The 72,089-nt window shown below is 36.4% G+C and overlaps 1 protein-coding gene across 1 annotated transcript; it reads left to right on the top strand.

The window, feature by feature from the left end:
* Positions 1-32,867: 32,867 nt before the first annotated feature.
* LOC149199756 (uncharacterized) lies at positions 32,868-34,015 on the top strand. The gene has a single exon (XM_089399443.1). The coding sequence runs from the start codon at positions 33,255-33,257 to the stop codon at positions 33,930-33,932; it is 678 nt and encodes a 225-aa protein (XP_089255569.1). The 5' UTR covers positions 32,868-33,254; the 3' UTR covers positions 33,933-34,015.
* Positions 34,016-72,089: the final 38,074 nt, after the last annotated feature.

The following is a 72,089-nucleotide window of genomic DNA, read 5'->3' as shown; positions in this document are numbered from 1 at the left end:
TGGCAAAGGCAGGGCGCATTTAGGTGGAAAAAGGAAGCTCAATCAAGCCATTTTAAGCGCTCGATTGAGCCATTTTTAAGCTCTTGATCGAGCTACTTCAGGGATAAGAGATTACTTGATCGAGCATTAAGACAAAAAACAAACCCTCGATCAATCTCTGGGTAACCCAATGTTACGATCTCAATTGAACCTTAGGGATCGATTAAGTGTAAGGTCTTGATCGAGCCATGATTTCCTATTAAAACTAGGTCGTGGTTAATTTTTAAATGGCTCGATCGAGCTATAAGCTCGATTCAACTTCTCGTTAACCACTATGATGGCTCGATCAAGAATTTCTTTAACCATCATTCAAGCTACTTGAATTTATAACTCAAAACGCTCGATTGAGTGTTTTAGGTGCCTGATCAAGCTGTTGAGGTCCTAACATTCACGGCTTTAGCACCCCTTTTGTAGATTTCTCTGCAACACCATTTTGTACCCTAACAAATTTATGGAAAAAAAATGTCTTTTAATGGCAGAGGTTATCATGTTGGATTCGAGAAATAATCCCTTATCCAGTGGCATATGAGTTTAAAACTTTCAAATTCATATCATATTTTTTCATCTAATTTCTTTTAAACATAATGCTTGAAATTGTTTTGGACAATTTCAAATGGGTTGCTTAAAAAATCAATAACATAAATTATGTGCAATGAAAAGAATTCAAAAAATATCGCCATCTTCACTTACGAGTCCTCTTCAAAAGGGTACTCTTGCTTTTTCAATTTAGGTAAATAGTTGAAAAAAATCTTATGTGAACACATCTGTCTACAAAATGCAATTGAAATATTACTTCGTCAACTTCAAAAATAATAAAAAATATAATTTGCATAAAATAAATAAATTTTTAATATGAATAACTTAGTTCTCTCCACTTAGATTATGCTCAAATATATATTTTTTAAAAATTACACATTTTATACTAAGTTATGCTATGTAAACACATGCATATATCTTAAGATGTGCGGAAATTTGCAAGGACAAGCATTTCATTTAATGAAAAATTGACAAATTGTATGACAATATATTTTTTTTTGTTCAAACAACATTAGCACATAGTGTAAACTTGTTAGTATATGAATTAGGACATATTTAAACATGACTACTTTTTATTTATTTTTTAAATTCAATTATTTTTTGGTAGAATTTAGTTAAAGTTACGAATTTTTTTTACAAATATCAGCGATCCAAAAAAAACTTATAATTAAAAGTAAAAATTTAGTAATAAAAATTTATAAATTTAATATATTTCTAAATAATAATAATTTTTTTTTGAAAAATTTATTTAAATTTTAAAAGTAAATTAAGAAAAAAGTAATTTTAGATTATTGAATTTGAAGAATTAAAATGTTCTAAAATTTTTGGAATTTCCTATAATAATATATCTAAATCTACATCCAAAAATAGAAAAATTCATCTAAAGAGAAATGAGGGAAAACCATATTTAATAATAATAATAATAATAATAATAATAATAATAATAATAAAAAAATTACCACTTTCTAATTAACAACCATATTTTATGTCGTATTTCCACTTTTCAATTGTCCCAAGTACATGGAATGTGTAAGTAGTAAGTTGTTGATTAGATCAAATTGAGAACCACTCGTTCTAGTTTGTTTGTTTGTTTTTTTTGTTTTTTAAATTAATGTAGTTTATTATATCAAGCAGGTAGTAACTACATGTAGGAATGATATCTGGTTGTTATTTCGAAGAATTAAGGAAGACAATTGTGTTACATAATCAAACATGTCATAGCATATGATTAAAACATGGACAAGGAGATGAAGACAACACCATTAGAGAAATTTTGAGGTCTAAAATGAGCCTCCTACGGAATATTATAAAATAATAGTGGAAATATTAAAATAAAATTGGATTACCTCATCAAATTTTGGAGGGAACAAAAAAAAACTATTTTTTCAACTCATATTTTGAATTTATTTCACCATAGTTTTACTCAAATTTCAAGTGAGAGAGATCACATTTTTTCATGTATTTCTAATTTTTCATGTAGCAAGGTTCATTGAAAGTATGCAACATGGGTACTCCTTGGACGAGGAATTAAATACCGCATCCAACGATTCCTCCCTCTCGAAATTTGAGTAAACCTGTGGGGAGATAGTTGAAAACACAAGTTGAAAAAATAGTTTTTATTTTTTTATTTTTTTATCTTTCTATATTTTTACTCCAAAAATGTGAATCATCCCCCATGGTTAACATCATCATCATGAGTCCTATTGGTTCTTTTAAAGTTGATTTTGGTTGTAGATTTTTGTTTTGAGGCCCATTTTTTACCTCAACATTTTTCTAATGATTGTCCCCACCACATCACGTACACTGCTTGACCACTAATTCTAGTCATCTAGCCACAACATGTTCCATGAGTAGGGAGTAACAAGGTGCTTTACAAGTCAAGTCATTGGAGATTTACATGTGTTTTCAATGTGTGTGTATTTGTAGCGGTGTCTTTTTACTCTACAAATTAGGTTGCTGGAAATTTACATGTGTTTTCAATTTGTGCAAGTGTGTAGCAGTGAAAGCCTAGAAGCAATATTTTGAAAATTAATATAGAATAATCATCCACAAAGTGCAAGGGCACTGAGAATGATCGATTGGTTGACTTGATTAACTCTACTACACCACATCTCTATTCTGTTCACTGTCTCCTAGTTTGGTTTTTATTGTTTATTCAAGGCTGACTATTCTATTACTTTTATGTATTTTCATTATTTTATTTTTGCTATAATAAATGAAACAAATTGACAGTAGGAGTCAAAGAACCAAAAGCATAGAATGTAAAAGTAACAATTTAAAAACCCATAATTTACGTGGATGCAAATGTTTGTCCAACATCTTTGTGTGTTTCAGAACAAATTCACCACCTACAATAGTGCACTACACTTTGTATCATGATAATGCCAATGCCCATGGATTTCCTGCTACCTTATCCACTTGCTCGGCCATCGGAGCCTACAACACTTCCCCGATCACTAGATCATTGTGTGGGCAAATTATAGACTTATAATTTGACAGACATAAATTATCAACCAAGGGTAGGTAACCTTGTGAGATGTTGTGCAAAATATATGTAGGCTAATACTTTAAGTGTTTTCCTAAACAAAATCACGTACACACACATCTTCAATATCCCTTTTTTCCATCAACACTTAGTAGAAAAGGCTATGGAGTAGATTTAATCATCCCTATAAAGCTTTGAAAATTGTTGATGGTTATAAGAAAAAGATAATAGATCAATCAAACAACAATTGAATCAATTCAATAATTCACAATATAAGATTAAAGCCTACTCAAATACTCCAAACATATTCATCACATAAGCTTCACCATTTAGTAATCACACATGTGCTTCTATAATTTAGAAAAAAGGAATCAAAAGTTGTGTAATAACTCTATCATATCATGAAAATAATTAAAAGAACACAATCTGCAACCATGGGGGTTGTGAGTAAAAGGGGCCCTCCATTACTCACAACTCCTTCAACTGCTAAAGGAGTTTACACAACAATATCAGTAGAACATGAACTTTGTATTAATCTAAACAAGTATTACAGGAGTATCAAAGTCTGGTATATCAACCCCCCCACTCTACAAATGAAACATAAAAGTGTTGGCCTGTTGGGGCCTGACCCAGGTTCGGAGATGATTTAGCCAAAAAAATCCTGATACTACTGGCCCTTTTGGCAATAGTCTGTGGATCACAGACTGAAGTCTCACCCGAAGTAGTATGGGAGGGTGCTAGAACCAGGTTTCTGCACCCTGGGGATGTTTGAGGGGTTCCTAGTGGTCCACAATTTGACCCTGCGCGCACGTCACTATGCACACTTATCAATACCTCGCAGCCTACAGCGCTGCCTTCGGGCAGCCCTACCTGGGGCTTGAACAGTTTTATTACCTAAATCCTTACTAGTAACCCAATATTAGTTGATTAACTTAGCTTATCTGTATGCTTTTAGTTATACTTAACAATATTATCCATTCACACAAGTACACAGTAAATAAATGGTATAATTGCAAATGATATCAAACAGGAAATAACACAAGAAAAAATACACGTAATTCAGATAAAACTTCTCTTCATTATTCTTCTTCCTTGGTTGCAGACTCGACTCCGCCCTGCGCACTCAGCTGTAGGGGTCCGCGCACTCAGCTACGGACTCTACTAGGCCTCTTCGCACTCAGTTGCAGAGACTCTTCCTACTACTACGACCCAAGATACTACTTTAAAACTTAGAGCCTTGCTCTATTTATATAATCCCATGGTCTGTGGACCATGGGTAGGTCAACACTACACTCAAAACTTAGGGAAAACAACCCTATGAATCTAAGATACAATTCACGCTCCACGCCTACAATTCGCGGAGTTTTTACAACAATATTACTCAAAACTTGGCCTTTGAGCCCCAAACCATGTTGTGGGGGGATTCCATGTCCAACAGGCCCCTAACACAAACATCGTGACTCGCCCTCAAGTCACTCTGTCGGCGCAACGATCTTGGTGCGGAGTCCCTCCAGCTGGTCCCGAACGGTCATGATGTCTGCAACGCACTGAGATGCTGCTTGTTGAACCTGCTGCATTTGTTCCTCCATGTCTGAATTGTGTCCTTACATCTATACCGACATCCGCTGCATATTCTTATAGTCCTGCACCCTTGTCCGGCTCCTCGGGTCACGAAGATTGTACTTCGGCCAATTAGTCAGATAGTCGGCCCACCTATGTAGAGCTTCAAGCAGCTGCTATTTACTTTCCCTAGGAAGGGTTATCCATTTAGTTTGACTAGCTAGACCGTGCCTCTGTTGGTGACCTCCTTAACCATGTATGGTCCCAATGAGTGCATTCTGAATCTTCTCGAAAATTTTTCAAACTTACTGTCATATAGCAGCACTAAGTTGTTTACCTTGAAGGTGTGCAACTTGATATGGCAGTCGTGCCAGGATTTTTCATGTTGCTTTTTCACCTGCTGATGAAATCCAGCCAAAAATCGTTCTACCTCGAGTTGTTCTAACTGCGTGAGCCTTTCTTCCAGAGCTTCGCGGTCCATCATGCTTGTAAGCACTGCTATTCACAGACTAGGTACAATAAATTCCATCGGCATGACAGCTTCAACGCCATAAACTAACCAGAAAGGTGTCTGTCCCATCAATTTTTTGCATGTCGTTCTGTAAGCCCACAACACGGCAAGTATGCACAGGTCCCAATCATTTCATTGCACGTTGCATACTTTGATCAACGTAGTCTCTAGTATTTTGTTTAATGCTTCTACTGTCCCATTAGCTTGTGGGTGGTACGGTGTACTTTTCTGATGATACACCTGGAACTGCTCTGTGAGCACATTGATGGTTTCATTCAGGAAATGTGTTCCGTTATCACTCATTAAGATTTTCGGGCAACCAAATTGGGTCAACACGTTTTCGAACAAAAACTTCGCAGCTGTGGTGGCCGTGCAGTATTTGACCGGTAGCGCTTCCACCCATCGTGTTAGGTACTCCATCATGATGATGTAGCATGTGCTCGTCTTTCCCTGAGGTTTGATTGGTCCCACAAAGTCGATTGCCCATTTCTCAAATGAATGCAATGTCATTTGTGGGTTTAACAACATCTCGTCCCTTCGCGATGGTTTTCCAATCCTTTTACATATATCGCAGGCCTTACAATGCGCTTTCGAATCCTGGTGCAGGGTTGGCCACCATAACCCTGCGTAAAGAATCTTCTGTGCAATTGAGCATCCTACATAGTGTCCTCCTGCAACACCCCCATGTGCTTCCGCGAGTATCTGGCTTCGTTCGAATTCAAGTACGTATCTTCGCAATATCTCATCATTTCCCATTTTGTATAAGTGCCCCGTGATGACAAAAACATCCGTCGCGCACACCACCAATTCCTTCTTCTGTTGGACATAATATTCCTTCGGCGTCGTCCCTGTTGTCAGAAAATGGATTATATCTTCAAAGTGCCCGTCCGCGACGCGCACCGTAAAGCATTGTGCATCAGGTAGTCCCTCCTGCAAATTAGTGGGTTCCTCGCCCATCTCAATTCGCGACAAGTGATCCAGTCCTGCATTTAGGCCTCTGAGCTTGACTATGACCTCAAAATCATATTATTTGAGCAATAAGAGCCACCTGCATATGCGCCCCCCCAACATAGGCTTATTGACCAGGTATTTCAGCATGGAATGGTCGATATACATCTTGAAATGTCCTCCGAGTAAATAGTGTTGGTACTTTTGGAGCACGTACACCATCGCTAACCCCTTGTGCTTGGTGGTGGAATTGTTCTTCTCTGGTTTGGATAACCTCCCGCTTGCAAACGCGATAGGGTGATCCAAACCTTCCCCGCCCCCCTGTGTGAGCACTGTTCCCAGCACGATACACGACGCATCAACATGGACATGAAACTCCATATCCCATTTTGGGAAGACCAGGATTGGAGCGGAGGCCAATTTCCCCTTCAGGACGTCCAAAATTTTCATACAATCATCATTCGAGAAAAATGTAACATCATTTTTCAATAATCTTTCCATCAGCGTGGTGATTTGGGATAGCTTTTGATAAACTTTCTGTAGTATCCAGTGTGTCCCAAGGTAGCGCGTAGTTGTTTAACACTTTGTGGTGCTTTCAAATTTAGAATAACGACAACCTTCGTAGGGTCCACCATTAGTCCTTGTTTGCAGACCACATGTCCCAACAGGTTTCGAAAGGGAATGAGGAATGTGCACTTCTTAAGGTTCAACGCAATTTGGTGTTGGTGGCAAGTATCCAGCATCAAGTGTAAGCATGCTACATGGTGCTTAGCTAATCCAAAGATAGTCCAATCATCCAGATAGACCTCCAAGAACTTGTGGATGTATTCTTTGAATGCAGCCACAATGATGCGCGAAAATATTGTTTGCATGTTCTTCAATCCAAATGGCATAGCAGTGTATTGAAAGTAGCCCCATTCCATTGCGAAGGTCATTTTTCTCCTGTCTTCTAGTGAAATCTTGATCTAATGGTACCTTGAGAACCCATTATGGCTGAAGTACCTCCATTGGCTCCTCGGGTATTTTGAAGATAGATTCTTTTACTGCTTGTAGCGCATCATCAACAGTATCCACCAACGATCTTCAAACGTGAAAGTTAACAGAAATCCATTAGACAATATATCCCATTCACTCGTTCCATGGTAGAGCTCCATTTTAGTATACCAATTCATGGGTATGACATCCAAGGTATGATAGAACAAATGTACCCATTTAGGTTGTGGCTCTTCCCCGTAGACCTTGGTTTGTTTCGCGAGTGTGTACGTGGATCACCCCGTCCATCATACTTGTCTACTAGCAGCATTTGTGGTTTCCCAAATCATAGGCGCAACATCCTTCTACATCTGTGCCAGTCCTCACATCTTCTCTGATGCATACCCCACCACCTTGCGAGCATCACGTGTAGTGCCCATTTCAAAGCATCGAACCGCTGTTGTTTTGGCACTGTGCTTTCAAATTTGTTCAGGAATTTATCCACCGCTGTCAACCCGTCATACACAGGCAGTTTTGTTATCTCTTTTGTCATGCAGCACAGTGATCTAACCATCATGTTACAATTGAGCATGGTTACCTCGTTTAACCGGTTCTACCATCGTTCTGTTTCCTCATCCGAATCTGATGTGCAGGAGCTTTCGTACTCCCACAAAATCCGGCCATCTGCTGTAGGATTAAGCCAATCTTGTTCTAGAGCATTTATCATGTAAACATTGTCTATCTCACCATTGCTCCCGACGTCGCGCAATAACTCTGTGTAGCCCGCTCCATCTGCAGGGTTTAAAGGTACCACTACGCGTAGTGACTTTCTCTCAAAAATAATTTTGCGCTTCTTTAGATTTATTACTCCGTTCATATCGGTGGTCCAATATATTCCCAGTAGTGCGGGATAGGGATTGCTTTCATCGAAAATATCTATCACTTCGAAATCCGCCAGCGCACTCGCACCCTCAATATCCACCGTTACTCCTTGCAATCATCCCATGGGCAAGATCTTCTGTTGGCTTTCCATTCGCAATTGAATAGGAGACCATTGTAGCGCGTGCCTTCCCATGCATTCCAATGTTTGTTTTGGTAGTACATTCACATTCGACCCTAGATCTAGAATTACTTGATCCATTTCATACTCCCTGACTTGCGTAGTCAATCTCATTTCCCTTCCTGTTCGTGATGTGTGCTTTCTGAGTTTCCAGACTACGCGTGGTTCTCCTCACCCAGTGCACCTAGTGATAAGTTCCTGCATCCCTTTCACAACCTTACTGTCGCGTAGAAGTTTCATACATGTCTCCAGAAAGGTAGTGATCATTGAAGGATCCATCTCCGGCTCTAGTTGATCCTTACTACCTGAAGTGGAGGCCTCCATGAAGCTCTTCTTAGCTTCCATGAATGTCTCCTTCGCGTGCTCCAGATCAAATTCAGGTTCCTTTGTAGGAGCCTTGTGAACCCACGCACTTTCTTCAGGCTACTTACCTTTGTCCTCTCCTATCGTGATACCGCTTCTGAGCACTATGTTTACATTCAGGTCCTCTTCACATGGCTTAGACCTCATCATTTGCAAATTTTGAGTCGGGGGAGGTTGGAGTACCCCTTTCTCGCGCAGCCTCGCTATCAGTGTAGGGTAGTCCTCTGCCTCATGATCAAACTGAGTACAGTATAAACATGATGTTCTCGTTGGATTCATACAATCATGGGCATAGTGCCCTGGCCCTCCGTAATTGTAACAAATTAGTTGTCCGCGACCCCTTCCTGGTCCCATTCCACCTCGACCTTGTCCGCACTCCTGAAATCCAGCACGCACCATTCCTGCATTTGTTCAAGGGCTCATGTTTCAGCCTCCACCTTGTAGGTAGGAGTCTGATCCATCATTAGCTCATAACTTCTGCAGGTGTGCTCATCATGGCCTACCGACTTGTAGAAATTACAGAACAATTGTTGGGACGTCTATGTATACTTCTGCAATAGATGACAATTATCCGTAGCGTGTTTTCCTCCTATCTGACATATCACGCACGATAATGCAGGTGTCGCGCTCAGTCCTACTTATGCCTCTGGTCTTAATGGCATTGGCCCTCCTCCCGCCAAGTAATTCATGAAGACTGGACAATGGTCCTTTTCATGCCCCTGGCCTTTGCATTTTATGCACCATACCTCCTCACACGCTTCTAGGTGAGTTGTCCTATCCTTTTTCAAACTATGCATCTTTAGACACAAAATTTGCAGTTGCGTGTGGATTTGTTGGACTCCCAGGCCAGGATCTTGTATTGGGGTCTCATGTAGTCTCATTGCAATCTCTAAAGCTTCAGCCTAGGTGGATAACTTCTACTGCGACAACGCCATTCTTAGATGTGGTGTTAGTGATGCTACAAACCATGTGAGGTGCTGCCCATCTGTCAAGGTCATGTTGGCTACGTGAATCATACTCTTTAGTCTCTGATCTAGATCCCATGGGGTCTCGCCTAGAAGCATTGCGATCTCATTAAACTCGATAATCGATTGTGTCTCCGACTTTGGCCTACTAAATTCCCTGTTGAGTGCGGCCTAGATATCCGTGATCCCCACGTTCGGATGGTCATTAGAATTCCTAATGTGCCATGTCAGTGCGCGATCCTGCAACGCGCTCATCAACATGGCCTTCTTTATATTGTCATCCACGACTCCTTGTGCTTCCCATATGGCCCTTACCTTGAACCAAAATTGGTCTGGATCTTCGTTCCCTACTCCTCTGAATACTAACAATCTTATCGCAGTCGCCATATTGAACTGTGGTGGTGGTGGAGATGGATTTGACGATGGTGAGACTGGTGGCGGTGTAGGTGGAGGTGGTAGGCATGGAATTTGCTGCCTTATCAGACAGACCACACTTCTCGGAGAAACTTTCGTGAGCTCTTCCTCACTTTCCCACCAAGGCGAAATCAAGGGGCTATTCTCTATCTCTGTGCTACCTTGTTTCTATAGATCCTCCCACTTCACGTAGCTCCAAACGTCAAGTTATTCACATAACCTGCTTTTCACACAATAACATCTTAATCCAAGTGTTCAAAGATTTAATGTACTTAACTCGCGGTCCTTTGAGGAAGCGCTGTTCCGCCTCGCTGTAGCTGACTGTTGTGTCTACCACAAACTCGGTGATAAACCCCCCTATAATTCGATAAGCCAATGGTCCACAACGCACGCAATCTTATCTTCCAATGCTTCTAGTCTACGCACTAATTTTGGATTACACACAATTGGTTTGTCAAGCCTACACCTTCCCTGACTATCTGCTAGCTTCGCGATCCACTCATACAACTTAGAGGGAAAGGATGCAAAGAAAATTTCGTGGATTTCTGTATATAAGTAGCGCTCCAACCACTATTCCTTTGATACTCGTGGCTTCCTATTTTCTTGCGTTGTGAGATCGTGAATCTTTCTATCTAACCACACTTAAGTTTGTTTCTTCATTGGGTTCTAGTGACACGACATGAGACATCCCTTTTGCAGACCCCGGTCCCAGCAACGGAACCATTTGTTGGCTTGTTGGGGCCTGACCCGGGTTCGGAGATGATTTAGGCAAACAAATCCCGGTACTACTGGCCCTTTCGGCAACATTACATGGAGTGCGGACTGAAGTCGCACCTGAGGTAGTATGGGAGGGTACTAGAACCGGGTTTCCACACCTTGGGGATGTCTAAGGGGTTCGTAGTGGTCCAAGGTTTGACCCTAAATGCATGTCGCTATGTGAACTTATCAGTACCTCGCAGCCTGTGGTGCTACCTTTGCACAACCCTACCCGGGGCTCGAGTAGTGTTACTACCCAAATCTTTACTAGTAACCTGATATTAGTTGATTAACATAGCTTATCTATATGCTTTCAGTTATACTTAACAATATTCACCACTCACACAAGTAGGCACAGTAAATGAACAGTATAATTGCAAATGACATCAAACATGAAATAACACAAGAACAGATACACAGAATTCAGATAAAACTTCTCTTTATTATTCTTCTTCCTTGGCTACAGACTCGACTCCGCACTGCACACTCAGCTGCAGACTCTACTAGGCCTCTGCGCACTCAGCTGTAGAGCCTCTTCCTACTACTACGACCCAAGATACTAGACTATTGCTCTATACTTTGCTATTTTTCAGACTAACTACTTTACAACTTAGAGCATCACTCTATTTATACAATGCCATGGTCCGCGAACCATTGGTAGGCTGACACTACATTCAAAACTTAGGGCAGACAACACTATGACTCTAACATACAATTTGCACTCCGCACCCGCAATTCACGGAGTTTTTACAACAATATTACTCAAAACTTGGGCTTTGAGCCCCAAACCATGCTGTGGGGGGATTCCATGCCCAACAAAAAGTATTTATACAAATACAAAGGCATAAACTTTCCCAAATTAGGAAAACTAAAATACTACAACTATGTGCTAATAATAACTAGAAAAGATAATAAAAACAAGAATGTTCAATTTAATCCATGACTACAAGCATGGATCAAATTGATCTCGTTGGGTTGCTGAGGTTGTTTCCCACTATGGTTGTCCATTAGAGGTATGAAGATCTCGGCGGTTTCGGTGGCAGTTTCAAGGCAACCAATAAGACATCATCCATGTAGACCAATTTCTTGAGAAAACCAATGCTTTCGTTTTCTTTGAGGCTGACCGGAACATATTCAACCATCGAGATTTCTGTAGGAAATTGGAGTGGCTACAGGAAATAGGCTTTTCTATAGGAAATCAGCGACTTTGTAGGAAATCATGGTCTATCTGCAGGAAATCATGGAACTTCTTTAGAAGATAGTTGATCTACATAGGATTTGGCGAACACTCTTGAAGTTGTAGATAATTCAATTATGTGTCATTTAACTTCAGAAATACTCAAGAATGAAGTGAAATGATACTTTTTAGATTAGTTTGCATACCTTAAAGCCCACAACATCGTTTTGGTAAAAACACATAGGATATGGCAAAAAGAGAGTCATGAAGGGTGAAAAACAGTTCAAAATAGGGGGAAGCATGGCCTTAGAAGATTATAAAAAATGGACAAAATCGGGACTCAACATCTCCCCCAAACCTAGCTCCTTTCATGTCCCTTATTCATGAAAAAATGTTGCACATCAGAAGAAAAATTCATTTTGTGCCCTGTGCTGCAGCTACTACAGCTAGGTGATCCAATTGCGCTCTGCTGGACTTAGCTTCCTAAACCCTACCTTGATATTCTTCATTCTTTTTCTGCAGGTGCTTGATCTGAGCCTAGTTTTTCTTCATGACTCAGCATGCCTTTTGATGCTTCGCTTTCCACTCCTCTAGTTCTTTTTGGTGACGTAGGTTGTTCTCCTTTAGAGTTTCATTTTCCCTTTGAAGAACTCATTCAAACACAATGAACTCGGTGATGGCTTCCTCCATCTCCTTCAGGGAATTCTTCTTTTTAGAGCTTTCCTCATCCCCATGCTGACCTTGAGAGGACTAAAGAACACTTGGGTCTTCTCGCTCTCTGCAACCTTCGACTATTTGTTTCGCACTTTCCTGTGGGTATTGGAAAGACATGGACTCCAAATATTATTTATCAATGAACACAGTTGACACGATATTTACTTTCTTCCCCTTAAACAAGTCTCAGGGCTTCTTATCCTTCTTATTAATTTCAATTGGTTGTACATCCTCCTCCGGAGTTTCCTTTATCTCTAGCTTTGCTACCTGGCTTCTCATAAAATGCCTAGCAGGACTAGGGGTACCTTTTGACAGCTTAGGCTTCTTCCCTTTAGTTTCCTTGATCACCATCACCTCTTCATCTTTCTTAACTTCCTGTGTCGGTTGATCACGGGTTCGAGGTTTCTTTCTCAGCTTCTCCCCTAGTTCTACCTCTTTGGTTTCCAGTAAGTCAAGCTCTTTCTCGTCATCCACAAAGTAATTCTCTACTAGAAACTCTCGCCATGTTTTATTCTGTTTCTTCAAAACCTTTGTCATGATAATCTTGACAAGACCGTGATGATAGAGGTTCTCCTCTATATGTGATACCGTCTCCTTGGTATAAGTATCCAACTTCAATATAGACATTCGAAGATAACATGGTAAATTCAAGTGTTTATCTTGGAAATGATCAAAGAGATGAATATGGAATAGGAAAGCTAACCCAAAATGACCTTCGCAAGTGATATACTTCTGAAAGAGAAACAAGAGATGTTGGTACTTGCTTCTAAGATAATCCTGCAGAATCCCCTTACTCTAGTCTGGGTTTGCATGCTCTTTTCTGAGGAAGGGTGCGCAATTATCCTTTTTGAATCGTTGGATTCTAAACCAACACTGTCCTTCCTATGGAATTACAAAAGCTCGGGCCACCAACTCCTCTGTCAATCTGAATTTAATGTTACCCACCTGTTCCCTGTCACTATTTAGGTTTAGAGAAAAATACTTCGTCACTTCATAATTATTCCTGCTAAACTTTAAGAACAAAGGTAGCCATCCTACCTTCTCCAACCTCTTATTACTATGTGTGTAAGCATCAAGTAATGCAAGACCTTGAGGTTCAAATCTGACGGTGGACCACATTTTCAATATTGGCTAGGAGTGGGAGAGAACAGAGTTTGATCAATTCATTGATATGCCTTTGAGAAAAAGCGAATTAATTTAAACACGATAAGAACAAGAATGTTTCCTTTTAGTAAAGGTGTAGGGTAATAAGGCAACATCAAAGAATGCGGAATGTGATCACGATTTCCATCATGATCTGTCCTGCGGGATAAATGTTGGGAAGATAATCAAAATAATAATTAGGAATGGGAACTCGTGTTATGACACAACGGCTCATCACCACCTTATTCCGCAAGGGTGGTCGTGACTTGTATTCATGCTTCATGAAAATTCAAAATTTTAATACCATTTCCTTTTTACCTTAAGTACTCTGACGCGAAACGTACCTCCTCGATCTTACCTTACAACGGTTGAGTACCTTGGGAGATGGCTGCACTCACTTTGGAATCATAAACCACCTCGAAACCATATCATGTGAAAGATCATTTAGCCTCAACTAATAATGAAAATGATCAGTACTTGCCCGATTCTTTTAAGAAAATGTTCTGCTGGAAATTTGTTCTTCAGGAAATAAGTTCTTTGCTATAGAAAATGCACTACTAAACTTCTCTGCTGGAAATCCTTTTGCAGGAAACCATGTTCTCCCCCTTTCTTGTATAGTTTACTGCACATGAATATAGGTGTTGAGGTCTAATGTGTAGTAATCGTGTGGATTACCAGCCGTTAAGGTCAACTGTTAACCAACGTGAGGTCGATTACCATTAATGAAAGCGAGGACCGAGGTACCTCCGATGCATCCTATTAGGTGTGAATGTATGAGATGTTGTTGAACCCCGTATAGGATCCAACAGTCAAGGAGCCATGATGAATCTCCATTGCTTCTGATGAGATAGCCTGTCATTGAGGTATACAAGCTTCAAGGCATCAAAAGCCTCTAATGTTGAACCCATATAATTTTCTAATGTTGATGGGCTAAGATTGTTGGAAGGAGGGACTTAAGAGATCCCACATCAGTCCAACACGAGCAAACAAAAAATTAACTGAAAGACATAATTTATTTGATGATCCAAAGGATCTACTATCCTGTGATTTTAATGAGCCCAAGGCAGTTCATGCTTGCCATATTTCAATTTTAGAGAGTTTGAAATACTGAAAAAGAAGACTCCAAGGGGGCTCCTTTTCTGTAATTAGTCTATTGGGGCTGGAAAAAAGGAATAAAACTATACCCAATAGAATTTCCTTTCATGGTTTACTAAGCACGAGAAGGAACAAAGTAAGCTCAGTTTATTATGGCAGAAAATCAAGAAGAGGTAGTGAAAGGAATGACTCCCTTGTCCACCACTTCTAGCTCTTTCTTCTTCACAATCTCTTGCACAAATTCCTCCTTAGACTGGGGCTTCTGATATAGTTTGAGTTTGTGCCCATTCACCAAGAAGGTAACATTTCCATCATCAATTGTTTTAACCCAAACAAATCCATTATCAAAAACTTTTTCAATTTCATAGGGGCCAAGCTAGTGTGTGTTAAATTTCCCTTTAAAATTATTAAATTTTGAATCAAACAACAATGCCCAGTCTCCCTCTTTGAACTATTTTTTCTTAATGTATATGTCATGCCATCTAGCCCGTTATTGTTGGATTAGATCAGTATGCCGAAAATAACCTCGCCTAATCTCATCTAACTCATTAAACTGTAGGATTCTCTTTTGATGTGCTTCATCAAGGTTTATGCCCAATTTTGCTGCCATCTTAAAAGTTTTGATCTGAAATCCAATTGGCAACAAAAAGAGAAAATCCACACACCAATTCATACGACCAGAAGCTAGTGGTGTTTTTCCAAGTGATCCTATAGGCCCATAATGCCTCAGAAAGTCGATCAGGCCAATCCTTCTTATGTAATTTCACTGTCTTAGTCATGATTGTCTCCAACACCTTATTTGTTGATTCCACCTACCCATTGACCTGTGGATGCTAAGGGGTGGACTTCTGATGAGTAATTCAATATTTTTGTACAATTCCTTGCACAAGATTTGAAACAAACTGAGTACCCTGATCATTAACAATTTCCCTTGGTACCCCAAATCTTACACAAATATCAGAAAAAAGAAATTCTACCACTGCCTTCTCCATTGCTCTAGGTAGTGCCCTTGCTTCCACCCACTTCATAACATAATCAATAAAAACTAAATTATAATTCTTACATTTGGACATAGGATTGATGGGACCTACGAAATTAAGAGCCCACCTCTCGAATGGTTCTATGAGAAATTATGGTTGCAAAGGAATTTCATCCGCTTGAATAGGTCACCCTATCCACTCCCAGCTGTCACATTTACGAACATACTCCTTTGAATCTTTGAAAAAACTTGGCCAGTAGTAACACTAGCAGAGGATCTTATAGGTTGTCTGCTTATTTGCAAAATTTCCTCCACAGGGTTCATCGTGACAAGCTCTTAAGATATCATATATCTCATCATCTCTAACACACCTGTGAATAATCAAGCAAAGTACGATGCAAAAGAGGTCCCCTTTTATCCAAGAGTAATCAACACTTTTTCTAATAATTCTCTTTTTCTGACTAGATGAGAAGTAAGGTAGTAATTTTCCTGTAGCAAGATAATTGGCCATGTCTCTGAACCAAGCTGTTTTGACAAAAATATCAAACAAATTTTCATCAAGAAATTTATCATTAACAAGAATATCCTCACCTACATGGTTGTGCCTAAATAGGAAATCAGCTACCTGATTTTTTTTTCCCGACCTCTCCAATACCGTGATATGAAATTCCTGAACCAACAAAATCCACCTAGTAATCCTGTCATTAGTGAGTAGTTTGTTCATGAGATATCAGATAGCAGAATGATCAGTATGTACAAAAACTTTGAAACCAATGATGTAATGTCTAAACTTATTAATAGCATAAATTACAACAAGGAACTCTTTTTCAGTTACAGTGTAATTCAGTTATGCATGAGTTAAATTTTTACTTACAAAATAGATAGCATGGGTTACGAGATTTTCCTTTTGGCCCAATACTGCTCCTATAGCTGAATCAGAGGCATCAGTGGAAACATGAAAGGGAAATTTCCAATCTCGACCTCTCAGACAGGTGCTGAAGAAAGTTTTATCTTGAGAGTATCAAAATGCAGCTTGACACTCATCACTCCAATGAAATTCATATTCTTTGGTCAATAATGTAAACAATGGCAACGCTACCTTTGTAAAATTCTCAACAAACCTTCTGTAGTAGTCTGCATATCCAAGGAAACTTTGAACTCCCTTTCGAATGGTTTCTGGGGGTATCTTTTCAATTACTTTGATCTTAGCCGGATCAACTTTAATTCCTGCAGCAGAAACATGATGACCTAAAAAAATACCCTCAGTCATAATCATAAAACATTTTTCATTACTCAATGAAATATTAGCTTCTCTACATCTCTGCAAAAATCTCCTAATATTGTGTAGAGCTTCTTCAAAATTATCACCCATTACTGTAAAATCATCCATGTAAACCTCTACGCAATCATGCAAAATATCATAGAAAATACCAAGTATCGCCCTTTGAAATGTGGTTGGCACGTTACATAAACCAAATGGTAGGATATTATATGCATAGGTTCCCTAAGGACACATGAATTCCATCTTCTCCTGGTCCTCTAGAGCTATCTAATTTGGTTGTACCCACTGAACCCATCTAGGAAAGAAATATACCTCTTCCCTGCTAGAGTTTCGAGCACTTGGTCTATAAAAGGTAAGGGAAAGTGATGTTTTAATGTAGATTTGTTTAGTTGCCTATAATCCACATACAGTCACCATTTACCATTATTTTTAGGGATGATAACTAGTGGGGATACCGTCTCACCGTCTGAAATAGGATAAATGAACCCTCCATTTAACAATTTCTGCAATTCATTTTTTACAATTTCTCTCAAAGCGAGGTTCATTCTCTTTTGCGGTTGTTTCAAAGGCTTGGCATTTCCCTCTATGTAGATATGATGAATGCATGTATCTGGGTGAATACCCCTCATGTTTGTAAATTTCTAAGAAAATGTATCTGGAAATTCTTTTAATGTCTGAATTAATTGTTCCTCCTATTTAGGAGTTAAGGGAGAATTGATATTTAGGGTTTTTCCAGAAGAAATTTCAATTACCTTAACTCCACATTCAATCATTGAATAAGCAAGAAATAAATATTAGAGGGCTAAATGTAATTCAGCTGTTGTATTATATTTATAAGAGTTCTACAGGTTAGCAATGATATCTAGATTAGGACTACACCACTCCTCTAAATGTTCTGAAAAATTAGGATTAGAAATATGCAAATTTATCAGATTTTCCTCCAATTTTTCCTTAAGGCTCATGGCTTTGGTTATTTTCAATACTGGGTGAATAGCATCTCAATTATGTTATTCATCATCCCAATAGGTATTTTCTGATTTTAGGAGGGGTTTGGTAGGGGGTTATAGGTTGATGTGTTTAGTTTCAGCCCCATGAGTGATGGTCATGTTTCTAGACCTACATCCTATGTAGGCATCAGCCGTAGCCAACCAAGGTCTCCCCAAGATGAAAGGATTCCCTACCAAGTTGGTCTTAGGTTGAAGAACATAGAAATCTGCAAGGTACTTTCAGGAATCCAATGAAATGACAATGTCTTCTAATACAACCTCTGGCTTTTCCTTAGACCTGTCTGCCAATTCTAACATGGTAGGAGTAGGAAGTAAGTCAAAGGATCCTATGTGAGATAATGTATCCATTGTCATCACATTAATGGATGCACCTAAATCAATTAGAGTGTTTCTTATCAGATACCCATTGATAAAGGTGGTAACCACAGGGATTCTAGGGTCTGCATATTTTTTCGTAAAAATCTGGTGGACATAAGACTTGCAATTTTTCCACCTACTTTAATTGTAGAAGGTTCCTTCATTTGTCTCCCTGGTTTCTTGGTACATAGCTCACTCATTGTTTTGGCATAAATAGGGATATCCTTAATTTCTTGCAGTAACATAATCTTAATGGATACATTTCTCAGTTCAGACATAAGATCAAAATTGAGCCGTTTTATTTCCATCTCCAACCTCTCTAGAAAATGAGGCTGCAGAGTATGAGACGAGCGAGGTTCTTATGACTTTGCAATGGTTTTTTCTACTGGTTTTGGTGTGTTTTCTACTTCAGGTGTATTCAGAGTGTCTTCCTTTATAATTTCTTCAATTTTTCTGGGCTAAGTCACCACTTTTCCTGATCTGAATTTGACTTCCCGCAGAGACAGGAAATTCCTGTAGTAGAGGAACATAAATTTCCTACAGAGGTTGTGGTTCAATACAATAGGTAGGAAAAGTGGGATAGGTGGCCACTCCAATATTATGAGTAGATTGGACAGATATATTGTTGAGATTGGATGGTGGCTATGCAGGAAGTTGTTTGGGTTGTGGTGAATAAATGTTTTGAGGGAGATAATTTAGTGCAGAAAGGTAAGGAAAATTCCCCAAACAAGGTTGTTATGGAGGCCAGGGCCGCTAGGGAATTGGAATGTTCCACATCTTATTCTAGGCATTAGGAAATTGAGAATGATATTGTGACGTACCTATAGGATGTGGCTGCCTTGGTTTTTGAGGTGCCATTGCATAGAGTGCATTGACAACTTCCTGATATGCTAGATATGCTGCTTTAATATCTCAAAGAGAAGGACACTGATCAGTAGAATGATCAGCCTCACAAATTCGGCATACCTGTATACTCTGTGCAGGACACTCCCTCAAGGGATGTTTTTTTTCTACACTTGGAGCAAAACATAGCCAAGGATTTCTCCACTTCCTCCTACTTCTTCTTAGCGTGAAAAACATCTAACTATGAAGACAAAGTGCTAAGAATGTCAATTTTAAAATTTTCAAATAGGTTTACCATTTCAGCTCTGGTTACCCTAGCCCCTGCCACTGATTTAGTGAATCTGGAAGAGGTACCTATTGATCCTTTTCCAAACTTATAATTTCTCCTCGAATATTGTCAACAAAACTCACACACATCATCATAACTAAATTTTGATACTTCACCTACTCCCATCAAGTTCAAAACCTTAAGATATTCCAGTCTTATGGATCTTATCATAATTTTTCTTGGGGTTTCCTTGTTCAGCTCGTTCATCTTGGATCTTTGCAGATTATACTGGAATCTTTCTAGGAAGTCTTCCAGGCTTTCTTCCTCCTTTTGGGTCATGCCAAAAGTTTCTTCCTTGATGTCCCTAGTTTTACAATAATCCTGGTACTTTTTCAAAAACACCTTCGTCATGTCATCCCATGTCAAAATGGAATGAATTTAATCCCATGAACCATCTGAGAGTTGCATCTTTTAATGTGGCCAGACACAACTTCAAATTTTGAGCATTTGAATAATAATCGTAGCTCCTGCATAATACATCAAACTCGAATAAGAAAGCATCAAGATCTTCACTAGCGGTACCACGAAAAATAGGCAAAGTATATGGAGGAATGTTATTCATCTAACTGGTCCCAACTGAATATTTGATAGGAAAATCAAATGTAAATGGTTCCTCTTCCTTCTCTTGATTATCCCCATTTGTAGTACCAATACCCTCTAGATGAGCCATATTGAATCAAAAGGGAGTGGGACCTTGGTAAACTACAGATCCTTCAAAGTCAACTTTCTGGAACTCTAGTTCTTGAATAGGGTTGAAGAGGAATTCCTCTTTAAGTTGACCACTAAGCAAAGATGATGTCCTCTTAATAAGAGGAGATTCTTGATGAGCAGCAACAGAGGATTCTCCATCAAAAGGATTTTTCTCTCCTGTGGGGGTATTACTCTGCTTAGGATCAGTTGTCGAACACTGTTCAAAACTGTCACTCCTCGGTTCATATTCCCCCTTGTTCTTTACAAACTTATTTTTCCCTACTAGTTTATTACTAAACTAAGTGGTGCTCACGCCACCACTAAAAATACTTGAAAATTTATATTGGCCCCTATTAAAAAAATATGAAAATTCTGCTTACCAAACAATCAGGATGTGGCTTTGGAAAATTCTAATCTCTGTAAGTGCGTACGCGTTACCCCATGACTTAACACTTCGAATCCCCCAGTCCTGAAAAAATTAAACAAAAAGAAACCATACTAAAACACTTTCAATATCATCCCTTAGCACCTCATTGACAATGATGCCAAAATATTGGGAAAATTATAGGCGTATAATTTGACGGACATAAATTATCAACCAAGGGTAGGTAATCTTATGATATGCTGCGCAAAATATATGTAGGCTAATACTTTAAGTGTTTTCCTAAATGAAATCACATGCACACACAACATCAATATCCCTTTTTCCCATCAACACTTAGAAGCAAAGGCTATGGAGCAGATTTAATCATCACTTTAAAGCTTTGAAAATTGTTGATGTTTAACAGAAAAAGATAATAGATCAATCAAACAACAATTGAATCTATTCAACAATTCATAATATAATATTAAAGCCTACTCAAATAATCCAAACATATTCATCACACAAGATTCACCATTTAATCATCACACATGTGTTGCTAGAATTTGGAAAAGAGGAATCAAAAGCTGTGTAATAACTCTATCAACTCACGAAAATAATTAAAAGAGCACAATCTGCAACTATGGGAGTTGTGAGTAAAGGGGGGCCTCCCTTACTCACAACTCCTTAAACTGCTAAAGGAGTTTACACAAAAGGGTCAACAAAACATGAACTTTTGATTAATATGAACAAGTACTACAATGGTATCAAAGTTTGGTATATCAGCCCCCGATTTACAAATGGAACATAAAAGTATTTATACAAATAAAAAGGCATAAGCTTGCCTAAATTAGGAAAACTGAAACACTGCAACTATCTGCTAATAATAATTGGAAAAGATAATAAAAATAGGCATGTTGAGTTTGATCCATGATTGCAAGAATGGATCAACTTGATCTTGTTGGGTTATTGAGGTTGTTTCCAACTACGACTGTCCATGAGAGGTCTGAAGATCTAGGTGGTTTTGGTGGTAGTTTTGAGGCCGCCAATAGGACAACCCATGTAGACGATTTTCTTGAAAAACCGAGGTTTTCATTCTCTTTAAGGCTGACTAGAACATACTCAACCATCAATATTGCTATAGGAAATTGGAATGGCTACAAGAAATCGATGTATCTACAGGAAATTGGTGACTGTGTAGGAAATCTTAACCTGTCTACAGGAAATCACAGAAATGCTTCAGAAGATTGTCGATCTACATAGGATTCAGTCAGCACTCTTGAAGTTGTAGATAATTCGATTAGGTGTCATTTAACTTTAGAAATACTTGAGAATAAAGTGAAATGACACTTTTTAGACTAATTTTCATACCTTAAAGCCCACAACACCATTTTGGTGAAAACACATAGGATATGGAAAAAAGAGAGTCATGAAGGGTAAAAAAGAGTTCGAAATAGGGGGAAGCAAGGCCTTAGAACATTATAAAAAATCGACAATATCAAAACTCAACAATCATTCTAACTATGTTGATACATGAAGAAGCATTTGACCTTCTTAACCATCCCAATTGAGTGTGGGGCTTAATTATTTTAGGAGTGTTCAAGCTATTTGTAATTAAATAAATTCATATCAGATTCAATTTTTATTAATTTTTAAATTTTTATGACAGTATTATATTGGTGGACATTCATTCTTTTAGTCAACATTATTATATATATATATATATATATATATAACCACATAATTACATGAAAACTATTCAATTAGCTCTTTTGAACATGTTCTTGCAATATTTGGATGCTTCATAAATCCTCCAGCCCTTGGATACTTCATAGTCCTTTAGTGTGGGCTAAATCATGTAGGAATTCCTTCAACATGTAGTTTTTCACTTCATTTTTTGCATCGACCGACAACACATTCACCTCCTCCACATATCTAATTTAAGCAAGGAAACACGTACTTCCATCTATTCAACCACTTATATTAGAGTCCATTCTTTCTCACTTATTAAATATTGCCATTGTTGTGAAAAAACTGCATCACTCCCCACTTGTCATATATCACTTACTCTTCAAAGTATCAGACATGCAGTAGTTCTATGCTAATCATCTGACATATGAGAAAGCTTGTTATCATAGGCCTAGTCTAACAAATACTAATTTATGACTTTTTTCATAGTGGTATTTTTTTTTTTGAGATGACAATGTTATATGTTTTAATTTATTATTTAAATTGTAAGAGTATCATATATTATTCATGTTGTATGAAATATATAGAGAAATCATCCATTATATAACAATAGAAGAGACTCAATGTTAGCTAAAAATAGCTATGAAAATTGGGCATATAAGAACATATGTAATCTTACAACTCATATATGGTTCTTTGGAATATGTGGCATTGGAACACATGCCCCTCCCTCCCCCCCTCAAGTGAAGCATAGGAAGTAAATATAAAGAAAAATTGTCTCTTGGAAAAAGGGCCCAATAAAGTAACTAAGTAAAAAGCTCTCATAAGCCTAGAATAGGAGAAAAGCCTATAGGATGCAAAACTTCTCTGCAAAAGAGAGAAATATGGAAATTATTAGATAAACATGGAAGATAAAATTGTGGATCCCACAATCATCTACTAAATGGAAGAAAAAATTCTTGCTCCAATTAGGAAGTACCACAAACGTTTGAAGATGAGACCCCAGGAACCTTAGTGAACTTAGTTGATATTTGAAGTAGAAGATGTTGTGGAGGAACATCATAAAAGCATTAAAAAAAATAAGTTGGTCAAGAGATATAAAAAATGTTTCAAATAGAAAAAACCGCCATCAACCACTAAATTATTAATGAGGTTTTTAGACTCTAAATGGTCAAAATAGTGAGTATGGAAAACCCAAAAAGAAGGCCAAGTAACACTCACTGGAAAATGCCATCCATATTCCAAAACCCCCGCATGAACTCATCTTGGAGGATACCAAATTACATAGCACAACTTTCCCCCTTTCATTTATTCTAACTACAAAATATGATCAAAACACAACAAACCACTCTTGAATTGTTCGGAACATTGTCACAATCAATACTTATCAAACACAAGTAATGAAATATTATCAAGGTAGTCACCAACAAGAAAACATAGTCCACTTAGTTAGTTGACTATACAAAAAATCAACATCCAAAAACCTAAACATTATCAAACTTCCCCCACCTGAAACACAACTAAGGGAGTAATATCAATTTAAGCTCTGCCACTAAACAACCTAGTTAAAAATTTTAGTCGACTATCATTTATGCTCAATCCTTGGTCAACCATTGCTAAGGAAATCATCAAAACATAAGAGGAATGTTATACAACTACACAAATGATGATAAATGATGATATGAAGTCCACTGGTTCCTATTTAAATGAAGTTAAAACCATCCACCAATCCAAACCCAATCAATCTTGATGGTCAATACTTATCGACAGTTTAGACTTTTACATCATTTATGCAATGATTCGAATTCATGGTGACTATGTTTCTGATTCTTAGGTAAAATCCTTTGAGTTCTATGAGGGTGTTGATATGGCCCTTTTTTTGTTATGTATACTCAAAACTTGAGGAAAAAACATTGTCATTTATAATGGCATTATCAACCATCTCATTAATTTGTGCATCACAACTAGTAGGGGGTTTCTCTTATAACAACATAGTTTGAATTTCATCTACAAAATATGGAACCTTCCCCAAATCAATAGGATTATAGGAAGGTAATGCTGCAAAATAAACATCATATCGAATTCTTGGTCTTGTTGTTTTCACTTCAAGGGCATAGGAACAATAATTCCCCATCCATTATTCCCATGTCATCACCTGTACAACTCATTTTATCAATAGTCAGCATCCAATACCAGTGGTTGGATTTTTAAATGAAGTTGTAACATAAGAATGTGATGAAAGATCAATTTCAGTATTTGAAGGCTACAATTAATATTATCAAAGGTGGAATAAGGAATGTGTGAGCTTGGAAAACCAACAATAGTACTTTTCTTCTCAGCATTACGTAGTTAACTGAATTCGAGTTCAAGGTTTTGTTTGCACTCCTACAATCCTTGAACAATCTTATTTTCCTCAATCAATTGTAGTAAGAAGGCATCGTAATCTTCTTGCAAGGCTTGATACTTTTGTTATTTGATTGACGAGTGACAACTTCTTAAAAAAACATTTCCACTGAGGCTTTTAAATATTAAACCTCTCTAGTCTATTGAGCATTTTTATACTCCACCATGAAAATATCCTTCTTCAAGATGACATTTTCCAAATGAAAGAGATTCTCAACATCCTCCTCCAAATCATCAAGAAGGTAAACCCTAGTTTGAAATCCGTTTGCAAAGTTAAGAAAAGAATTTACAGTTATGTCCCAAAACTATCAACTTTGTTAATTTTCTTAACAATAATAGTTTGTCCCATTGATTATTAAGTTCTTCATTGTCTATTTGCATGATAGAAAAAATTGACTGCAAGAGAAGGACCTCATTATGAAGTTGATTGGTTTCCTTCTTCTCGCAAATTTCTTGCAATATTTTAATCATTGTGATAAAATTTTCACAACATAGATTGACTATGTGTTTCACTAGCCTCTATAAATTAGAGTTGCTACCAAAAAGTGATCAGGTACAATATGAAAACCTATGTATAAATTTCACTATTAATTAACTCAAAAAATATGAAGATCATTTTGATCCACCCATTGGTTTCTAAAGTGTGAATGAGAAATTACTAAGAGGCAAAGCATGGCTTAAATTTATTTTTTTCACGACACTTATAGAGGTGCAAACCAAATGGAAAATTCATCCAAAAACATGTTTATGGCATTATTGGTGATTCATGTATAGACGAAGCGCACAGAAAAAGTCACAAAGTACATTTTGTAGAAAAGCATGTTTTGATCGTCATATGTCAGCGATGATTCTCTCTCATTGTATATTAATATGAATATGCATTCTCCTAATAGTTGTTCTCCTTATTATCTTGGTCTCCACCTCTCTCAAGTGTTCTCATGTGTGTTTCAACTTCTTACATCTTATCCTATTTATGTTAGCAACTAATTTCTCATATCTTTAACAAGTAATCTCCTTATGTCTAGCAACCACCTTATCTCAACAATGACATCTGTGGCTAATATTAGAACAAATCTAATTCACTAATATTGTAGAATATTTGGAATATTTCATTTAGACATCTATGAAAAAAATAATATATTAAATTGAACTTCACTTACATTTAAGTGAAGTTACAAGATAATATTATTTTCTACCTTTTCTAAGTGGTGGAAAATGATACTAAGTGGTCTTGAACTACTACTTGCACATTCACACCTAACACGTGCAGGAAGCTCTTTCTCAAGCTATGTTTTTGAATAAGAAGCAACCATATTCAAGTTGGAAATTCTCATGCATAAAGGATTCGACCTCAAGAATATTTATCTTGAACAATGTGGGTGAGAGAAGATACCCCAAATTCACCCCATTAGTGCTTCTAATAAAATATAATACCCTATGCTATATGGAGGCAACCAAGAATAAAGTCATAGAGATCAAAGTTGTCAAAATTAGACTAAATGAATGAACCAATTATGGCGGTTTTTCGAGTGGAACTAACCTCTTAAATTGAAGATGACCATTTTTTGTCTCATTAGGGTAATTTTGAGGGCTAAATGGGTCTCCTAAGGAAAATAATAAAATAATAGATAAAATAATAAATAAGAGTTATGTATTTTTAAAGAGAAATAAAACAAACTAGATTTTTAATTAAAATTTCACATTATCTCATATTTTTACTTAAATTTCACATGTAGACACCCTTTGGATGTAGAATTCAATTCCACATCTAATGAGTACCTATTTTGCATACTTTTGAATAGGCCCACACCAAAAAAAAAAAAAAAAAATGGTTTTTCATATACTTCCAAATTTTTCCGGTGTGGGCCAACTCAAAAGTATGTAAAATGGGTACTCGCTAAGTGTGGAATTGAATTCTGCATCCCACGGGTGTTTACACATGAAATCTGAGTAAACCTAGAAGGAGATAACCCAAAAATACAATTAAAAAGGTAGTTTTCTTATTTTCCCTCAAAAAATATTTGCCCATGCAAATGACATCATCATCTTGAATCTTACAAGTTCTTTTAAAGTTGATGTTGTTAGTACACTTTTTGTTTTAAGGCCCATTTTTAATCTCAAATTTACATTAATGGAACATATCTCGAACTAGTTTGAATAAATCGATTCAAATCAAAACCACTCAAAATCAACTAAGTTGGCTAGTTTTGTACCAATGCAACTCCTTCACCGAAAAGAACAATGAATTTTAATGATTATGAGCTTTTATTTGATTTAGAATTATATCAATATTATTTTGAACATTGCGGGCCATTTAGAACCTTAATTTATTTGTATTTTGATTCAACTATTTATTGGACTTAGTGCCATTTTGCTATATTCAACCTTCCAATGATATATACACCAACCTAGATCCATCTAACTCTAGATCTACCATGCGCCAAGAGGGATCAAATCCCTCGAAGTGAAAACCTTCTTTTTCGAGTTTAGAATTTGAGGAAAGGTTTTCACCTCGAGGGATTGGATCCCTCTCGGTGCATGATATATCTGGAGTTAGATAGATCTAGGATGGTTCCATTTGAAGGCAATAATGCCATATTTTTAGTTATCATTATATGTATATATTTGAGATAAACTTCATACTTTGAAATTTACATTATGTTTTCTTTGTCTCACATGACCACATGATTTTGTTCTTCAATTTAGTCTATATTGATTGCCTTGAATGGTTTGTACATTTGTGCTTGGATGTTTTGAGTGGTTTGTGTGTGTCTGTGTTTGTATGCTTTTAGTGGTTTGTGTGTTTATGTGTTTGGATTTTGATGGCCATGTTTGTAAATGTTACAATTTTTGTGATATATTTCTATATGTGTATGTAATTGTCTATTAGTAATTAGTTGATGATGAAGAAGGAAGACAATTTTTTTAATAACTTGTAGGAGGATTTATATTGCACATCTATTTCATTTAATGTTAGGTATCACAATTTTTGACAACTAATTAATTCTTAATAGTGTCCCTCTAGGTATTACTAAATATATATTGAAGAGTAGTTTTAATTTTAAATTTGTTGAGTTACCTCAATCTGTTGAGATGATAGATATTGTTAATAACTTTAATTATGAAAAATGATGAAATAAAAATTTTGAATGAAAAATGACAATTTAATAGTGTTGAATGGAAAAAAATGTGAATAATAAGAATGTATTCAATTACAAATAATCTTCATTGTGATCAATCTCAACTATTTTCTTCTACTATTCTTATTGTCACCCCTGTTAGTTTTGCCATATTTTCATATCGATTATATGAAAAGTGCAGTTGAAATCGTAAACCATTAATATCTTTAACTCGAGATATTGTAGTAAACATCTTACCTTTTCTCTCTTTCTCTCTAATATTAATAGGTTGCATTAATATAACACAAAAATCAATGCACATTGTCAATAATTTTTTTGTGCTTACACAAATCAATCACACTATTAATCCAATCCTTTTAAAATTAATCTACCATCATACATCAAGTTACATCAAATCATAAATAAACATTTTCACTGAAACCAATGCATCTAATGCAAGCAATCAAATATGATTAGAAAAAAAACATCTACACTAAAATCAATGCATCTAATGGAAACAATCAAATAAGATTAGAAATCAATATCCACATATAAACCAATGTATCCAATGCAAACAATCAAAAATAATAAAAACTCAACATCTAAATTGAAATCAATACATCTAGTGCAAGAAATCAAATATAATTAGGAATCAACATATACACCGAAATCAATGCATCGATTGCAAGCAATAAAATAGAATTAGAAAACATCTACATTAAAATCAATGCATCTAGTGCAATCAATCAAATAGGATTAGAAATCACATTTACACTGAAATCAATGCATCTAGTGAAAATAATAAAATATTATTAGAGATCAACATCTACATTGAAATGAGTGCATTTAGTGCAAGCAATCTAATAGGATTAAAATCACCATCTAGAATGAAATCAATGCATCTAGTGCAAGCAATCAACAGATTATAAATAACCATCTACACTAAAATTAATGCATCTAGTGCAAGCAATCAAATAGGATTAGAAATCACATTTACACTGAAACCAATGCATCTAGTTCAAGCAATCAAAATGGAATATAAATTACAATCTACAATGAAATCAATGCATCTAGTACAAACAATCAAATAGGATTACAAATAACCATCTACATTGAAATCAATGCATCTAGTGCAAGCAAACAAATAGAATTAGAAAAAATCTTCTCTAAAATCAATGCATCTAGTGCAAACAATCAAATAGGATTAGAAATCAACATCTACACTGAAACCAATGCATCTAGTGCAAACAATCAAATATCATTAAAAATCAACATACACACTGAAATAAATGCATCTAGTGTAAGCAATCAAATAGTACTAGAAATCATCAAGTATGTTAAAATCAATGCATCTAGTGTGAGAAATCTTCTTCCCTCTCTCCCCTCTCCATCGATATCTATATCTCCATCCATCTCTCCTTCTTTGTCTCTGAATCTCACTCCCAAACATACACACTCTCTCCATGTCTCCCTTATCACTCCCTTTCTCTCTCTCTCTCTCCACTTCTCTCTCTCTATGTCTTTCTTATTCCCTCCCTCTCTCCCCTTCCAACTCCATCTCTCTCTCCCTGCCCCCCTCCTCCTCTCTCTCCCTTCCCCTCTCCTCCTCTCTCTTGTCCTTCCTCTCTATCCCTTTCTTTCTCTCTCTCTCTCTCTCTCTCTCTCTCTCTCTTCCCTCCAACCTTGTCACTTTCTACCTTCGTCTCTCCTTCTCTCTCTCCCCCTCCATCTTTGTGTCTTCATCTCTCTCTCTCTCTCTTAGCCTTATCTCCATCTCTCACTCCTGTCTTTCTATATCTCTTCATTCCTCCTCACCCCTCTAATTTAGTTTATCTCCTTTAGTGCAAGAAATCAAATAGGATTAGAAATCACCATCTACACTTAAATCAATGCATTCGGTGAAACAAATATTTTTCCCTCTCTTCCCCCTCCATTTATATCAATATCACCCTCCATCTCTCCTTCTTTGTCTCTCTATCTCCCCCCCAAAGACACACATGCCCTCTCTCTCTATCTCTCCCTTCTTCCCTCTCTTCACCTTCCATCTATATGTCTATCTCCCTCTATCTCTCTTTCGTCTTTCTATATCACCCCCAACACATACACACTCTTTCTCCATATCTATCTATCTCTCTCTCCTTATTCCTCTCCCTCACTCTTTGTCTCCCCCTTCTCTCCCTCTGTCCCCCTTCTCTCCCTCTCCCCCCATTTCTATTTCTCTTCCCTCCCCTCTCCCTCTCTCTCCATCTCCCTTATCACTCCCTCTCACTCTCTCGACCTTTCTCTCTCTGTGTATTTCTTCTTACCTTCCTCTCTCCTTCTCTCTCTCTTGCGTCCTCTCTCTCACTTTCTCTCCCAACTCCCTCTATCTCTCCCCCTCAACTCTCTCTCTCCCCCCTTCTTTGTCTATCTATCTCACCCCCAAACATAAGCATTTTCTTTCCATCTCTTCCTTGTCACTCCCGCTCTCTCTCCACTTTTCTCTCTCTATGTCTTTCTTCTTCCCTCCCTTTCTCCTTCCAACTCCATCTCTCTATCCCACCCTTTCTCCTCCTATCTCTAAGTGCCTCTACCTCCCCTCCTCTATCACTCTATGTCATTCTCTTCCCTCCCATATATATCTAGAGTTAATATATCTCTTTATAATATAAATAATTTGATATTGTATTAATTAAAAGTTATTAAGTTGAATAATATTAATATTATAATATATTAATATTAATATTAGATTTAGTAATAATATTAATATGAATATTAATCTTTCAATATTAATATTAGATTTAAAGATGTTTTTTTACATGCATGATAACAAAATTTATAATAAAACTACATCAAATGAATATTTTTGAATATTACAACTTTGATGTGGAAATATTTATGTGTATAGAGATTTTAATATGTCCATAGGATATGGTTTTCCTTTTAAAGACTCATTTTACAAATAATTAATTAAAAGAAATGTTAAAAGATGGTAGAGCAAGATTTTGGATTCTTTTTGTTGAATTGACATTTTTACTTTCATTTAAGAAATGGTAGTGGTTTTAGTAAAGAGTAAAGATGTTTAAAATTTTACCTAATTTGGAATTTTAATGTAGTAAAATTTTTGGTTGAACGTAAATGTATGATCCATTCAAATTCAAAGTATATGATAAAAGAACTATTAAACTTATGAAGTAATTGTATTGAATTTTTTAATCTAAACACATGGGATAATTGTATTGTAGTTTTTTTTTTTTATCTATATGGTTATTTTGATTTTTGTTTTGGGCCAACATTAATTTTTTCTATTTCCATTATTATTATTTATGGGAGAGCCCAACATAAACATTATTTAGATTTGAGATTTTTTATTTTTCTGATGCTAAAATTTAACTTTGAGCATGGACATACTTATACATCCTGGGTTGTAGAATGTGCAGGGCAATGAGAAAACTTTTCATATTTGTGTCTAATGATTTGGATTCATATGGAAGTATATAAACATGCATACCTTTTATCAATATCCAAATATTTATGTATTCTTTGGTCAACTATTTTTTGTCAATTCGAGTCCTCTACTTTTTGTGTCCAGTGGTTTAATCAACACAATGATTTGAAAACCATTGACAAAGACACAAATAGCAATGAAGAAAGTATCAAGATGCCAAAGTCTCTAAGTCTTTGGAATAGGGCCTCCCTCCAAACCATGTTCACACCTCTCAAAAGTCAAGAAAGAATAAAAGGACTTTTGAAGAGGAGTGTCTCACCTCCTCTATGATGGCTAGAGAGTGAGGATTGCTAGTGGACAAGAAGGTGAAATGTTTTCTTTTTGTGAAGAAGGATAAACGTGAGGATTGCTATTGGACAATAAGGTGAAAGGTTTTATTTTTGTGAAGAAGGCTAACCGTGAAGATTCCTAGTGGACAAGAAGGTGAAATGTTTTCTTTTGGTGAAGAAGGCTAAACGTAAGGATTGCTAGTGGACAAGAAGGTGAAAGGTTTTCTTTTTGTGAAGAAGGCTAAATGTGATATAGTCATCAACAACAAAAAGAGATGCAAGAGAAAGGAAGTTTGGAGCAAAGGATAATGTTATTTTTATTAGAGAAAGACAACCACAAACAAGGAGGAAGCAAGTTGAGTTATGTGGTTGTAAAGGACGCTAAGTAGGCCTGTCTTGGATAGTTGATGGAGGCAGCAGACTTGAGATAAGATACCTACTTCCTAATTATGGCTAACCACAAGAGAAGGATCATAGGCCTAGGGAAGAGTTGCAGGGCAGTGGAAAGTGGTTTAAGGGTAATGGAAGGTGGTTTAACGCTAGGGTGCAACTTAGGAGCAGGCTGCCATAAGAGAAAATAGGCTGCAAGCATGTCTATTGTTGTATAGGTTGGATCGAAGCCTAAAACAACAAGGAGTGTTGCAATGTTAAATAATGGGCAAATGTTGGAAAAAAGGTCGAGTACCTATAACACTTGAAGGAACATCTCAAGAAGGCCAACAAAGGAGAAAAAATGGACAACAAGCTAAAGGAGTATCCCTAGGAAAGTAATTATTGTTTTGAGTGATTTAAGGAGGGTTGGTAAAGCCCTAATTAGTTACATTTGTATTGTTAAGTGTTGTAGGTGTATTTATCGAGGACAAAGCCTAAGCCGAGGAATTTTCGTCAAAGGAAATTAGCGTTGTATTTGGCATTGCAATGGATATAAAGGGACATTATACGTGGTATGAGAGTCCAGTTGATCGTTATATTTTTTTCTATCCATCTTGATATTTTTAAAGTGGAAAAAGTGGAGGAATAAGCTCACATGACTATTTTAGCTAGTGAGACTAAATTTGGCAAATTCGGATCTGAAAACTTGGAACATTTTTGAGACATGAAATGACTGTTTTAAAAGTTAAAACAAAAAAAATTGTTAGAAGCATACAAGAATGTGTTTCAGAAAACTAAATTATTACCACTCATTAGGGAAGTAGAACATGAGATCTAACTATTACGGAACTCTCCATTACCAATAAAGAAATAGTTATAACAGCAATTTTAACAAAATGTCATTTCAGTCCTTACAATACCATGTGACTCACGCATCTTCATCATGCCAAAGAATGATGAGACTTATACATATGTATTCATTACAAAGTGTTGAACAAAATCGTGCACTAGAGTACGTACCAAAATAGATGATCTGCAGCATCGAGGCAACAAGGTGCTATACAAACTAGGTCGGTGGAGATATACGTATGCGTATGCGTTCACGTGCGTAGCAGTAAAACCAAAATAAGACATGTGAGTGACGACAAGGGCACCGACAATCATCTGCTGGTTCACCAGCTCTACTCGAGTCCTCCGGGTCTCCCATTTCAATTTTATAAAGACTACAGGTTTTACACTTTATATGACACGCCACTTCTGCGTTTCTTCCTCGCATCAACCGGTTTTGGTTTCCTGTATTTTGCTTGTTCACAACAAACAAAATAAAATATGGGCAACCATGCGTCTTGCGTGATGGTCGGCAATAGCAAGGAAACCATCCAGCTGGTTCTCTCAGATGGCACCGTTCAAATCCTTCATAAACCCCTCTGCGCCGGCCAAATCATGGAGGGTTTCCCTCAACATTTAGTCTGTCATTCCCACTCTTTCTATATCGGGCAGCAGACGCCCGCCCTTTCTCCAAACGGCCAACTGAAGCTGGGAAACAAGTATTTCCTTTTACCCGACCACTTCTTTCAGTCTCCGTTATCGCTCGTATCGCTGGCTTCCCTAATATCGCCGCCGCCCCCAATTGCTCCATCTATTACCTCTCCTCGGGTATTACCTCCTCTTCGCAGTATCGGACGTGCGGCGGTTCTCTGCCAGCCTTTTGAGATACAGAACAGCGATGGCGGCAGCGGCTTCCGGATCAGAATACACCCGGAATTTATTTCAAAGCTTATGGAGGACAGAAGGGCTCATTTCAATGAAATTGGGCAGTCAGTGGAAAGGAATTCTGCAGATTATCGCCGTGGGCTCTGCAATACTCCCGAATTGCAGAAAGACTACGCGCAGTTGGTGAAATCCAGGAGCCAGTGTTGGAGACCAAAGCTCGAGAGTATCATGGAAAATGAGAAGCAGGGCGGCCACAAGATAATCAAGAAGATTAGGAGATCGCGGAGCTCGTGATCTGTTTAACGCGCACAGATCAGTCATGATCTGCAGTGCAATTAAAATGCCTTGCGCACCTCCTGGTAAAGATATTTTTACCAGCGCCTTTGATGGTGCACAGTGAGCGAAAGAAAGATTCACGGGTAGATGTTTTGTGATTAATTTTAAGGGCATCCAGCTGGCATTGTACTTTGACGGCATTTATTTTTCAAAAAAACTAGTCCATGCTTTTCTTTTGTGATTTGAAATTTATCTTCCTATCACAAAAAGTTGATATTTCTCAACCTACAATAGGTAAAAAATAATAATTACTTCTTTTGGAAATATGACTTGAACGTTTTCCCCATTTTAAATGCAAAGTCTAGGACACATATAAATGTCTAACGAAGTGCTTCCAGCTATTGCAAAATCGCTTAAACTTATTTTTTTTCAATATTCAACACGATATTTAAATATAATTTTTTAGAAAAATAATAATAATAATATATTTTTCTCTTTATTTTAAATAAAATATATTAATATTAATTATATTTGGAAGTGTTTATTTTAAAATATAATCTTTAGAATTTTAATTTAATAAGTTATAATAATTCTTAATTTAATTAGTTATAATAATTATATGAATAATAAGTATTTAATTTTTATATAATTTTTGAGAGTATTTTTAATAGTATTTATAAATTAAAGATTGAGAATTATCTAAAAATTAATTATGTTATTTTTCTTTTTTAATTGAACTAATTAATTAAAAAATATATATCATAGAAATATGAGTAAAGATATTTTAAGCATGTGGTATTTGTAAACCATATTATTATAACAAAGTTTATTTATAAATTAAAAATCTTATTTCTTTTATTTTATTTTATGTTAATTAACATATGTTATTTATATATTAATTATAATGTAATAATAATTATTTAAAATAAAGCTATAATTTATATATATTTTTTAAATTTTATTTTCACATTGTAAAATGTATCATGAACTATTCTGATGTTGAAGTTCACCTGCCATTTAATTTACATAGTTGTGCTAATTTTATATAAAATATCAATATATTAATAACAAAACATTATAAAATGATTTAATATATTAATTTTAATTATACATTGTAAAATAATATAATTGGTTTTGATATGTTGTATTGAAATAAGTGATAACATACTTCAAAATGAATAAGTTATATGGATTTAAATAGCTTTTTAATAAAGGAATCAATATGAACATGTTAAAGTTTGGAAAATCAAATACTAAAGGATAAAATAAAAAGAAAAATACAAAAACATAATGAAAAATATAAAATAAGAAAATAAAAATATAATTAGTGTAAATTTGTTTTAATTTTGGATTTATTATTTCTTGAGAAGTTTTTTTTTTTTTGTAAGCTTGGTAGATCTTTCCATTTTCATTAAATATAAGCAAGTTACAACCAAATATGAATGGTTAGGTGACCTCAACTTGCCCAAAGGGAAACCAAGTCTATTGGCCACCTAACCACATGATAAGACATCCTGTAGAAAAAATTAATAAGGCTTTCTACCCAACCTATTAAGTCTTTATATCATGACCGTGTCCATACTCTATTTGCCTATAAACATATAAAAAATTATGCTGGAAATTAAAAGCTAACCGCATATATACTAATAAAAATTACAACCAACTATCTTCCTATTCATATCCCTCGACAGAAGAAGATAAGATTGGGGCCGAGTCCTTAACATTGGAACTAGGAAGCATTGTCTATGAGAGAAGACACGAGAGGTGATCCTCGATTCGGTAAAGGTGTCCATCCTGTTTTTGCAGTTGGAACTGAAGTTTATGGAAGTCTTGCTTATAGTTGGGGAAGTCCTGTACTGTTGTCACCATGCTCACTAAAATTTGCTCCAAGGCCTTTCCTAAAAGACTTTTCATAGTCCAATACAAATACAGAGTTTGTTTAAACTAGGTCACACGGCCACGATTATGCCCATGATCAAGCACCATCGCTCGCCAGTCCTCCATCTCAATAGCTGTTGAGCTTGCCTGGAAATTCAGGTCTTCTTCTAACTTCTCAATCAATCTATTGATTTCTTCACTGGTCCCTTCACGGTAAGTGTTGGCTGTGTCATTAATGACGATAGCAAGCAACGTACGATGCCTTCTTCCACCTAAGGAACTGGGTTGCTCCTCCTGCACTGTCACCCAAGGCCTCCTACCATGACCCCTAACATTCACTGTCGTCACCATCACAACCAACTCATAGTGCTCAATGAAAATATGGATGATGCTAGATACTTGTAAAGGTCGTGGCCCGAGCCTAGAAGCGCTTCCCTCCTAGGTGAACCTACCTCCCCGCACACCTACCATGGGAGAACGAAACTGTAATTGCCATATTATAAAACATTGAATCTTCGCTAATCTTAGCCCATGCATCCAATCGAGGTCGTCAATCCCACACATGAATTCAATTTTCTTACCCCAAAGCCAATTTGGATAGTAGCCAGAAACAGAGTTTAAGAGACCACCATAACCAACGCCAATAACATTATAATGATTCCAAACTGAGAGTGGTGCAAACCCTCAATTTCGACCCCGCGGAAGCTTCCACGAAGGTCATGGGTGCGGAGAAAAGCAAGCTAGACAAAAAAAATCTTTACAATACCAGAACTACTAGTTATGCAGGGGGAAAGACTTCCCCTCAACCCCATAAAAAACAATAAAATAAACCCTATAGGCAGAGCTAAGGCGACCCAACCCCACACCCCAGGGCCTTTGAAGAAAACCAGGCAACAACATTCCCCAGGGCTAATGCCACAAACCTGCATCCCATATAACCCCATTCATGAAATAAGAATTTCATAGCATACTAACACATAGATCATATCAATTAGAATAACATACTGCAACCATACTACCGACACAAGTGACTTCCAGTATCCCCAGTTACTCCCATCCATAGATAATTCGACCCCATGCAAAATCCAATACCATGGCTAGACAGTCGTATGCATGGAGGAGGGGGAGAAGAAACAGTTAACATACCACGTTACCCTCGCCTGTAGATGAAAAGTTCACTGCCTTTCCTAGAGCCACAACGTATCTCTGCCCACAGAGTCCCTCATCCACACTACAATCCCCTAGACACCTAAATACCTCACAGATTTGTTGACACCAAGCCTGAACACTAACATATTGTCTATGCCACCTTCTGCAGGGGTATTTACCTCTTGCATGCAACGAGACACCACACCCATCACCTCGAGCATGTGTGGGGCAGTCGGTGTGTACCCTAATGTCCTTCACATTAATTTGAATTTGATGAAATTTCCATCCAGTGCGCACCCTGCTATGGGGATTTGTTGAGAAGTTTAAATTTCTTGAGGTGTAATACTTTTTTTAGAATGCAAAAGTAAAGAAAATTTTGCACTTCAAGGAATTTGATCGCTCCAAATCCATGACAAATCCATGACATATCCATACTTAATATGCATATCTTTGATGTTATAGTTTTCAAAATGTAGACATTTTATTATGATTGAAGATAATATAATATTTATTTTGAGCATTTAGAAAAGTAATATTTTTTTTTTTTTTAAATTAGGTACATGGTCTTGTATCAATTACTTTAACATCAAGGAATGCCTTAAATGTATATCTAATTACCATCTATTCAAAGATTCATAAGCAAGATTTTTTCAAAAAAAGGAATGATATTCGTAGAACTTATATATTGGTAAGCTTATTTAGAAGTAGAGATTTGTCTATAAATTAGTTTTTCAATGAATATCAAGATTATTTTGAAACATATATGAAGATTAGAAGTTAAATTCATGAGTTAATTTAATAGGAAAGGGTTTCTTCTCCACCTTTCTAAACTTGAGCCTAGAAAGTTCTAGAGGAATGCAATTGTTTGTAAAACTAAAGAAAATAATTCGATTCACTTAAACAAATGGGATATTTATCTCAAATATATTTCTAACTCTCTTGACACCATGGGACACATTTTAAACACTACTATAGAGGAGTATATCTTCAATTTGGAAGACGTGGAGTTTAGTATTAAGAAACCCACTAATGGTAAAGGTTAGGACATTGAAGGCTACGAAGCTCAAATTTTCAATATGGGAAAGCATGTCCTCATCCCTCATATTCACAAGCTTCTTAATTTGACAATAAAATGAAAATTCCCTAATCCTTGGACACAAAACTTGGTTGTGGAAATCTTTAAAAGTGGGGATAAAAACACTCCCTTTAATTATATGACCATTATGATTAGCCACATTGTAGCCAAGCTTTATTGGATCATTTTGGAAAATAAGATTAGTGTATGGCTATAAAGACATGGTAAAAAAGCTAAAGGCAAAGTTGGTTTTAGGAAACATCATTCAACTATTGACCATCTTGTCACTATAGGATCATTGTCGAGGAATAGCCCAATAGTAAAACACCTCTTTTATGTTGTTTAATTGACTTTAAAAAATCTTTCGACACAATTCCCTGGGATAAGTTATGGCAAAGGATTGAAGAGTTAATGGTTCCTCTTGAATTGAGTGTTACTATGGTTCAACTATACGAGTAATTTGTCACTACGATTAAGAACAAGGAGGGCTGGTATAATGAAATTAAATGAAATATCGAAATCAAAAAAGGTTTTCCCTATCCCCTAACCTTTTTGGTATCTACATTGATAAGCTAGAAGTGTATCTAGATTTTGTGAGATGCGCTCACCCCAAGCTCGCTATTATGTTCATTAATCTTCTCCTTTATGTTGATGAAATTGTTCTTCTATCAAAAATCACTGAGGATCTCGGTAAAAAACTTAAAATCCTCCATGATTACTGCTCCAAGATGGGTATGACTAGTAATAGAAATAAAACTAAAGTCATGATAATTATATCCAAAAATATTAACCATGAAAATTTAATCTATGATAATAACTTAGAGGAGGTTTATTCATACAAATATTTATGTATTAACATTCACCGTAAACTCAATTGGAATTATAACATTGAGAAAAGGATTATTGGCGGCTGGAAACCTTATTATGTGCTTGAAAACAAATGCAAGATGATCAATATCTAGGTTGGAAGTAAAAAAAAAAAATCCTCTTTGAGCCTCAAATCACACCTATTATTTTATATGGATGTGAGGTTTGGGGTTGCAACACATCTAGATAATCGTGGAGGAAGATCGAGTTGACCCAAAAGAAAATTATTTCTGACAACCTCAAGATTAAAGGTAATACTCCCTGTCCTATCATCTTGACTAAAGCTAGCCTTTCCCACTGTTAGCACTAGATCATGCCATTTTTAGGTTTATGTTGGTTACTACTAAGGACCCTCGAAAGGATTTAAAAATTTCTCCAGTTATCACTTGACAAAGAAAAGTATGAAAGGTTCCAACAATTTGGTCGATAGTGGAAGGAACATGGTAACACTTGGTAGGCACCATCACCAATTGTTGTTGGTAGTCCCCACCGCACCACAATAACGCTATATTGCGAGTGCTATCAGGCAGATGATGACATAGACCTTAACATCACCAACACAATGATGTGGGAAAGCCATGCCACGAGTATCAAAGGCGTGCGACATGAGAACCTACACATTAGTGAGATCTAATGGCAGAGTGTGCAACCATCCAACGACCGGGAGTGCTCCACACTTCGAAGGTGCATGAGAAATCATGACACAAGGTGATGCAAAGGGGGCCATGTGTTGTCACCTCATGCCCTTTGTATGCCTCAAAAACTTTCAAATGTTGCCCCCCTGACTTTGCTAAATGTCGCCACATGTCCTCCATAGGCGGGGGCTCCACCAGCAAAGTAATACCATACCATGTGTGTTCATGTTAGGGGATATATATTGAAAAAAAATGGCATAGTATATTTATCATATAATAGGGGGAAAGGGTTATTATATTGGAAGGTATAAGACATGGAGCTTAATTTTTTTTAAACATAATAGATAGGTACATTTATATTAATAAAAGCATGGATTTTGGGACAATAACCTTACATCTTGAATCATATATGTCAACATCGAAAAATCGTACACTTGTTAGCACAATCTAGAAGACACTAAAAAGTGTCCAACAGAATGCACAGGCAAACATTTTCCAGTCGAATACATTATGAAGTTAAATAAAACAAATTTCTTCCAAGGTCCAAAGTTTATAAAGGAAAAAAAATTAAGGCCATGCATATATTTCTTCGATAAATGCACATGCATGTAATAAACTCCAAAAGTCACACGGTTGCAGAAAATGATTACTTAGTGATCCGGGACAAATTTACACACTTGGGGCTGATGCTCTGACATGATATCAGTCCAGTACAACTGAATTTCAGTCGCCTTGGAGATATGCAACCCTCAATGGAATCATCTTGTCCTACCCATGTTTCTTTATCATACATGTACCAAGAGAGGGAAGAAAGATTCAAAAAATTATGTATAAATAGGCCATGGCAGAACCAAAACATGAGACATTGTTATGTTGGCCAAATTGTTTTTAAGGCAAACCACCATTCCATTTTTGAAGCCAAAGAAGGGAAGAGCACTAGCATGTTGGTAATATTTCTTCTAAAAAATCCATCATCTTAGTGATAGAAGAGGAATCCACCATTGGAGAGTCTTCCCACTTCTCTGACAGAAAGGAGAAACTTGCAAATAGATTGAGGAAAGAAATCCCCTTACTGAGGCTTTTTGAGCCCCATGGCTCAAAGAATTCCCTACAAGTGTCAAAGATTCATCTATCATATTCAACCTCCACCACCAACAATCAATAAAGGGAGATTTTTCCACATATTATTGATTTGTTTGCTCCATTTGAGCATTGTTTTGTTTGGTACCTCTTTGACTAGTTTATGTTTATGTATGCATTGTTTCCACTATTTAGAGTGTCGTTTTTATTTAAGTTTTTCCACTAACACCACCATTTTTTTACTATGATCCTTTGTAGGGAACAATCCAATGCTAAGGGGGTGTCTTTTGGTACACTTGTGCTCCAAAAAAACTACAAGAGGAATGGTGACCATACTACTCTCTTTATAATAATTTAAAGATCATTTTTGCAGGACCTCTTCTTTGCACAACCATCCTAAAAGGCACTCTACACCTCTCTGGTTCTTTTATAGACCCCAGGACCCGTTTTAAGACCATGGAAGTGAAGATTTTTCTGTTTTTTTCTCATGAGTGTGCCTTTTTCTCTGACATATGCGAGTGCACATCTATGTGTGCTAAAAAAGCATGGTCAATAGAAAGAAAAAAATTGCCTTATATTTTTCTCTTTTCCTAGGTGATTGGAAGCCTTTAGTGAACTTCCTTCACCTCAGCATTCAATATTTTCTATTTAATATCCCTAGTTTCTTTACTAACCTTAATTGGTGAATAAACTATAATATTTTTCATTTTTCATTTGCAAATACCCACATAGCTTAATTAGGGAGAAAAGTAAGTGGCAAAATTCAACATATGTTTTTCAAACTATTTTTCTTAAATTTTCTGCAAATCACATAACTTAACGACTAACCAAATCATATATTTTTTTGGACTAGGAGAAAATGTTTCTAGAGAAAATAAGTATCTCTGCTTCTCTTGCATCTCTTAGATGAACCTGGGATTGCACATGAAGACCTTCTCGAAAATATTTGAATTTCTATCTCCCTTGTAAAACTCCACATAGTTTAATAAGGATAAAGTAAGTGGCCCATAATACACAAATATATTTCCCTTTTCCATGCAAGGAACAATTAACACTTAGGGTAACTAGAAGGATATTGTAAAGGATCATTGCATATCCGCATCTTATCACACTTTATATGTTGATTTTCATCACACACTAATCCTTCATACACTTTGTACTCAAGGGCATCCAATTTTCAGAGCTTTGGGTACTTAGTCTATTTTTTCTTAAAAAACACTCCATAAGTGAATTAAGACTCCTTAAAAAACAACCATAACTTGAACCAATCAAATTTCTCCACAGGGGCCACCAAAAAATTTATAGTTCATGTCAGTACCATTGGGGTAGGCATCCCATAAGCCGCCATGGTCATGTTACACCATTGAAACATAGGTGTTGAATTTTTAGGGAGCTTAAAATCCTTCAATCATCCCATGAAAAATAATACCCGAGCATAACAAATACCCAATTCAGAGGGGGTTCGGCTTAGGTCCAGTATGTGTGGTACTATTTGGGGCTACCTGACCCATCTAGTGCTCGATATTGGTAACTGATTACCAAGAAGCTAAAGACTCGAATGCTCATGTGGGATGAAGGTACTTAGTGACAAAATATAGGGCATCCTTTCCCTATAGGTGATGGTGCAGGAAACACTTTAGCCTCATGAACATTACCTTGGTTGATTCTTCGTTTGCTGGAAGGCGTCGCCAGTTCTTTCGGGACGTTTCCCCAGGACCCATCATAAAATATCTTCGCAAGGCCCAATTATCTTGAGAGTGGACATGAAAATGAAGCATACATAGGAATTTTTATCATACACAACAAACAAAATCCTTTTTCTTGTTTTCTTGATCACATAGTTTAATTATTAAATAAAAATAAACCATTATATTTTCACTTTGTTTTATGTATGTTATCCTATTGCATTGATATTTACCCCCTTCTCTCATCATACACAAAGTAGCACACACTGTAAATTGACACCATAGGGGACCCCATGACTCCCCTCAATCTAAACATTTTTTAAAACTCCCCCCATTATCGGAAGATGTGCCAATACTCTCACCATTTAGGCATAGAGGATGTCACTCAGGCACCATTGTTAGATCTTCCTTTATTGTTTCATATTTTCTCAAAACTCATCCTCAACAAAGTACACCCTTCACCATTCCAAAAGGATCCATAGGCACTACCCCCTTTGGGAGTGCACACACCTCTCCTTTGGACAGTCCCCGAGATACCCATCGAGGTAATTCTCCCGAGACATCCCCACAGAGGACTTTGTTGCATATAGCTTTCCATAATCATTTTAAAATGGTAGGTAATGCACATATCCCATTCTTAGCTTTGCTAAACCTCACAGATTTAAGTAAGATAACTAATTACTCGATTTCCCATGGAAAAAATTGGCCAGCTATGCCCACCAAGCTCGCTTTGGATATCCTAAATTTTGAGGGAAAATAGGGTGAAGACCCATGAAAGCATGTCATGACATTTAACCTTTGATGTTCATCTAATAGCATCATTGAAGATACAATTAGATTACGACTGTTTCAACACAACCTAACTGGGCCTGTCGCGAAATGGTATGTGGACCAGCCTTCTGCATCACACGGGAACTTTATCTCATTATCTACTACCTTCCTCACATTGTTGTAGCTCTTGGTTCGCCATGATTCAAGTCTCGAACTCCTCACCCACTTCAAACAAACACTCGCTACTCACATTTCAGATCATTTCCATGAATGGAAAAAATGTCGTAGCTTGTGCAAAACTAGTTTGAAGATAAAGTCCTCTTGGAATTGTTCCTGAGATCCCTCACATCTCAAATCTCTAAGGATGTGAAAAATTCATCCTTGAAAACCGAGGAAGAAGTCATTAGGAAGAGCTCAACCTTATCTATACCTATTTTGTGTACATTTATAATGTGCTTCCAGACATCCCACGCTTGCAATCTTATAGAGAGATCTCAGGCACATCCAATGTTGTTGACGGATTAATTGGGTTCCTATCCCAAAATAAGCATAAAAATAACTACCAATACCCTAGGTATTCGTTCAATGGCCAATCATATGATGCTACGCAAAGCACACCACCATTTCAACATACAGGGTATTATAATGGTAAACCTGCACCTATGCAGAATATTGTCAACATGGTTAACCAATACTAGCCCCCTCAAGGAGGATCGTATCCTCCTCCTCAATGAAAACAATACTCCTCTAGGAATACAGACATGACGTTCATTCCCATGAGTCAATACATTAACCAGGGACAAGGAAACCAATATTCTCCTTTTCGAGCATAATAGCAAAACATCCCGCCCACACAAAATAATGCATGGGTGAATCTAGTGCAGCCTTCTCTTTCTTCACATCAAAAATCGATGGAACAACTGAATTTAGCTAATCCTTCCAATGCTGCTAAGAAAAAACCAAAAAGTAAGCCAAAGGGAGAACCCGAGCAAGGGGGTAGAAATTGGCAACAACCCATACATGCACCAGGAAGGGGAAACCCGAACCAGAATCGAAACTAGGGAGTGACCAACAATAATGCATAGAAATAAGGCAAGAACATAAGTTTGCGGACTAATCATGCATGTGCTATCTGTGGGGAATATGGTCATTATACCCACCACTATCCTCAACTTCCTAATTTAAAAAGGATAGAAGATAGTAGGGGGTAAGGCGATCAACGAACTGTAGTGATGTATGACCCGTTCCCGCATCAAGGAGTCTTTATCACTTAGAAACAAAATCCCCAACCTAATCCATCTAGAGGGAACCCCCATAGCAATCCTAATAATGATATTTTCATGACAGGAGAAGATATCCTCTTGCAAACATAGAATAAAAGTTAGAGCCCAATCTTTCCACCTTGGCTACGACAATACCTACATGGTTGTTGACCATCTATTGACCTTCTACAGAAGCCATGCCTAAAATGGTCAAAGGACCCTTACACCGTGTAGGACACAACTCGAAAGCTGCTCATAGGTATAGCATAGTTGACGACTTAGCACAATCACCATCACCTATGTCAGCACTAGAATTCCCGCAAGTGTGCCCAACCGAGTGGAAAGCCTTACTTTCCATTCTAGGTGCAATCAACCCATTTGATTCCCGCCTAATGGTATTTGACTTGGACAAAGATACTCCATGGCTACCCTCAACTATCACTTTCCAAATATGAATCTCAATCCAAAATATCAACATTCACCGTTGCATCATCGATGAAGGGGCTTCCACATGTATCATTTTGAAATCCGTTTGGTAGAAATTGGGATCCCCTGAGCTTAAGCCTTCTGACATAATTCTCAGAGCATACGACAGACGCCCTTCTGCTCCCGTCGCTTTATACCCTAGCTCACTAATTAAATTGGCTAGAAAACTGTGTTAATAGACATTGAACTACTAGATGCCCAGTTGGATTATAACATCCTACCAGGTGTTGAACCTCAGAATTACCTTCCCCTTGACATTTGTTCTCACCCTTTTCTCTTGATTTCTCACAAGACTACAGATCTAATCAATGATAAATGCTATATTTTTCCTTAGGAAAGCATTAAAATGATCACCATATTATATTTTCATGTTCTTACTATTTTAATATATTTTTGCAAATTAGGTACAGAACATAGCGTATTCTGCAGCTAATTGTGGGTTTCGTAGCTACTCTCATGGTTTGGTAGGTTACAAGTTTCAAATGAAGAACTGGGCTACATGGGCATCTCTAGAATCATCTCTACATGGATTCTATCCTACTCACTTGATCCAGATCGACAGAAAAGCATGCCTAAAGTCTTGGTCACAGATGGAGTCAAATACATTATCTAGTAGCAGTAGGACTCTTGATATTTCGTATTGATTAGGAGTCTAACGGTTTTGTTGAAGAGTTAATGCGGAGTAAGCCACTTGTAGCTAATCAGGAGTTGAGGAGTTAATGCATATCATGCCACCTGTAGCTGTTCGAAAGTTTAACAGTCTCGTTACAATTCGAATTAAGCCATTTGTAGCATATAAACGGTCAGGATAGATTCGGATTAAGCGACCTGTAACAATATTTTGTCTTAGACAGTTATGTTGTTTTTCTATAAATATCGGTTCAATGAGACTGAGAAGTAGTTATAAGTTAAGGAAGGATTACAGGCTTTTTGTTAAAAACTCTATTCAGACTTCATTTGTTGATAATAAAAACTCTGTTTTGTCAATGGTGGTTTAAAAGTGCATCTTTAATTAGCTGTTATCTAGCCACATCAGTTGCATAGGGCCCCTGCACTAGAGGAGGTTTTTCACTACTTGTTTTCATTTTAATTTCTACTATGTTTTTTCTACAAGTCCATCTTCTTTAGTTTTCTTTCATTTCATTTTTGTAACCAATAGTGTAAGGGTAGAAATCACAGTTGTGCAAGTCTTATTCTTCTAAGATATTGTATGAGAAATGACTGAATGAAAAATGGAGAAATGAGAATACACAGTTCCTTAGCTTCTTACTGTTTTTTGATTACTCATTTTAGCATAGAACTGTCAATTAGCTGTGTTAATAGATGTTCTCAAAACCATTTTGAAATGATGACAATTCTAACTTAATTGGTTGAATATCTAATGCATGCAGTGATTGAGCTTACTCAACACATTGTTAGTTTTACAAACTGTCATCTTTTCTTTTGTAATTTCAGGTCATTACTTAGTTGCATCACTTGACATTCCAAAATATCATTTTAAGGAGATTTATTCTATCATGTTCCAAAATTGAATGGTTGAATGGCTAATGAATGCAATTATTGAATTACCTTTTGCATCAATATTACTTTTGGTTTTAAGAATTATATCCATGGGTTAGGACTAAATGGTAGACAAGATAAATGCTATGTTTCTTTGATTAGGTCTTAACTAGTTAGATATGATTGTTGGTCCATTTTAGGAGTTTAGACTAACTTAGGAACCTATCCTTTCTTTAAAAACTCATTAGATCCATGTAAATCTCTCATAGACTGTATATTCTTAGACATCAAAGAACAGAAACCCCCCAAAAACAAACATAAAATACAAAACAACGAAGTAAGAGAAAAGTTAACTAATCACATATAGTGCATCACACTTCATCAGTCTACAATCCTCGGTTGATAATTAATGCAAGCAATTTAGGACACTAAATTGACTAAACACTAGGCCGAAGTTATATTTACGAAATGCTCGTATTCGTCTCATCAATATTCAGAATAATGATGTTTCCCCATGATGGAAATATCATTAGTATTGATCAAATCACATACTACGGGAAGGAAACCTTACCCACACCAGATGACGCATTTCCCTTAGTCTCCTCCTCCCATGAAGTGACACTACTTACACTTAGCTTAGCATGGGCCAATTTAAGCCATCAACTCTCCTAGGAACATTCCCAGGAGACCCACCAATAAGACAAGAGATTTTCCTAAATAATAGAGCGCCATTATGCATGATGACTTCATCAAACACCACCCAAAACTAGGAACCAATTCTAGACACCACACCCCCTTCAACTGATGATTTCATTACTTTACCTCACACCATTACACAAACCCCATTTTTATGCCGCCCACCTAGATTTGTCTCGCACCAATCCATGGAAACCCTTGCATTAACAAATATGGCTCTCATGGTACCAATCTGGTATCTAGTCCCCATGACGATGTCAGATGAGACAGGACACATTTTGGTAGGAAATATCCTTGTACCTCCATTTTAGGAAACCACCCTTACTCGAAACTATCTTGCACCTACACCAACTAGGGCCAATAGAAAGGCTAAACAAAATGGTAAAAGTGGAGAACCCTCAAACTCCTCTAGGGCCCTACAAACCTCTGCGTTATGTGAAGAATTTAGGTACCCAACCCACATATGCCTCATGAACACCCCTAAAACATCAGTAACCTCAACTCCACCAAAAGGAGAAAAATCCATACCTTTACGTGAAAACTAAATACGCACCAACCATGCATGCACTATATGTGAAAAGCATGGGAACCAGACTCATCACTATCCTGATATCACTCGATACCGAGAGACATTAAACACACTCATTCAATCCAACATGAATGAGCCAGTAACACCAACCCACCCTCAAACAGACAATAAATGTCAAAACATCTTCAACATTTAAGAAGAGGAAGCTTCATGCTCCAAAAAACTAGCCTTCAACACACGAAGGAAACATAAGCAACAACACCCCTCCTGTGCTTTACCATGTGCTATATGTGATGACCCTACTCATCTGGTAAACATTTGCCTAGAACTATGGACATGTTACAAAAACCACCCAATCACCCAGGTTTCTGAAAGAAACAAACCTAGATGCCAACACCATATATGCACTATCTGCGAGGAAAACCATCATAAGAGGAGGTTCCCCCACCTTCCAAAATTCCTCAAAATGTTGAGTTTTGTACATCGATTACTGAACAAAAACTCTTATGTGTTGGACTCAGATACAGAATCTAAAAAATCCATCTCCCTACCTGTTATAGACATTTTTGTGCCTCGCATCATGGAGCATGGAATGTCAATAATTACAGGGATCCTCAGTCCCTAAACATGTTGTTCTTACCCCTAAAAGAACAAGGTCATCAAACAACAGCACTTCCAATCAGTTCTCCACCTGAAAACACTTCAAAACAGGCTTATTTTGGATCATGTCAGCTGCTTAACTGAGCAACTGCGCTGAATGTCAACTGCTCCTCTTTGTACCTGCGCTGGAAGTCAAATCTATCCCATCATGGCTCACTTCATCTTTGAAGACCCTTATTCACTAAAAGGATCCACGACCACTCACTTCGACATGGGAACCATCTCACATGCATATCTTGAAGTTTAGCCTCATTATGCTACACTCATTACACATACACCCCACTTCCAAGGCCATCTCAAGTACTGAATAGATGCACCCCCACATCCTACATTTGGCCTATCATTCATTGATATTTCATAGCCCAGTTATGTCACATCACCTGCCTCACCAACCCAACACAGAGAACAACCAATGGTCCTGCCGCCCTCAGATATACACCACACCTCTATGCATGTTCCCATCATCATGGGGCACCCATTTCCATGGCTGTACATCCAAACCACCATCATATTATTTTGGAAAGTGTAAAAGGATTTTTTCAAAAAAAAAAATGTCCCATCCACATTTTATTTTTACAATTCATGAGCTTCGCCTGACGATAGTCTCTAGTCACCATTGGTCAATTCTTACATCTCACAAGTAAATCACCTTTCATTTTGCATGTCTATCAAATCCTGCTTACACCCATATTGGAGATCCTACCAACTCCAAGACCATCACCATCGGTAAACATGTTTTGACCACTACCATTTGCACATCAAGCTATGACCTCAGGATAGCTATCCATATCCTCCTATATCAACATCTCTCACTATCATAGCTATCCAACCTAAGTTACAATCTATTTATATCTCACAATGATTCCCTGACTTAGCATGTCAGGGTGTTAATGCCCCTTTTCTATTGATTTCAACAAATGTATTCCAGGAAAGAGGTAATACCTTGGATATTCCCCCCCCTCAAAAGCGAAATCCTTGGGTGGCACAATGGGAACCATTATTTCCTACTGATGTCATCAGTCCCCTTGAAATTAAACACCAACTCAAGAATTCATGTCAAGGTGCTTTTGTACTTAGTTACTGTTGCACATCATTCATTTAGTCGAAGACCCCCACATCACTAAGCACCTCATTCAACAGTGATTACATTATGATATGAGGGAGGTACTCGAAGTCGAAGACCTATGCATACCACAACACCCTAGTCAATAGTGCTTCACCTTGGATATGCATAAGGGAACCATATTATGCATATTTGACAAGATAAGTCCCTTTAGTGTGTTAGCAATTATCATCATCAACTATCAGCACCTCAACGACCACAATGTTAACTGGAAAAAAATTAGTCTTTGTCCAATTGTAATCTAGTCTGATTAGCCATCATAATGAGCATGGGACATGCCGGCCTCATATAAACACATTTTTATTGTAGATTTTCACGAGAGCATGGTTACCATTGATACTGAGTCAAGGGGTTTTTTTCTACTCATCTTCACAATAAGATATCCTCTCTCTCAAAAAGTTGATTAGACTCTCCATCAAAAAATAAAACGCGATGTATTTTATCTACATGGTTCCTCCTAACCTCTTACATCAAGGGGCAATTGTTAACACTAAAACATTGTACACTTCTTAGTACAATCCAAAAGACACTAAAAATTGTCTAGCATAATGCACAGGTGAACATTTTCCAGCCAACTACATTATGAAAAGATGACTCAACAATCTAGGACCACTTTACACACTTCGAGCCGATTCTCTGACATGATCTTAGTCCAATACAACCGATTTCAAGTCAACTTGGAGATATGCAGCCCTCAATGGATCAATCTTGTCCTACTCATGTATCTTTATCATGCATGTACCAATAGAGGGAATAAGGATTCAAAAAATTCTATATAAACATGCCATGGGAGAACCAAAACATGAGAAATTGTTATACTGGTCAAATTTCTATTTGAGGAAGCCACCATTGCATTGCTTAAGCTAAAGAAGGGAAGAGGACTAGCATGTTTGTCATATTGCTTCTAAGAAATCAATCATCTTAGTGAGAGAAGAGAAATCCACCATTGGAGAGTCTTCATACTTCTTTGAGATTGAGGAGAAAATTGCAAAGATATTGAGGAAAGAAACCCCCTTGCTGAGGATTTTTTAGCCCCATAGCTCAAATAATTGTCTTCAAGTGTCTAAGATTCATATACTATATTCAACCTCTATCACCAACAATCAATAAAGGGATATTTTTCCACATATTATTTTAATTTGTTTGCTCCATTTGAGAATTGTTTTCTTTATATACATCTTTGTTTAGTTTATGTTTATGTATGCATTGTTTCCACTATTTACAATGTTGTGTTTATTTAAGTCTTTCCACTAAACGCACCAATTTTGGCTGTGATCCTTTGTAGGGAACAATAAACTACTAAGGGGGTGTCTTTTGGTACACTTGTGCTCCAAAAACACTACTATTGTATATAAAAGGGAGATCTTCAGAGGAGTAAATAGAGTGTTTACTGTCTCCATGACCAATAATTCTCTTTAAATAGAAAAATCTTTTCTCCATAAATTCTATAGAAAGAGCCCAATAGAAAACAAAATTTGCAAGCTAGCATTACTAAAAATTACATAGAAAGGGAAAATCAATATTAAAAAAATAGTGGATTCACAACCATGAGGGACAATAATTGAGGGACACATCCAACTTCTTTCATGCCTTGTGCACGCCGAGCCCTTCTGTGCCCAACATATGACCCATATTTGCTAGTGTCATCATCATCTCTTCTATCACAAGCATTCTATTGGGTTGTGTTATATTCTTTCCACGACTAGCCCGCATAGTTAACCGGGGGGTTATGAGGGGGGAGGATCCCCCCCTTTGTTGCACCGATTGTGTAATGGGGGGAGTCACAGGGGGTTTGAGGGGTGCAAGTAGCACCACTTTATGGGGTCCAGGGTAGCGCCCCGGAAAATTTTGGTTTTTGACCCTATGTTAGGTTGCGCGGACCTACCTATGATTTTGTGCATTATTTTCGCACATGGTTTTAGATGTGATGGTTTTCGATCCATGGTATTGGATGATTCGGCATGTATAAATATGTATTTTAACATTGAAAGGAACATAATGAAAAATCAAGCTGGTAGTCCCGGTTTTGGGATCCATGGGAAAATCTCTGTGTATATGTGTTTTATGTGTTATATTCTCGCATTGTTTATTTTATGTGTTTTAGAATTTGTATGCAGGTAATTTCTGTATGGGTTAAAACCTACACATTTGAAGTTTCCAAAACCACCACCCATGCATTGAGTTGTCTAGCCTGTCTAACGAGGTATCTATATATGTACGATCTTCCAAAATCTTGTCTACCACAAGGGATTGGAACAAACATTGTTCTTGTTCAATTAAATTCTATATATTGTTGATTGTGGAGACCAAGTCCTACGTATAATCCAAAATCTTATCAATTAGCTCCGAGGCACTGATAGCCTCTTGTAGTTACTTTGATTTGTCCAATATTTCCATGAAATTCCTGAGTGGGGAAAATAAGGAGTTTCCAACCTTCCCTAAGATGACTAGGAGAAAAGAAAATCAAAGCACTACAAGTTGTAGAGCTTAAATTGTAAACACCAGCAGTGAAGACTTGAAAAATCATGATGTGATACCAATTACTTCCGAGGAACCATATATAATTGAGCCTAAAATTGAAATATGAGTTAGGCTGAGGCCTTAGATATCCCTTCATAGGGAAGATCACCCCAAGACAAAAGCGAAAAGACTTGATACTCATGACAAAACTTGGCATTGAATCCACCTTCATATGAAACAAATAAAAGACCACGGCCGAGATGGAGAGCAATAAATTAGGTCCGAGTAGAGCTAAGCTGAAATGACAACAGAGAGTAGGAAAAATCCATAAAATGAGCTACCTATTCACTCGAATATGCTCTTGTAGAGAGACTTGATAAAAGGTGGGGACCAATAATGAAGGCATGAGCTTTCTATTGATGCAAAAAAATTTAAAGCCTGGCGAGTGGAGACCATAGATCGCCTCCTAATGATCCTTATACTATAATCTTTTAAGTTCATTTCTAGAGCTAGAGGGGAGTAATTTTGAATTAATTTCTAGGATCCCTTGGGTCAAATTGGCCCCTATTTTTGCTAATTCATCAACATTTGAATTCATATTTCTATAAATGTGATAAAATTTTACTTGGTCAAATTTTGTCAACAATGTTGGATCTTGTGAATCAAGGGGGGAGATAGGAAGTTAATTTTCTTCTTCACTTAAGTAAATGGTTGAATGATGAATAAGGAGTCCCCAAAGATAATGACCTACTTAATTCCATGATCAAAGGCAAGATCCAATCCTTTCCAAATGGTAAGGAGTTGGAAATTATTATTTGTTCCTTTCTCGAGTTCCACACATACTATAATACCATGTGTTCATCAGGGCCATGTAAGACACATCCCCTTGCCACCTCCCCAAAAAATGGAGCTCAATGTTAATGAAAAAATGGATACCTACAATATCTAGTGCAAGTAGGGGTTTTTTAAATTGGTAAGATGCATTGGTTCATATTAATAGGGGCTCAAATAAAATAAGTTTTAGAGGAATTTTCCTATTTTTAGTCAAAATAATGGTATTGTTTAGTATGCCACGAGTGCATGTAATATGTAATAGGTTCATTAAGAGAAGCTCTTGTGCCTCCACATGAGGCTACCCATGCATCACAATGTCCAACCATTGCCAATCAGTCATTGCCTGGTTAGCTTCACCCTTGTTCAAGTCAGCTGTTGTGTCACCTCACCAAGCTCAGTTAGATGCACAAGCAGCTTGCTAAGTGGCTAGCCCCACATCTCGCTAACGTTAACATGGAATCACTTGAACTTTCTTGCCAAATGTTTCCTCACACAAATCACACCTTGACTAATGAGAAAGTGGTATTAGGGTCCATTTTTGACAATTTTCACTATTATTTTCTAGCTCTACCCTATGCACTTGTAGCAGTCATTCCTACTACAATTTTTTCTTTTTGAAGCCTCATTTGCGAAGAATTTACAAGAATGTGAGTCAATTTTATACCCTAGTCATACCGTAGAAAGAATTGTTCTTTCTCTTAAAAGAATTGTCTATTTGAATATGAAAGGTCCTTCAATCGCTAAAATTAACACTGTTAATACATTGTTAGGCATAAATAATCCCTATTTATGTGAAAATTAAGCTTATTTATTCTTATAAACCGTATTTTAGGATGCGCATGTGCGCTATCTTTTCTACAACATGAAGTTATAAATATTCTTCCCACTAATGTTACCCTCACATTGTGACAAGTGGTGCCTCCTCACTTGTCATCGTGATTCCTAAAATATGCCTTTATTCTTTTCTCCCTTGATTTAAATGATCATTCAAATAATTTTACCCTTCACACAAATGGCATCATTGTCAGAAATGGCATCTATGTCCACCAAAAATCCTTCTGTAACCGAGACAAAGGGAAGAGAAAAAGAATCAAGTTTCTTAGACACTGGTATCAACACCCAGAACACACTCGTAGTAGCATTTGACATGAGAAAATCCATTTTTGCTTTGTATGAACAGGCACGCTCAATAATAATGTCATAGATAATTGAGGAGTGTGAATTTTCACTTCCAAATCAAGGACAATAGCTAGAAATCACCAAAATGGAACTCCTCCAAGAAAGGCAATACATCAGAAGAACAAAAGATGAACTAGAACTTTTAAGGAAAGCGAACTCTAACAAACCTTATCTTAAGGATATCAAGAGGATAATCTGGGGACGGATAATGAATATAGTGGACAAGCATTGGGATCACCTATAATTAATTAAAGAAATGATCGAGACTATCACGAGAGCAAGCAGGGAAATATAGGCCATTGAGAGCGTTATTGGTGATTCTTCCTCAAAAGATAAAGTGGTTCTATAATTCCTTAACTAGGTTCCTAAGGAATAAGGCATAATAACTAGGTTCCTAAGGAATATAATCCATGTATGCTATTAGTACTTTTGCTGAAAACCCACGATGAATATTGAATGTAGATGATGTGTAGATTTTCAAAGGCATAGCAATAGTTAGATTCTAATAATTTATTTGCATTCAACACAAAAATGGATATACACACAAATGGATTTAGGTACTAATTCAATGGTTGCGATAGTTCTTCATGCTACTTTTCTTTCTTGTGACATTTTATAGGGGAAAATAAAGTACGTAATCTTTGAATTTAAACTCATTTTTCTAAAATAACAATTAGTTTCATGACAAAACTACGTAGTCATTTCAGTACCACACATTCACATGAACAATATGAATATACGGTCTTATTTGCTACAATATCGAGTTACCTATATCTTTTTATTGAAGTTTTAGGCAAAGAACAAATGAACTGGAACATTGAGCCTAGAAACCACAAAAGTACACTTAGAAATACTTGAAACAATAATAGATTAATCTATGTGCATAATTAGATAGAAGATCATTGACATAATAGGAAACCAAGATCGCACTTCGATGTTCCCAGTCACTGCACTACAACACAACGTAGTGTGACTGTGGGGACCCAAGGCCCACATTGAAAGCATGGTTATGTTTCGCTATCTAATCTATAAGAAGAATATTTAAAACATGGAAACCAAGAGGTTCCCAAAATTACTTCTAACTCTATCCAAAACCCCCATCTTCAGCTCAAGATGGGTTGGCTTAAGAATGCCCAGTATTAGGTAGAATATTTGGGGTTAAAGGAGGAGATCATCTTGGAGAATAAAGATGATTTTAAAAATATTATTACTTCCAAATTTAAGAAAAAATTATGGGATGATAAGGATCTAGAGGGGAAAAGGAAGCTAAGGTATTATAAGGAGGTTATGAACCCCACTCTCACTAAACATAACTATCTTTCTGTCTTGACCAGTGCTAAGAATAAAATAAGCATTACGAAGATAAAGAACTAACCTCATGATCTTTGAAGTTAGATTGAACATTGGTCCATTCCCAAAACACCTTGGGAAGAAAGAATATGTTAACTATGCAACACTACAAGTATTGAAGATGGAGACCACTTTCTCTTGGAGTTCCCGACTCTTAGTCACATCCATTCTTATTTACAAAACATTTGCCACACTACCAACCTTCTTGGATTTTTCATTCAAGAAAACTATAACGATCTAGGATTTTTTTTTCTCTTCTATTATAACATAAAAATAAAATATTAAAAAGTCTCAAATAATCTCTTTTCTTAAGATTTGATAGACCTCACTGGTATCAATAGACGTTAACCATAATCATCATCATTACTTGATATTTTTTTTGGACTAATTTAGTAAAAATAATCTCTATTAATTTATTTTATTTTTTTAATTAATTATTAAATATATAAATAATTATATATTATATAATTTTAATTTTAATGATTTCTTTATAAAATATATCTATTAAATAACTATAAAATAAAATACTATAGAGAACCTAATATAGATATGATGTAAGGTTTTAATGAAGAATAAATTTTAGAAAATAGGTTGCCCATGTTTATCATTACTTTTTGTAATGTCACAATTTTAAATAAAAAATAAAAATAGTATGATAAGATTTCAATGAAGGACAAATTTTGGTAATTATATTACCAATGGTCATTAATATTTTTTTAAATGTCATGCCTTTAGATTTCTTTCTCGTTAAATCACACACCCTTTGTATTTACGGACTTTAAATCTCATGCAATTTTAATGACCAATAATTTACTCATGCTCATATGAAAGGAATCTATTCCATGTTTATCAAAATAAGAAATTAAGACATCAACGTGTGTAAACAAATTATTTGTCTTAAAAGGGACAAAATGCATGTTAGCAACCTGGCATGGGTAAGTCAATAGGGGCAAGAAAATAAAAGGAAGGAATTTCCGAAAAATGATTATTACTTTTACCTTGCCATGGATTATAACACTAGATTTATGGTAAAAATGTGTTGATCTTTCATCATTTTTTAAGTTTTTATAATTTTAAAGAAAGTTTAGGGAAAATGTTGAATATTTCTATTTTCTCGTAAATTCAAAAATATTTTTGTAATTTCTAGAAATTTTATTTCTATTTTTCTATCGGATGAGCGAACATTGATGTGATATAATTTTGTTAGTGTATGGCATTTTATTTTCACTATTTGTTAGTATTTTATAAATCATTTTAAAATAAAAAAAGGTTAATTTTGTGAGTGGCCATGCTGTTAGTGAGTTCTTTGAGACTAACATTTACACAATGCTCTGAGTAGGTCCTTTATATAAGTTGTGGTGGGGAGGGTAGGGAATCTCATTGGTGAGTAATCTAAGGATGAAACTATCACATATACTACTAGTGATTTTTCCTCTTATATCATTTTAAACTTTTCTTTTCTCATCTTAAACTTTTAAAGATTTAGATGTGGAAGAGAACATATGCATGGAGCCATGAATCTGTGTGGAACGAAAGATGCGTGGGAGAGAGGATATGTGTAGAGGTAAGGAAGTGTGGAGAAGAAGGTCCACAACTAAATAGGGATTATATGAGAATATGTAAGAATATGCAATTTCCTAACTTTAATCAGTTCCCTATTTTGTTTGATATATTTAGAGTAAGTGGATATAATAGGTTCGAAGGAGATGAGACAAGATTTGGAGTGGAAAGGCTTTCAAAAGGTGAAGTACTTACGGAGAACTATTCAGGAGATGTTGAGAGAGGTTCACAAGGCAAGCCCCTACATGAACATGTCAATGTATGGTAAGCGAGGAACAATGGTGCTTTCATTTGAAATTTTTTACATCTTCACATACATTTGTGAATTAAATACTTATTATGCAATATTAAAGGAAGCTTTTTTTTAGTGCGGAAAAATGGTTGTGCAAAGAAGGAAATAGAGACATTTTTATGCATTGTTTTATATATATATATATTCACATATTACATATTAATCAATTAATAATTAGCATTTTTGGCTTATTAAATATTGGGACATGTAAATTTTAAGGGTTGGTGATTAACTGTCGCTCATATTTTTAAGCTTCAAGATGGGGTGAATTTCACTTATGAGCGCTATGAAATTGACACTATTAATGGTACTACTAGTCTATTTTCCTCTTACTTTTTTCATATTTAGTTGTGTGGGAGAACATGTGCATGGAGCCATAAATATGTGTAGAATGAAAGTTGTGCAAGAGAAGAGGTATTTGTAGAGGTAAGGAAGTGTGGAGAAGAATTTCCACATATGCACAAACTATGTTAATGTGGGCATGTTTCATTTGATATTGAAATCCAAATGATCTATGAAAAAATTTAAAAATGGGTGGTTGTGAGTGTCGAGGCACAATGAAAGTTTCTTCCGCACCTCTGCACTCCCCATAAATTTAAACAATTAAAACATATAACATATTTCTAACATTGGTATATGAAAAGTTTGGGTTATGTGTATATCTTTAGTTTTCATTGCAGATTTGGTGATGCTCATTCCCTTGATTAGTACTCATGGGTAATTTGTTTCGTTCTGATTTCATTTCCAGGTCAGAAAATCGTTGCGTTGCTTGTCGATTTATTGCTATATTTTAGAAATTTAGGCGTTGGACACCCATCTATTTCCTCAGTGGCTTTACAAATATTCATCATATGAGCATCTCAAAAATATTCTCACTTGGTGCAATATTCACCCTACCTCTAGCATAGAACAAAGTGTTTGATATTGTAAAAGACAAGCATGTTGTTGGGAAGTCTTAATTGAAATGATTTTACATTTGCATTTAGATAGTTGGAAATATCTATTCATCATTTTTTAATTATTATGGTGAGTTTCATTTCACGTTCATCATCAAACACTCATTGAAAATAATTATCTCTACTGACAAGGAACATTGTTACATTATGCAGAGTGTGAATGTCTAGTATCCCACTCCCCCATTTCTTCATCCGCACCTCCTCACTCTCCACAATGTATCAACTTTACGAGATCTAGCTCGCTTATGTAGGGGACCTACAACCACATCAGTTTTGGCATCATTGGGTAGAGTAGTAACAAAACAATGTCATTGTCAGTGAATAACTACAAATATTTGATAATGAAAATAATAGAAGTTGGGTTTTTGGTGGCATGGGTGCAGGAGATATGGACAAACGGCCAAAACCTGATATAATTTCTTCTAACTCTGGTTGAATTTTTCCTAGTGTTGCAACTGGTGTATCAGTCATCTATTATTAGACTGACAGCTTCATGAGTTTTTCCTTTCATCACCCCAACCATTTTTATCAGCCAGAAATCATACCATAGGCCTGTTTTTCTCTTTCAGGACTATAATTCCATAGGAATTATAAAAATGCACTATCATTGCTTTAAAATAAAGAAACTACAGTTTAAATGCAAAATACACAGTCGACAACTTTTTGTTCTAATGGAACATAATAACACTATCGATGCTTTTAAAACACTATGTCAACTTATAAATAGTCATAGTGTTAATTCCAAAGAATTACACTATCACACAAATAACACTATCGATGGTTAACTATTGGCCCTTCCAGTGTTCCTTTCTTTGACACGATAACACGTAGTGTTATCAGAGATCGCAATCGGCGACTCCAATTTTTCCAATGCTAGGCTCCTCCCACTTGGGCCTTGCAATGCGATAACACGTGAGCTCTTGGCAATCGCTATCGGCGATTTCAATACATCAATGCTTGGTTCCTTTCGCTCTAGGCTTACGATGCGATAAGCCTCGCGGACCCGACAATTTTTCCAGTCTTCTCTGTAATGTTTTGGGTCCGAGCTGTCGGAGTTTCGGACTTCAAAGTTCCCAAAGGTCCTTCCCACTCTACAGTGGTTCTGCAATGCGATAATGGTTCGGACCCAATATGGGTATGAACCAAATTTAATAAAATATCAGGTACAAAACCTCATTGAGTTAAGTAATTTCACGGTTTTCCTGTGTAAAACAGAGTTTCCACGTGGAAGCTCAACAATGCTTATAATGGAAACAAGGCGTTCCAATATAAGGGAAAAACACGTTAAAAAGCTTAAAGCTAATATTAATAGGAAGAACTAAGCTGAATCACCATTAACAAGGTTTAGAAGTAAAGAATTGAAACCAAATATACATACAAATTATAGTTGATAGAGAACCATCAATTCAGATGCACAGAGAGGTTTTTGAAGATGACAATGTCTCCAAGATCGACTAACTCCGAGAAGTCCCATTATTTCCTTTTTAAAATCATAGATAAAGCCTACTCGGTCCTTATCCCTTTACAAAAACATGCTAATTACATAAATATATTAAAGAAATTATTCATAAAGCTTACTACAGCTTATCCATAAAGTGATTATTACATCATGATCTTATTCTTAAATTCTATCCTTATCCTAAACTAGAAAAGCATGGAAATTGATGGCTAAAGGACCCCACTCCTTTGCCTGTAGATTTATTTATCTATTTTTAGAATAAGTTTGAAGATTTTTTTCCTCCAAGTCACATGCTCTTGCATCACTTTTCTCTTGTTTCTCTTCGCCCGATAGTTCCAAAGCTTATTAAGGTTTGGGGCATGTAATTTTTGGTTTGGTTTGGTTTGATGTCCTATTCTAAAACTATGTTCATTGGATCTGGGTGTGGAGGTGTAAAAGAAACATAATGCAAGCTTAAATTTATGCATGTCGATATCGTGCATAAATTTAAATGATTAAGACATATAAAATATTTTGAATTTTATAGTAAAAAGAACTACAAAATTTTGTGGCATAAAAAGTTTGGTATACATGCATATTGGGTGAAAAATAAGGGTGGGCGATTCGCATGTGAGGAAAAAGTGTTGTGTAGGAGAATGGATATGTGAAAAAAAGAATGTAAACTTTTATCCACAATGCCTATACATTGGTATAAATTCCTTGCACCCCTCCCTCCCATGCATAGTTCTTTCGAAATAAGGGAGAGGGATAAATTGTGCTTAGAAATAGCTCTGATCGTAGAGGTTCTCTAGTGTCTAGGTATAGAAGAATCCCAATGAAATCTTTTTCCTACACCTTCACACTCCATATAACTTTATAGCAACTATGTGAAATACTATGTCAAAGTGGGCTCATTTTATTTGATATTGAGATGCAAAGGAACTTTGGAGAAACTGCTTTGTGGGTGGTCCGATATTCAATTCTCAATAATTATGTTTGGTGGATCTATTTAGGGGTGAGTGATAAACTATGCTTAGAAATTGCTATGATTATGGCTATTCACTTGTGCGTAGGCATATAAGAAGCACAATGAAGCACTTTTCCACACATCGACAGTTCATGTAACTTTACATGTTACAAAGTTGTATCTCCATATTTACTGGATTAAAAATGTCTTTAATTTAATATTGGACAATAAGTGTTCAATTCGCAAATGATCAAAGGTATCTAAGTTTTATATATCAACAACTATATGCATGATTGCAATATAATGTATGGATAGTTCCATTGGATGGGTGTTAATCATGCATTTTTTGGCATGCACATGGCCAATGCATACTTGATTAGTTCTCAAGGGGCTTTCCATGGATCATTTTTTCCAAATTGATTTGCTATGTGCTTTCCTTGAATATCATTTTACTGGTTTTTACAATGAGAAGTAAGCAACGTTGTGCCAAATCTTATGTGCTTTGGTTCTTAGAAAAATAAATACGTAGAGAAACTATTTTTGAAAATAGGGACAAATTCTACGATATCTTTATCATGTATGTTGTGGTTCCATTGTTCTGAATGTGAGTCCTTAGAGTGTTTCCATAACATACGTAATATTAAGTGGGGTTGATAAGATTCATAGCTTATCTTGTTATAATTACCTTCCAAATCTAGTTGTCACATAAGAGTTTTAACATTGTTTTCTAATCAAATTTGAATCGTCAATGTGGATATATACATATGTTATTAATATGTATATCTTTTTTTATCTTATGTGTTTATCATGTTGTTCGTTTCCCTAAATGTTATTTATGTTGTGCTTATCACAAAAAAAATAACTCATAGTAAATTTATAACATGTTTGAAGCATGATTGCTAAGGCATCAATGGAGAAGCATTTTCTTGATGTAGAAAGAGACCATACTAATTCAATTATAAACCAACGTAATCTATTTCATCTAGAAATTTTTGCATATGTTGTAAGATATTTCCTATTTGATGCTATGCAAATTATATTGCATCTTAGATACATGTCAATAGAATTACGAGAATAAATGATAGAGCATTATAGAAATTGTTTAGATTTACAGGACGTTGAACTAGTAGTATCTTATCAACATGAATTGAACATAAATGCATTGGTAGAAGTGCATGGTATAAATAGCCCAATTGTTTATTTGGAAAGGATGACAAAATAAAATTCAACTTCTATGATTCCAGAAGAACGAGGACTATGGGGGGATATATTTTGTATACATTGGTTATGGAATTGGCTAAACTTATGATAACTTTGTTCATAGACAAGAATTAAAATCCATTCACATTTTAATTCAACTTTATCCGAAAAAAGTTATGAAATATATTTCCATGACGAAAATCCAATTTAAAAATATTTTGAACCACTTCTATGCAAGAATTATTTTTTAAAAAGAACTGATCATGAACATATGATGAATGTAACAAAGTACAAATAAATAGAATATAAATGGATGAAAATAGAGGAAATAACGAGGAAACATAGGTTTGAGAGATTGTCTAGGTTCAAGAGTATTTATAGTGAAAGTTGTTTTGAAACAATATGTCAATTTACATAAATGAATATGATGTCTCCTATTTATGACACATAATTGCACAAATGTTTTGCAATGTAGTCATGCATAATGGTTCGTTTGCATTAAACTACATAGAAAAATACATCAACGAAAATGCAATTATGCAATTTCCTGGAATAGTAGATTGGCAAGGATACATTATACAATTCATAGTTCCATATGAAAAAGGGAAGATATGACGGCCTCTTTGTTTATGATTCAATATGGTATATCTTGAATGTAATTATATACATATGGTCTGCTGATACATTAACTATTGTATCTGAATTTTGCTCATTCAAGGAAGACACAACGATATTGCATGTTACACAATTTCGAAGAAATATAATTCATATTCATTATGAACATGTGAAACAAATAGTACAAGAGAAAAACATTTCACATGGTATTGAAATAGTTAATGAAAAATAATACATAGAAGGATCCTATAAAAATACATAATGTGGATAATGTGAATGGATTTAAAAACACGAACATAGATGAAGATATCATAGAGCTTAATACATATCTTATCAATGCAAACAAGATATTGCAGTTATCCTTACATCAACTAAAAAAACGTATAAGAAACCAGGACCTTGTCAAAACAAGTCTAGTTAGAAAACCATAGAAGCAATCAAAATTTGGTATTAATGTTAATCATTTGCATTCTAAAGATTTGAAAGAAACAAAAAGAGGACAGACTAGTTTTATGTGCTATTTAAACAACTAAGGAAAATAAATGTGTAGAAGAACCCTATAAAAACATAATGGCCATAATGTGAAAACCTTTAGAAACATCAACATTGATAAAGATGCCATGGAACAAAATACAAAGCCTATGAATGGGACCACGTTTGTCACTACATCAACTAAAAAAACATATAAGAAAAAATGATGTTGTCAAAACAAGTCTATATAGAATATAATCTAAATGAGCAAAATTAAGACAAAATACGATACTTTCAAATAAAAATAAGGAATCATTAAAGATGTCTGATTATACATTTGAAACATTGGCCGAACAAAAATATTTAAAAAAATACAAGATGTTCTTGTTTATGTTTGTGAAATATGTAATAAAACTTCGTTTAAAAAGGATGTCATAGAAAAATAATTGATAGATGTGCCTAAAAATAAGTGTATATGCAAAAATTGTAAAAAAAAAAAAATAGACAATAACAAAACTATCAAATTTTCATTTCCATAGCGAATTAAGCAAAATAAACAAATATTCATAGTGAAATAACTTTATGAATTGGAAGAAAGACTAATATCACTAAGATTACCTTTTCACAAATATGGGAACATGGGAAACATTTTAAAAAACCATAATTACATTGACTAGTGGACTAATCAATGTATTTGCTGACACATCTTGAACCCAAATTTATCTTCCATGAGACATAAGTGAATCTAGTACAATGGTTATGGCAATTAAAAGGCATTTAGTGTTTAAAAGAATATTTGTTGTTGGTCGAATACGTGTTCATAAAATCATGAAGCCATTGAAACAATTATGTAAAAATATGCTTTTTAAACTAGAAAATGTTAGAACAAACGAAGATTGGAAACAAATCTTTTATCAGAGCAAGGAAGCATATGCATGTGAAAGAGATTCATATATATATATATATATATATATATATATATATATATATATTCATATTCATATATATATATATATATATATGAATATGATAATGATGACTATGATGAAGATCCAGTCATAAGTACACTATTACATGGATTTAGTGATTCCTATAGTATTTATGATCATTGTAATAATCAAATAAATGTTTGTCTTAGTGAAGGCTATAGGTGTTTAGGCATATTTAGAGATAGATATTGTAAATATATGATATTTCTAACATTGTTATATATATGTGAAAAAGCGACCACACAATGTTACAAAAAACTTTACATATTATGATATTTCTTGATGGGAAGTTTTGCATCAATTTTGCGTATTATATAATGAATATTCTTTTTATAAAACAATGCAAATTATTATCAATCAAATATTCAATTGTATTTGGATTTGAATTAGAAAAGGACAACTAAAAGGAAAAATTCTAATAGCTATAGATATTAGAATAAAAGTAAACTTAGAACATATTCTTACATCGAACATTGCGTATATGGATCTTAGATGAATATAAACATCTTTGAACATTTTTTTGCATTTGCACAAGAAATTATATGCAATGCTCTGACAATTGTGTCCAATGACTTTCCTTCTTGTGTTTAGCTGTGATAAACATATTTTGGATCCTTTAGTAAAGTTTTTGTGACAAATAAATTGAGAGAAGATGTCATTGGCTGAAAAATAAGTAGAGGAATATTATATTGATGCCTTGATTAGAAATGATCTCATTACTTTCGTGTGATATTTATAAGTAAAATGAATGCTCTATTCCAATTTATTTTACATGAGTCCAAGTACTTTGGTGATGTCGTTTATATTTCTTTGTAATAGAATTCCAAATTAGGGAAGCAAGTTGGCATTATGATACATGTGTTTTCCTTGATGGTAACTCACATAGATGACAGTTCATAGTGCAACAGGTTAACTAACATATCAGACTCCAGAGATTGAAGAAAGAGAGTGGTTTAAGAAGTATATGCTGGTTCACTCTATCCAAGTAGCGTATACACACAGGTTAACAAAATAAAAGAAGCGTATACATATACATGCACTGCTACAGGAGGAAAAGAGCATACATGTTGGAAAACCAAGATTTTGGTCCAAAGTATTTGGTCCAATGTATTTTGGGTCCAAGGTATTTGGTCTGAGGTATTGACCCTAGGTATTTGGCCCAAGGTATTGGTCCTAAGTGGTTTTGGTCCAAGGTATTGTCAAAGGGCCTAAAGCTATATAAAGAGGAGAAGATCATTAGGCCAAGGTGTGCAGGTAATGAATATTTGATGAAGTGTTAGATCAAATATGCAGGTTATCAGCTTCTAATGCTTTGCTTGATCTGAACTAACGATGCACCTATGTGGTTGATGATGGATGATGGATCGATATCATAAGGCCTGAAATGAATTATAATTATGTGGTATGATGATGGATAGTCTAGATCTGAATATTGACGCGTGTTTTATTATGTAATTGTTATGATCTGGGTATGACTGAAATATGGAATAGTTGTGAAGTTTTTTAAGTTAGTATTTGTAGATATGTATGCTGGTTCGCTTTAATAAAACCATGTATACACACTGGTTCATCACATCCAAGTAGCATATACATTATGAAATATGAAATTTGAAGTTGCAATTGGAATAAGTTGTTTTTGCAGAGTTCTGGGTTCTTCTTTGTGTTCTGGTGACAATGTTCTGAAAGTTCAGATTGATTGATTGTGATCTGCTTCAGTGATGATGGGTTGTCAATGATTCATTGATACATATGTATTTGATGGTTGTATTGTAGTTGTGATTGATTTTGAGCTTCGATGTTGTTGATGGGTCCAGTATGAAAATATGATGAAACGTGGCCTTCATATTGCAGTAACGTGTACCAGGAGTATCAAGTGTGAAAATTTATGAAACATGGTCCCTGGAGGAAGAGAGAAGGTCGTAGCCTTCTGTAGGCTAGCGCCTACGTACTGGTCAACATATCGGCCAGTATAAGAGCGAGGGGGTTGGAGCTCCCTTCTAGTAGAAACTAGAGAACGAGTGAAGGTTGGAGCCTTCTGTAGGCTGGCGCCTACGTATTAGTAAATGGATCGGCTAGTACAAGAGCTAGGGGGTTGGAGCTCCCTTCTAGTATCATTTGGAAAATGAGTGAAGGTTAGAGTCTTCTCTAGGTCGGCGCTTACATACTAGTAAACAGATTGGCTAGTACAAGAGCTAGGCGGTTGTAGCTCCCTTCCAGTAGAAGCTGGAGAACGAGAGAAGGTTGTAGCCTTCTGCAGGTGGATGCCTTTGTACTGGTATGATTCTGCACCAGTACAAGATTGTAAACAAGTTTTTCTTATATTAAAAGAAGACAAAAGGAGGTGGTTTTTGTCCCACATTCGGTTTCCACCTTAAATTTTGGCGTTCATGTGTTTTTCTTATGTATGATGGTTTTTTATGTTATTACTACACATGGTGACTGTTTATATGGTTAATGAAGTACTGATGCACTGATTAAAGATCAACATATGATGAAATAACTGAATCATAAGTTTGTTGGATATAGATGGTTGCCTTAAGTACAGCTGCGTGTACACGCGAGTTACCTTCATTGAAGTAGTGTATATAAATCATATTATGGAAAAGAAAAAGTTATTGATTTGACTAATACTGATTCACCCCCCCTCCCCCAGTATTATTTCCAACAATTGGTATTAGAGTAGGTCCTTTGGCAGAAGCTTGATTGCTTGAAGGAGATCCGTAGAAACAATGGGAAAAAAGTTAAAGAAGAAAGTGCCTCAGAAAAGGAAGACATCTCAAAGGAACAATGACAGTAGGAGAGACAATTGGCTGTTAAGTGGAAGCAAGTATTCATATTCAGAATCACCTCAGATTGAAGATGAACAAGCAAATGAAGTATCAGGTACAAATTTTTGGTCTTCTAGTGATACTTTTCTTTGTTCATGCGATATTGAAGATATTGGAAGTGATGATGAAAGAAACATAGAGGCAAAAGTTAAAAGACTCGTAGATAAAATCAGAGATCAACAAGATCAATTTAAAAAAAGGGAGTGTGCCTTCAAAGAAGAGGTTACCATATTAAAAGCTTAGCAGAAGGAAGGAAACAAAGTAAGGAAGCAGTACAAGGAGAGGGAAGATCAATGTCCAAAGCTGCAGGATGAAGTGACATCATTAAGAAATGAAAAGAGTACAACAATCAAGAGACTTAAAGATAGATCCAATTACTATGAAAGTCTTGAAGCTAAGATCCTCTCTCTAAAACAAGATCTTGAAAATAAGAAGAATGAAGAACTACCTCAAGCAGATGAAGAACAAGAAAATGAGATTCTCAAATTAAGGAAACAAGTGGAAGAAGGAAGAAAGGCCAAAGAAATTTTGAAGAAGCAATATCTGGAAAAGGAAGAGAAATATCAGGTTGAGGTAAATATCTTAAAAGGTAAATTAGAAGAAAAGGATAAATTGTTATGATTTCAAGACAATACTAAGATTTTGGATAATATTCTTAGTAGTCAAAGGTCTCCTACCATCAAAACTGGTCTTGGTTTTCATGAATCTGTTGAAGGTGAATCTAGATCACAAAATAAAGCAAGGAACTTTAGTGCAAAATCTGAAACACTCAACAAGGAGATAAAAGGTCAACCCCATCAACAACCAAGGAAAGAAAGTTCAAAGAAAATCATTCACTCCTAACTATGGAAGTGTTAATCAATTCATTCCTCTGATGAATAATGTTGAATGTTTTATATGTTGTGATTTTGGACATGTTGTAGGAAGATGCAGAAGTAGAATGGTTCAAGTTATTAATCGTCACACCGAAAGATCAGCAGCTTCCAAGTACTTCAAGCGATATTGTTTTTCTTGCAATGTGTTTGGTAACGAAGCCATTGATTACTATAGAAGGAATATGAAACATATAAGATGTTATGCGTGTAACAAGTTTGGGCATATAATAAAAAAATGCAGGAGCAAATCTCAATGAACATACCAAAAGGAACAAAAATCATCACACTCCAAGGTATGGAAGAAGAAGGAATTATAGTCAGAAATATGTGGCACAACTCAGTATACAGACAAAATAGGCTCAGAAGGAATTTAAAGTATGAAATTTAAGTGTCCTAATTCTCATACACAGTTATCATGAAGAAAAATCATGTATATATGCAAGTTAGAAGCTGCACAGTCGCGTATATGTTGGCTTAATGAAGAAGGAGTGGAGCAGACTTAGAAAAATGATCTGATATGATGATATATGATTACAATCTGTGGGTGTTATTTAGAAGTGATTTTGATCCCCATAAGTTGTTTATGACTTGACATATATCTAATTGATGATGACGCCTTCATGATTCTTACTAATATTTGAAATGATCAGATCTGACAGTGAATAGCTGGCACAGGTTCAGGGGGAGCAGATGCTTCCAATAATGCATTGTTGTCATTATGGTACATGAAGATAATTATATTTATTGTTCCACATAGTTTTTTTTATTCAGGTGACTCATTTGATGATGGACATATATAGGTTGTTGATCTTGATGTTGCTGATAGATGCTGATGGTGCAGATCATATATGGTGTATGATAGTTGCTGATGACTATCATGGTCTTGTTTAGATTGTTGGCCCTTGTTATAAATGTCATGTATGTCATTTGATGTAAAGATCATGAAATGACCTAATTTGTAGCCACACTATGCATGGGAAGGATGATGTAATAATTTCTATTTCAGTCATGTATAAACATTTGGTATATCCCCACTTGGTTGGGAGATTGATGTATGTATGATTCATTGGTGATAGGAAGGTCATACTCACTTAGTTGAGTTATAGAGTCATGTTATTCTTTTGAAAAATATTTTTGCAGCCTCCGCATGTGCTCAACGGGAGCATGGATGGTTTAGTGCATCTCAGCATGTACAAATGGAGAGATTAATCAAAGAATTCAGCATGTACCCAAGGGGGAGCATAGACAGCATAATTTATATCAAAGGGCGAGAATATCTTGGTCCGTCCTTTGCCCTTGATGTCAAAGGGGGAGAGTGACTTGGTGTTGTTGTTGCCATCAAGTCCAAAGGGGGAGATTGTTGGCATTATGATACAGGTGTTGTCCTTGATGGCAACTCACATAGATGACAGTTCACAGTGCAACATGTTAACTTACAGATCAGACTCCAGAGATTGAGGAAAGAGAGTGGTTTAAGAAGTATACGCTGGTTCACTCTGTCCAAGTAGCATATACACACAGGTTAATAGAACAAAATAAGCGTATACATATATGGTGGGCTCCAGTATTGTAGCAATAATGCTACAACTCCTGGAGCTTCCTATCTCTAATTTTATCAACCCGGTAGTTCGTAACAAACTTGGAAGCGACGGTGCTGTATGCACAAGTACTAGCTCTTGTCGCAGCTGTCACTTGGTTAGCTGGCACAGGTCCGCTAGGGCTCAAGCCAACTTCTATATGTTCTCAGAAGAAGCTTTCTAAATGATGGACGAAGGCTATCTCAAAGGAAATTAACCTACTTTGCAATAATGAACTGAAAGCCAACAAAACAGGGAAACCCTAGTAAACCCTAATCTGACTAGTCTAATCTCTATGATGCAATGGTGGGAGTGAAAACTTCTAGAAATGATGCCATTACTTCTAGTGATATGAGATGCATGAATTCAAGCTACTTCTACTGAAAAGAACATTGTTTTTGTATTTTTGCTTAAGTGGTTGGAGTTATTATGATTTTGTTTCTTATTAGGGTTTGACTGTGCAGGGGTAGTTCGAAGGGAAAGAAAGCTTGGGAAAGGTTAGGAGGGCTAGGAGAGGTTCCAGAGGATCCAAAAAATCATTCCACAGAAGTCCACAACGTTCAGGTGCTCGGCAACCGAGTTTGCAGGCTTCTACAGGATGTCTGCAGGGGATCCTACAGGAAGCTCGGGATTTCTACAGGAAGTCTGCTAACTTCTATAGGATGTTCTGTGGTTGGAGTTTTGGGTGTTGGAGGAGTGGAGGAGTTGTATGGGTGGATAGGTAGGATGGAAAGGGAGCTTATGATGGCTCAAGGACAGAGATATGAGATGAGGAAAGAATGGGTAAAGTTGGTTGGTGGATAGGAGGGTGGAAGCAATGAAAGGTCAAAGAGATGGAGCTACGTGAACAGTAGAAGCGTTGGAAGGCAAACGATCTGAACAGAGGTTGGGTAGGTGGCTTTAGACGCGGTTGAGAAGAAGAAGAAGATAACGGAGTGATGCAACGCAGTGTAAAGGAAACAAATCTGCACAAAACCGAGAATTCATCAACCTATCCTAACCATGTTATTAAATCCACGAACAGCAATGTAAACTTCAGGGAAAAATCGTGCATGGAGTTGGAATGAAGAAGTACTGCTCAAGATCAGAATGCATGGATGGACCTACAATTGAAATGACTGTGTTGCAGCTCGAATGAAAGTATAAGACTGCGTTTTTTTGGTGGTTGGTACGGTCTACACCCCCAATCTCTAAACAGAGATGGCAGTGAGTGCACTGTCAACCTTTTCTTGGAGCTCTAATGAATGCTGATCCTCCTACTCTAATCTAAGCAACTAAAAGCACTTGAACTGGAAACTAATCCTACTCAATCACATAAAATAAATCGAATCAGCAGACTGTAATTTCTAAATGCATGTCAAAACAGTGGAATAAAGTGCTGAAAGGAAAGACAAGTAACAATACAAGGAAGAGGAGGTCTATTGCTCTCAGGTTGGGCCCTAACCTGAGAGCTATAGCTCCCTTAAAAACTCAGAATTGAATCCAAAGCTGCCTGCCTTTATTGAATAATCATGAGTCTAATATTACGCCAAAACTGGCTTACAAGAAGCAAAAACCGAGCTGTAGCTCGTGCTTAGAAATTGCAACAGTAGTTCAAAGGTTCAAAAAGCTCCTATCAAAGGCTACGGCCTTAATATTTATACATGATGAGGATCCAGCTGGCTTCCTCAATACGTGGAGCTTGGTTGTCCAACTGAAATTTAAACTGCTGTTCCTGTAGAACCCGTTGGCTACCTTTAAGCTCGGTGGGGAGAGCTGTTGGAGCTCGGAGTTAGGGTGGAGATCACGAGGGAGGTCATTTAAGGGTGTAGACAACCTCCCTATAAACCTGCAATGCCACCTTTGCTGTCTCCTTGTCTCCTTCTGCGTGGTCCTTGCTCCCTTTAATGCCAAAAAACCTAAAATCATCATGTATTAGCCACATAGATATAATGCCTGCCCTTCTTCCTACAAATAACACGAATATACCAAGAAATGAATGCATAAGTGATAAAAGATGAAATGTTGAGCAAGGTTAGTAGGCCAAATGAGCCCAAATTGTTACCAAAAATTGGGGCTCATCATCACCCCCCAGCTAAAATATTTGCTCATCCTTGAGCAATTTTGCCCCAGCTCCTTGTCCTTGGCCGAGAACTAGGCTCCGGAATATGCTCTTTCTTTCCTACTCTTGGTGGCTCTGCCTGTTCTTCCCTTGGTGGCGATGAGGGTGCCGCTCCTTCACTCTTCTCTGTTTCCTTGACCTTGAGCCGGGCTTTTGAAGCTGGTTGGCCTATCCTTCTTTTCCAAGTAGTTGTTTTTGGGCTCCCCCTCTCGTAAGTGACCGATATCTTCGAGGGGGACCTCTCACTGGGTGAAGTAGGGACATCCCCTGTAGTGATTTGGCTGCTGGATGGGGGCTGTCGCTTGCCCGTCTTTATTCTCGAACTTCTTCGAACTTCAGAGTATAGAGGGTTCTCCCTCTTTCTCTTTTCTTTTGGCTTAGGTGGCGTGCTGAGGCCAGCCAATACAGCTGCTGCCTCCCTTGCTAGAATGTCTGCATTCTTCTCCTTGGGTTTCACTTTTCCGGGGCTTCCTGTAGAAGACCCTGTTTTGGTAATTTTCGGGCTTCCTGTAGAAGACCCTTTTTCTGTTTTCGGGCTTCCTGTAGAAGCCTGTTTCTCCTTTCCTGTAGACACAGGTGTCACCACCTTGGCTTGCTTTGCTGCATGGGTTTTGCTTTTTGGTTTGGTTGCGGGTGCTGATGAGGTACTTGTGCTGATGTGGACCTTCTCAGCTTTGTCTGTTCTGCTCTGCAACCTTTTCTCTCTTGCTGACAAGATGGGTGTGTCACCTTTTTCTTTGTCATCCTTTTTCTCGTGCTTCCTCCTTTGTTCTTTCTTCTGCACTGTGGTCGAGGTCTTCTGGCATGTTTCTTTCTTTTCTGCGGCCACTGCTTCTTTTTCCTCACTACTGGAGGAACATTTTCTTCAGTCAACATCCTTATGTCTCCATCTCTTGTCAAATTTCTGAATGCTTCCCATGAGAGGGGAACCTTATATGAATGAAGCGCATCCTCCACAAGAATTTTGATCAATCCATGTTGGGCTACCTGATCTGGTATGCCTTCTTTTAACTTTGTGGCACACTCAATTAGAGACTGTAGCAGGAAATAAGGAATGCTCAGTTTATTTTCTACAGGACGATCAATC

The sequence above is a fragment of the Pinus tabuliformis genome, chromosome 2_1 (genome assembly GCF_031772625.1).
Source record: "Pinus tabuliformis cultivar Carrire ecotype Pingquan chromosome 2_1, CPIR1, whole genome shotgun sequence".
NCBI lineage: Eukaryota > Viridiplantae > Streptophyta > Pinopsida > Pinales > Pinaceae > Pinus > Pinus tabuliformis.
The sequence above is the reverse complement of the archived record's forward strand: the minus strand, read 5'-3'. Positions and strand labels throughout refer to the sequence as shown.

Bases quoted from the DNA above. Each gene is read 5' to 3' on its own strand.
- LOC149199756 (XM_089399443.1), top strand. From the start codon at position 33,255: ATGGGCAACCATGCGTCTTGCGTGATGGTCGGCAATAGCAAGGAAACC.